At 40.0% G+C, this 62,551-nt stretch overlaps 3 protein-coding genes across 3 annotated transcripts; 2 read left to right on the forward strand and 1 right to left on the reverse strand.

The window, feature by feature from the left end:
• Nucleotides 1-4,731: 4,731 nt before the first annotated feature.
• LOC117553427 (hemicentin-2-like) lies at nucleotides 4,732-25,213 on the forward strand. The gene is made up of 7 exons (XM_034227339.1): nucleotides 4,732-4,890; nucleotides 8,444-8,609; nucleotides 9,347-9,422; nucleotides 14,550-14,688; nucleotides 14,770-15,099; nucleotides 24,196-24,426; nucleotides 24,614-25,213. The coding sequence occupies exons 1-7, from the start codon at nucleotides 4,836-4,838 to the stop codon at nucleotides 24,682-24,684; spliced, it is 1,068 nt and encodes a 355-aa protein (XP_034083230.1). The 5' UTR covers nucleotides 4,732-4,835; the 3' UTR covers nucleotides 24,685-25,213.
• Nucleotides 25,214-25,989: 776 nt separating this feature from the next.
• Nucleotides 25,990-34,347, reverse strand: LOC117553428 (ubinuclein-1-like). The gene is given in 15 exon segments (XM_034227341.1): nucleotides 25,990-27,161; nucleotides 27,447-27,604; nucleotides 27,709-27,759; nucleotides 28,150-28,290; nucleotides 28,369-28,488; nucleotides 28,817-28,941; nucleotides 29,030-29,159; nucleotides 29,641-29,711; nucleotides 30,222-30,584; nucleotides 30,586-30,748; nucleotides 30,860-30,960; nucleotides 31,037-31,171; nucleotides 31,563-31,658; nucleotides 31,832-31,930; nucleotides 34,018-34,347. Coding segments are annotated over 15 exon segments (2,397 nt in total). The 5' UTR covers nucleotides 34,246-34,347; the 3' UTR covers nucleotides 25,990-26,745.
• Nucleotides 34,348-52,385: 18,038 nt separating this feature from the next.
• On the forward strand, nucleotides 52,386-60,340 carry LOC117553431 (homeobox protein unc-4 homolog). The gene is made up of 3 exons (XM_034227346.1): nucleotides 52,386-52,884; nucleotides 54,061-54,236; nucleotides 57,877-60,340. Exons 1-3 carry the CDS (start codon nucleotides 52,629-52,631, stop codon nucleotides 59,026-59,028), a joined length of 1,584 nt encoding a protein of 527 aa, XP_034083237.1. The 5' UTR covers nucleotides 52,386-52,628; the 3' UTR covers nucleotides 59,029-60,340.
• Nucleotides 60,341-62,551: the final 2,211 nt, after the last annotated feature.

A 62,551-nucleotide genomic window follows, 5' to 3' on the forward strand; every position in this document is an offset into this window, starting at 1 on the left:
GAATGGAATTGTTGATATTGAATTTTTTTTGAATAGTTTAATAGTGTGTAGTTTTATATTTTTACATTTGTTAATAATTTATTCATTCGTTTAAGGTCGGTTAAAAAGTGAAAGCTTTAAATGATCAGATACAGTACATGGCGGCATTTAGATAGACCCAATATCCTACAGAAGTCCAGCTGTTTAAAGTTATTCAACCAAAAAAGAAAAGACAAGATCACCTACCTGAAGTCAGTTCTTTGAAGCTCAAATATCCAAAATGTTTCGTCAAACCCTCAACAAGAAACAGAAACTGGGGCGCACCTGAAGCCAGTCCAGACTTTATACCCCACACTTCCTCATGTCTGACGGGAAGATTACCGAAAGCTGTTACAGTGAGAATGGGTGTGAGTCGATTACAGAGCACGAACACACAGAGAACAAGGTTCATATTTAACAGGCTGAAATCATTTATTGCCCGTTAGTAAAAACAAGTGCAGAAACTTCCCAACTAATATCATCTAATACAGCTCAACAACACTTCCAGAAGACTTGTAGCCAAATAGCATTTTAAGGTGTGTTTGTGTCCACCTGATGATGTCCAATAGTCTGTCTTATCTCCATGGAGTAAAGCATCAAATGCTGGTAGTTGTTTGTATGTCTGGGGGTTGATTTCTGGCAGGTAGCGTGGGTTTACAGTAACTGGGTTTATTACATTACATTGCATTTAGCTGACGCTTTTATCCAAAGCGACTTACAATAAGTGCATTCGACCAAGAAGATACAAACTTGAAGAAAACAGAATCATATAAGTACATCAGATTTCATAGAGCCAAACATTTCAAGTGCTACTCAACTGGCTTTAGAAAAGCCAGTCCTTTATTAGTGTGGCGGCTCAATCCCCAGTTACGTTTGAGTCGCCGAGAGGCTAAACTTGGCTATAAACTGTGACGCGTTTCGAAGAGAAAGTCCATAGTGAAGCAAGATAGTTTTTGGGATATTTAATAAACAAAATCATAACATAGTAACTATGGACAAAACGGTCAACAGAAAAAATGACAGCACAAGCTCACCCTCTGTCATCCGCACTCGACATGAAACAGGTGACTTAAATAGACAAACCACACCCATGTGACAATTACCGGAAGTGCTCAACAAACAAATAAGTGACGTAAACAAATAATAATAATACAAATAATGAACTTGGGCTAAGTAGCATCATGGCACCTACAATTAGAATATAAGTGCTTTGTTAGTAATTATCTGTAGTAATTATATCGCTCGAAGTGGATTAAAAAAAGATGAGTTTTCAGTCTGCGCCGGAAGGTGTGTAAGCTTTCTGCTGTCCTGATGTCAATGGGGAGCTCATTCCACCATTTTGGAGTCAGGATAGCAAACCCACGTGTTTTTGCTGATGGGAACTTGGGTCCCCCTCGCAGTGCAGGTGCAGCGAGTCGTTTGGCTGATGCAGAGCGGAGTGCACGTGCTGGGGTGTACGGTTTAACCATGTCCTGGATGTAGGAAGGGCCAGATCCATTCGCAGCATGGTATGCAAGTACCATTGTCTTGAAGTGGATTCTAGCAGTTACTGGAAGTTAAAGCAACTCCTGAGAAGTAAAAAAATACTTTACTTAAAGGTGGGGTAGGTAATGTTGGAGAAACCAGCTCGAGTGAGCTAGAATTTGAAAATACACAGCAGGAAAAAATCTGCCACTTCCTTACAGAGCCCCTCCTCCAACACACACGAACACGCACATGACCAATGAGGGCACGAGATAAGTTTGTGCCCAGATGGAAGGCTGACAGGCAGGTAGGCCATCCAGTTACTTTAGCCGGGCCGGCTCAGATGATTGGTCGTGCTTTTTACAGTACTACGGCTTCCACAGATGACATTTTTTCATGGATTTTTTGTCAAAGCACTTTAGATATTCATTGCTATCGGGATGTTAAGAGCATTCCATGGAATATAACAAAAAGTGTATCTCGAGCCGGTTTCTCAAACTTACCTACCCCACCATTAAGTCACATTTGTTTAATACTTGTACTTTACTTTGGTATTTCACTTTACGTTAAGTCATTAACCCACTGTAAAATGAGGGGAAAACGTTTATTTTTTGACGATGAAAATCAAAGATCAAAATGTCCCTTTCCCTATGATCAAAAGAAAGATTTAAATATTGTAGAAACATTTTTCAATGGAGCCATTCTGAATGAAAAGTACTTTTACTTTAAATACTTCAAGTACATTTAGCTGTCAAGTCTTCTGTACTTTTACTTAAGGATCATATTGAAATTAGGACTTTAACGTGTAATGGAGTGTTTCTACCAGTATTACATTACATTACATTACATTGCATTTAGCTGACGCTTTTATCCAAAGCGACTTACAATAAGTGCGTTCGACCAACAAAATACAACTTGAAGAAAACAGAATCATATAAGTACATCAGGCTTCATAGAGCAAAAACATTTCAAGTGCTACTCAACTGGCTTTAGAAAAGCCAGTCCTTTATTAGTATAAAAGTGCTTCGTTAATAGTTCTATCGCTCGAAGTGGAGTCGAAAGAGATGAGTTTTCAGTTTGCGCCGGAAGATGTGCAAGCTATCTGCCGTCCTGATGTCAATGGGGAGCTCATTCCACCATCCTGGAGCCAGGACAGCAAACCCACGTGTTTTTGCCGTTGGGAACTTGGGTCCCCTTCGCAGCGAGGGCGCAGCGAGTCGTTTGGCTGATGCAGAGCGTAGTGCACGTGCTGGGGTGTACGGTTTAACCATGTCCTGGATGTACGAAGGGCCAGATCCATTCGCAGCATGGTAAGCAAGTACCAGTGTCTTGAAGTGGATTCTAGCAGTTACCGGAAGACAGTGAAGGGAGCGGAGGAGCGGAGTGGTGTGGGAAAATGTAGGTAGGTTGAAGACCAGACGAGCCGCTGCATTCTGGATGAGCTGCAGAGGTCGGATGGCACATGCAGGTAGACCAGCCAGGAGGGAGTTGCAGTAGTCTAGGCGTGAGATGACGAGAGCCTGGATCAGAACCTGCGTCGCTTTCTGTGTCAGCTGGGGACGTATCTTCCTGATGTTGTAAAGCGTGTATCTGCAGCAACGGGTTGTAGTAGCGATGTTTGCAGTGAAGGACAGGTTGTTATCTAGGGTCACACCCAGATTCCTTGCAGTCTGAGTCGGGGAAACAACTGAGGTGCCGATGTTGATTGTTAGGTCAAGAGTGGGACAATCTTTTCCCGGAAGGAAGAGCAGCTCAGTCTTGTCAAGGTTGAGTTTGAGGTGATGATCAGACATCCACTGAGAGATGTCAGCTAGACAAGCAGAGATGCGTGCGACGACCTGGGTCTCTGAGCGGGGAAAGGACAGAGTTAATTGGGTGTCGTCAGCGTAGCAGTGGTAAGAAAAACCATGCGGGCTAATGACTGATCCGAGCGAGTTTGTGTACAGGGAGAAGAGGAGGGGACCAAGAACAGAGCCCTGAGGGACCCCTGTAGTTAATTGACAAGGGTCGGACTCAGACCCTCTCCAAGTCACCCTGTAGGTACGGTCTTTCAGGTATGAGGTGAGGAGGGAAAGTGCAGAGCCTGAAACTCCAAGTTTTTGGAGAGTGCGAAGGAGGATCTGATGATTCACCGTGTCGAATGCAGCAGACAGGTCCAACAGGATGATGACAGAGGAGAGGGATGCAGTTTTGGCAGTGTGCAGTTCCTCCGTGACAGCAATGAGAGCAGTTTCTGTGGAGTGACCTGCCTTGAAACCAGACTGGTGCGGATCCAGAAGGTTGTTCTGATGGAGATAACAGGAGAGTTGTTTAAAGACAGCGCGTTCAAGTGATTTAGACAGGAACAGGAGGAGAGAGACAGGCCTGTAGTTTATAACATCAGACGGGTTGAGAGTGGGTTTCTTTAGGAGAGGGTTTACTCTTGCCTCCTTGAGACTGTTTGGAAAGTGACCAGAAGTTAGAGAAGTGTTGATGAAATGGGTGAGAAACGGTAGAATATCAGGAGCGATAGTCTGAAGGAGGTTTGAAGGGATAGGGTCCAGAGGACAGGTGGTAGGGCGGGCAGAGGTAATGAGGGTAAGAACCTCACTTGGAGAGAGAGGGGAAAAGGAGGTCAGTGTGTTGGTGGAAGGAAGGTCTGGTGACCCAGCGGTGAGTAAAGGTGAGTCAGAAAAAGAAGAGCGAATATCATCATCAGTACTGAAGTAAAGGACATGAGGATACTGATTCCACTTTTTCAAATGTTTATATATGAGCAGCCTTTATGAGATAAATGAAATAAAAATAATTACGAGGCTTAAACTCAACACCTTTTCATTTATCGAATGTGGATAAAGAATCAAATCTTTGTCATTTTTTTTACTTCTTGTAAGGCAGTCATCCCTGTCTGCAGAGTGAAAGACCAAGGGTAGAGACTGCGTTACATATTTAAACAAAGAGAGAAGAAAGAGGGCTAAGCTTGTCAATAATAAAAGGAGCATTCTGGAAGTTAGGGAGGCAACACACACACACACACACACACACACACACACACACACACACACACACACACACACACACACACACACACACACACACACACATAAACTCCCCCTGCATTATTCTTGACCCTCCCTTCCTTCCTCTCTTGATTTACTAACAGAGAACGCCCATGGTTAGTATCAGGGGCCAAAGTGAAGGAATCGCCCCATCATCAGCTTCAGACAAACGCTAAAAAAACATGAATACACACCCACCCACCCTCCCATAAATACCTGAGGTACTCCGTGTTTCTCCTCAGAAGTTACTCTGTGTTTCTGCCAGCTTCACACAGCCAGTCCCGGTGTTTGAGACGTAATATCTGCAGACTAAGGATGTGTGCGTCTGGACGGCCAATCACACTTCTGCTGTTTTGCTTGTTCATCTCAGGTGGGTGGAATGACAGCTGGATGAATGCAGGCATGATGAGAGGATACAGGGTGAGAAAGTTGGCTCCATGTGGAAACAGTCAGTGTAGAACAAGTGATAAAGACGGTGCATTTGAAACAGAAAAGTTATTTTGGGCTTGTGAGCTCTTACAGTGAATTCTGCTGTACTTCGTCACAGGTTGTGAATGTGAGAGCAGCTGAACCTAAGAGGGGTTGTCCCTTCTCATGTTGTGTGATTTTCAAACTTGTTTACAGATTTAAAGACGTAACACTCCAGTGTTTTGGGGAGCAATAATATATTTTATTTGCCACTATCTGAATTCATCTTGAGTCACTTAGATTTGGTAGAAACCCCATATTTGGAACTACAGGTAGAAAGGATAACTAAGGGGAAATCATCACTGTGATATCATTTAAAACAGTGAAGAAAACATTAGTAGTTGGGCAAAATAAGTGAGTGAGTATACATTTACTTTACTTAAGTATGATTTTGATGTATTTATACTTAATGTGTCCATTTTATGCTACTTTATACTTGAAATCCTGCAGTTGCAGTGCAATCAAAATTGTTAGTACATTCAACAAAATATATAATTTAATGCATTGCTAATAAGGACATTTCTCCACACCTCATAAAGTTGAATAAAAGTTAATGGCACTACAGTCAATTGTTGGTTGAATTGTAGAATCCAAAATCTGCACTTCGACAACATTAGTGTTTAATACATCAAGTATAATTTGTTGCTAATATTAACATACTTTAATTACATTTTGAATGTTTATCTTTTATTTTAAACTCAGTAAAGGATATGAGTATTACCATCACTGACTACTAGTAAATCACAGAAAGTATAGTTTCAATTTTGTACAATTGACATATATCTACTTAACTTAACATAAAGTAATATACTCACTGGAAAATAAGAAAAATCTTGTCTCGGAAAACACTGGCAGCTCTGAACATTGTGAGCAGAATTTCACGTACCAAATACAGGAAACGTATTCTTGTAATCAGATAAAAGAATAGAAGTACTACTGATTATATATTGAAGGCTGGAGTTTGATTCCTGATTTTACAAAAGACAGAAACACTGTTTTGTCACGGTCAGTATGGACATCATTCACTCATTTTGCTGACTGGCATGTGGGAAACAGAGCTATTAATTTTGACAGCCGGTATGCCAACACACACACCCACACACACACACCCCGGAGAGCTACTGTGAGTGAGATCATCTGATAGGCGTCAGAACAAACTCAGGGTTCAGGGAACAATGGTCATAGAAAAGAGGAGCGACTTCTCTCAATGGGGCAGGGTGTCCTTCCTTCCTCAGAGGAACACACTGGGTGTATTCAGTGCTACAAAACAATGGTTCACAATAGATCAGCTAGAAACAGTATTATTTCACGAGATGGCAAAATTCAATTGACCCTTGAGTGTATTATGTAAGGAAAGGGAAATGACTCATAAATACAACAATATAAAGATATACAAAAGAAAAAAACGTTAAGACTTTCAATTTGTGATTAAACTTTATTAACCTTCCAAGTAGACCCATTGTCTAAATGTTTGTCTGTCGGGAGGTTATTTAATCTATTTGCTTCAAAAATAACACGTTTCAGATTTCGTTCTTTATATATGAACTTGACAATAAGAAGGATAGGGCCCCTTTAAGAAAAGTTATTCTGGTTTCGAATATAGTCAACATTTTAGCCTTTTTATGAATCAAGAATAAGGTATAAGGATAAATGACATTTATTTACCATAATGCCAATAAGAAAAGTTACACATGGGGTAATAAGTCGGAATAATGGCGGCTTTAAAAGGTGTATAGCAGACTTGGATAAGGATTTTTTTAATGATTATATATGAGCAGTAAAACCAGGACAAAATTGCAGTTGAAGGGAAGACAACACATCATTAAAGGTCACCTATTATGCAAAATCCACTTCTTCATGTCTCTTCTACATCAACATGTGTCCCCTCTTCTTCATGTCTCTTCTACATCAACATGTGTCCCCTCTTCTTCATGTCTCTTCTACATCAACATGTGTCCCCTCTTCTTCATGTCTCTTCTACATCAACATGTGTCCCCTCTTCTTCATGTCTCTTCTACATCAACATGTGTCCCCTCTTCTCCATGTCTCTTCTACATCAACATGTGTCCCCTCTTCTTCATGTCTCTTCTACATCACATGTGTCCCCTCTTCTCATGTCTCTTCTACATCAACATGTGGTCCCCTCTTCTTCATGTCTCTTCTACATCAACATGTGTGTCCCCTCTTCTTCATGTCTCTTCTACTTCAACATGTGTCCCCCTCTTCTTCATGGCTCTTCTACATCAACATGTGTCCCCTCTTCTTCATGTCCTCTTCTACTCAAACATGGTCCCCTCTTCTTCATGTCTCTTCTACATCAACATGTGTCCCCTCTTCTTCATGTCTCTTCTACATCAACATTGTCCCCTCTTCTTCAGGTCTCTTCTACATCAAACATGTGTCCCCTCTTTCTTCATGTCTCTTCTACATCAACATGTGTCCCCTCTTCTTCATGTCTCTTTCTACATCACCATGTGTCCCCCATCTTCTTCATGTCTAGTCTACATCAACATGTGTCCCCCTCTTCTTCATGTCTCTTCTACATCAACATGTGTCCCCTCTTCTTCATGTCTCTTCTACATCAACATGTGTCCCCTCTTCTTCATGTCTCTTCTACATCAACATGTGTCCCCTCTTCTTCATGTCTCTTCTACATCAACATGTGTCCCCCTCTTCTTCATGTCTCTTCTACATCAACATGTGTCCCCTCTTCTTCATGTCTCTTCTACATCAACATGTGTCCCCTCTTCTTCATGTCTCTTCTACATCAACATGTGTCCCCTCTTCTTCATGTCTCTTCTACATCAACATGTGTCCCCTCTTCTTCATGTCTCTTCTACTTCAACATGTGTCCCCTCTGTGGAAAGAGACTCTGAAAGTGTCAGGAAAAAAGATTCTCTCTTTTTGTCCTGATCCATTTCTATAAAAACCTGTCTGAAAATGAGCTGTTCAGATTTTGGACACTTGATGTCATAACGATTGTTTGTCTTGTGTAACCATTAGCCAATCAGCAACCAAGGTAACCCCCCCTTATCACCTGAATCTCCTCCTGATTGAGTTATTTTTTAACCAAATCTCTCTCAGAGGGGCGTGGGGAGGGGCTCCTTATTTTCATCTAAAGTAACAGACAGAGAATCAGCACTTTGGAAACAGGGCTGAAACAGAGGGGATTATGGGATGCTGCAATGATCTGTTTGGTGGCCAAAACACTTCAGAGACATGTTCTGTATATATCTGACACCTATAACATATTGATGAAAAACAGTATAATAGGGGACCTTTAAAGAAAATTCGTATTGAAGTGAAGTATTCTTTGAGAGAAAGTACTTTTACCCATTACCAAATCTTTCATAATGGAAAATGACTGGGAGCCTTTGAAATATTTGTATTTTTTCATATTGAAGTAACTGATTGTGTTTTTCTTCCTCTCCCTCCCTGACCCCTCTTTCCTTCAGCTACCTCCTCCCCTGTTTCCGTTTACACGCCTGCTCCACCTCTTCCTTTGCAGATTTCGCCTCCCTCTCCCTCAGCTAGGATCCTCCCGTCTCCACCCTCTTCTCCTCTCAGCGTCTCAGAGGTCGGCTGCCCGCTGACGCTGACCCCCTCCTCTCTGGTGGTCAGGTATGTCGGGGATTACTGTGACTAAAGGTTTCTTCAATTAACATTTGGTCTGCTAAGTTTTCCTTTTAATGAATTTTAAAAGAATTATGATTCAAGGGTCTTCAGCTAAATTCCAAATAGCAAATGTTCCGGTCTGTCTACCTTTTATTTATTATAAACCACTCTTAGGAGATGTGGATTACATCTGAAGCAACATGTCAATTCACACCAAAGCATTAAAGTAAGTGACAATAGCATCGGGTAAATTACGTTTTCACCCTTAGAGCTATGGAGTTTTAATTAATAGCCAAATAATCCATTAATAACTTAAGTACTTTTACAAGTTAAACGTGCTATTTGATACCTTTTAAATCAAAAATATTTCTTGCTTTTCTCTGTATTATATCATATTACATTGATATACAGAGTTATTCAAAGACATCATCTTGAGCTTTGATAATCTGGGATGGATTTTTAACAATCTTCTGATATTTTATAGTACAAAAGTATATTTTCCCTTGTCAATTTATACCAACCATGTCCTACTCCAGCAATTATCTGTGCTAATTTTACAAGTGATTTCAATTTGTTTTAAAGAATTATACTTTAGTCCAATTTGTGCATGGAAGCAGGCATTCAGCACTTTGAAAAAGGCTAGGACTAGCACCTACTTTGAACCTATCCCCCGTGTTGTCTTGGCTTTACTGTATGGGAGGTATGTTACTGTGAAAAATTAACAATTCACTTTCCTGTCACAGGTTTGGAGAACCAGTCACAGCCAACTGCTCTTTATCGAGGGCGGGGTTTATAGGTGTTGGTTGGGTAGTCTCACTGGTAAGATATTCATTGGGCCCTAAAATGGTAAAAAGCTGAATATTTAGGTTTTTTCCCTCTATTTATTTGACTGACCCGAGGCTTGCAGATCGAAGGCGAGGCTTAAGAAATTGCAAGTGCGCATTTTATATGGGCCCCGTCCCTGGATGATCCATGTTTTATACAGTGGCAAGAAAAAGGATGTGAATTTATGGGTATTACTCTAAGCAAGGGTGTAACTTTGGTTTGAGAAGTGGGGGACACACTCCTCCGGAATGAAACATTTTTCTCGATTTAATTCCATTTCCTGCCTTTCTACAAATATATTAAATTAAATTTAAATTTAAGCTATGCATCAATCTGGTGCACTTTGAGAGCAAAATTAAGAGATTTATGGATACAGCTCTCAACACTCTTATGAAACAGAACTGTATATATTTCAATACTCCAAAAACCATTAGAATATGCTCACAACCAATAACACATCATTGATATACTCCTCTCTCCTATCTTTATACCTAGTCTGCATTCTTTCTTTTTATTTATGCATATTTTACTAATCACTCCCCTTTTAAACTGTGTTTTTTGATTTTTTACTTTTTACTGACATTGGAATGATTTAACTTATTTTGAACAACTATATTAAAGAGATGGAAATATTTGTTTACATAGATGACCAAACCGTTTGAGACCCACTGAGATAACTTAGACTAAAGTTTACAATCTAATGAATTATTATTGTTCTTAGTTGAAGATAAGACCACATTCAAAACTAAATTATACATTAATGCATAACGGTCACAAAATGTCCGTTTTCATGCGCCGGTGAGCAGCTGACATTGAAATGAATCTATCTCCTATCTATGTTAAAGGTCCCCTATATACTGTTTTTCATCAATATATTACAGGTCTCAGATATATCAACCCAGTCTCATAAAAAAACGTGTAATAACTGCATTGGTCCACAACGTAGGACGTAGTAATTCTACAAAAACGCCTCTGAAATGGTAAGATCCCTACGTTTTTTTTCACCATTCATTCCAATGGCTGGCGTCTATTGCCCCTTTCACACCAGCGCTTTTTCAGCTCCGGCTCGGAGCTGGAGCCTGAAAAGCGCCGGTTTTTCCTGTTCACACCGCAGCGGTGCCGGCTCTTAGCTCCGGAATCGGGTTCACTTCCAGCTCCAAAAAATTGTCGGTCTAGAGGCAAGAGCTTCGGAGCTAAGAGGTGGCGTCGCTTACGTCTCTCTTACGTCGAGGCGTACAGGAAACTAAACCCTCCTCCCCTGAACATGGGTCAACTGTCATGCCTGCCTAGTAAGCAGTAGTGCTTATAAACACACTTTATAAAGTCAGGCAACACTAACCAGGCTTCGTTCTGTTTATTTGTACCTTACTTTGACCATCCGTTCACTGTTATTGATCATTGTGGAGAGAGGCAGACGTTTTGTTTTGTATTATAGCAGCTATCGGATGGAATCAATACATGGGCTGCACAGGTTGTCGTGTCCGACTATCACAAGTAGAATCATAATAAAAATACGGCGGTAAAATGTGCCTGTAGAAAACGGTTTATGCCACAATAGGATAGCAATAGCAAGTAGTCAGTTTAGCTTTGGTTGCTATGCTAACATCACCCATTTTATACCAGAGAAACTTTCATAACAGCGTTGTGATACCAAACAGCGTCAATTCAGACTGACACACACATTCACTTAGGCTAAGGGGAACTGGGGATATGTATCAGCTGCTTGTGTGAGTCGGACAGTGAATACTTTAGAGTGGCCGCAGCAGTGTGAGCTAACCGGGAGCTAACGGAGGAGAATAAACTCCCGTGGAAGAGCAGCCAACACTGCAGCGGTCGGTAAATGATGCAGAAAACACATTAATAAACAATGAACCACGGCACTCTGGAGCAAAGTATAAGGTTGGAAAAAGTCGTTATTCAATTTATTCTGGCTTCGTGTGATTAAAAGCAACACGATCATCGACCCGACGCAGTTCCCCGTTGTGGTGAGCGCCGTAATGCCGTTGGGGAGCAAATCAGCGATGTAAACGATGACGTCATGACGCAGCAGCGGCAGCACCAGTCGGGTGCTGGGTGGTGTGAACAGAGCGGGAGCAGAAAAGGGAAACCGGAGCTGAACCAGAAAAGCTCCCGCTCGGAGCTAGAAAGGGAAAAGCGCTGGTGTGAAAGCCGCAAGAGTCACGTGATCTTCACATTTCTCCCTGCAGAAAAAAAAAACATGGCCGAACTTCGTTTTATTCTCAGTGTAAAATTCCTATTTTAAAGTTAGTTTGGCCATTAAAATGCGTTTTGATGTCATTTGATGCGAGAAATATGAGTTGTTATTTCAGATTACAGTATGTGTGCAGTGGATGTACATGATCTTTAGTTTGCTAGTTATTACGAAGATTACTTCAGGAAGTTTTCATTGTTACCAAGGTGGTTGCTAGGGACGCTGCTATCGATATTATTTCTGTTATGTTGTGTAACAGTTTAATGGTGTAATCTTTATTGCTACCCCCTTCCCCGTCAATGTATAGTGTTGGTCCACAGAGCAAATGTATTAGTTTAACAAAATCCGCATCTAAAATTGTGGCATAGGCCTATACGTTATTTTCCCCTGTGCAATTCCAGTCTCACATCTCACATCACATCGTCATAAACAAATACCGGAAACAGACCGAAAACACTTTATTCCGAGTGTGCTTGCTTTTCTCTTTGAAAGTCATCACATAACGGCATTGTAATACACGGTTCGGCTGCATTAAATATTACATATCTGCCGTAGTTCTCTATTTATAGAGCCCTGATGAGAAGACTTCTAGACAAACATGAGGAACTGCCGCCAACACTGAAAACGTGACATGGATCATAAATATATCAGCCATTAAACATCTTACATTTCTTTTCACACAATACGTCTCCTTGCAGTATCAACACTAATTCGGCTGACTTTTATATTTGATCCAATTGGTAGATAGGCTGTATTTACACCATAAAGGTGCACAGCTGATATAAAGGGACACCTAGTGGTTAAAGCATGTTATTGAATTTCATTATTTTTATTATTAGATATTAATAGGATCCCTATAAAGTATATTCATTACTCGTTATTCTCTACTAATAGTTAATTAAAGACTGTATATAATGACTATTTTGCACATCCCTTTCAAGATTTCAAGATTTTCTAAGGTTTATTGACATATCATATACACAAACGGTGTAGTTATGCAATGAATGAAAAACTTTGTGTATACCTCCAGCAATGTTAACTATGTTGAAGCACTTATTTTAACTGATATTATACATATGTATTATACTCTTATATAAGATGTATGTAGATAGTATAATAAATGTGCAGAATACGACAGCTTAATGGTGGAGGTACACACATATTGATAGATGTCTTGTAATGCACTGTTGAGGAACCTGCGACCAAAGTTTTTCATCTCCGGCCTTGTCAGGTATTGAACAATCAATAAATAAAGAACATAGAATTATTAAATATAAAACACAAAATGTGTGTGATTATACTAAATGATTTACAAATAAACACCACTGCATATTTACAACTGTTACACATGCTGATGTAACACAAATGTTTACAACTTGGGATCAATAAAGTATATCTTATCTTAAGCTGATCGATGGCTACTGCCATATTTGCAAAATGTGCCTCTGAACCTTGACAAGTGCATGTTTCAGGCTTATCAATTAACAACAGGAGGGGTCACAAACATAAGACCAGCTGTTAAATAAAGCTCTTCTGACCTTAGCTGTCATGTGGGTATATGTTAATGCTGCCCATTATGGGCACAAGCAATTTTCACCCATTTATTAATTATATGTTTTAAATTTGAGTGTTTCCTATCCCCTAAACCTCCAGGGATGTACACAGTTTAATACTGGCCACTTCTTATTATGGGAAATACGAAAACGTCTTTTAAAACTACACTCCCAGTAGAGACGTGCCATAGATAGAGAACTTGTTGCGAAACACAATAGCCAGCATGTGTAGTTCTGGGGACGGGGTGGGGGAGGGGGGGACCCGTTCAAATCCAGTTTTGGACATTCTGCCGTGGTTCCATCCCATTTCAAGTGCTGTTCGACGCTCGGCACACTCTCCAATCACAGAGCTTGAGGACTATCACGGAGTTTGTCAAGCGAAGCGGAGAGAATACTTACTTCCGGGTGTAATATTCTGTAAAGCAAATTAGCTGCTCCGACCCTCGGTCCTGACGGACTCCAACTTGTGTTTATTAATTAATCAAACAAATAAATAAACACAAGGATAATTATGTGTTATTGAGTAAATGGAGAATTGCACAGGGGAACATAACGTAGGCTATCTATGCCACAATTTTAGATGCGGATTTAGTTAAACTAATACGTTTGCGCTGTGGACCAACACTATACATTGACTGGGAAGGGGGTAGCAATAAAGATAACACCATTAAACAGTTGGTGACAATGGAAATGTTGTATAGACACAATTTCCGAAGTAATCTTCGTAATAACTAGCAAACTAAAGATCATGTGCATCCACTGCACACATAATCTGAAATAACTCATATTTCTCCCATCAAATGACATCAAAAGGCATTTTAATGGCCAAACTAACTTTAAAATAGGCATTTTACACCGAGAATAAAACGAAATTCGGCCATGTTTTTTTTTCTGCAGGGAGAAATTTGAAGATCACGTGACATTGGAATGAATGGTGAAAAAAAACTTAGGTATTTTACAATTTCAGAGGCGTTTTTGTAGAAATACTACATCCTACGTTGTGGACCAACGTAGTTATTACACGTTTTTTTATGAGACTGGGTTGGATATATACTAAACATGTCTCTGAAGTGTTTGGCTCCAAACACCAAACAGATCATTGCAGCATCCCATAATCCCCTCTGTTTCAACATTATGACATCTCACAATCTGATCAGCTCATTTTCAGACAGGTTTTTATATAAATGGATCAGGACAAAAAGTGAGACATGAGACATGAAAAAGTGAATTTTGCACAATAGGTGACCTTTAAACCATGGTTTAAGCTAGAGCAGCCACAGGAAGCATTCTCTTGTTTAGTCTTCATCTGAACATTATATCAATAGCTTTGTTTTGTTGGACTTTTTGCCACTATAGGCAGCTCCTGAGTTCACGATGGATTGTTTTCTGGTCTGGAGAGTGGAGAGGATGACTGAATGGAGCATGAAGCCTGTGTGTTATGCGATGTCTGACCAGGGAGGGCAGTGCCAAAGAAACCTTTCTCTGACAGTCTACAGTGAGTTCATAAGTTTCTCCTTCTTACATGTTAGGACATAATTCCTTTTTCTGTGAGGTTTATATTATTCTGTCTCCTCAGAGCCTCCAGAGATTGTGTCCATCAGCTTCGTAAATCACACCGGGCCGATGTCTGAGGGTCAGCAGTACACTCTGCAGTGTGAAGTTCAGGATGTTGCTCCTGTGGAAAACCTCACAGTGACTTTCTACAGAGGACAGACGGCACTGGGTCCCACGCAGAGCAGCATAAACACAGATGAGAAACCAGTGAGTGAAGTCTTTACTTTGAACATCACCTCCACTAAAGAAGATGATGGAGTCGAGTTCTGGTGTGAAGCAAAGCTGGAGCTGGGAGCTGACGGACCACAGCCTCCAGTGGTGGAGTCAGAGAAACTCACTGCTGCTGTCCTCTGTGAGTGAAACTGTTCATCTTTTATAACAAATTGAGGGTGTATGATTTAACCTGTATGAATGTTTATCATTAACAGGGTTCATACACTTTTTCACCAATGATTTTCAATGACTTTTCCATGACTTCTCAATGACCTTTACCTCATTTTCCATGACCAAAAAAAAATTACCATTGAAAATGTTTTATTTTAACATGGAACAGGAAAATAAGGTCTGCATATGAAACATGTAGTGCCTATCTAAAACAAATCAAATAGTAGGCTTACTAGCTTCTACACGCTAAAGCAACTGTAGTCAGGGAGGCAAACTCATCAGGTATGAAAAAGGTGACAAGGATCCGAGCCCCCGACCCCACGGAATATCGGCTTTAAATGAGGAATAACAGAGGATTTTAGCAGTCAGAACAACTAAAGCAGCAGTGTCAATAATAACAGAAATGCCAAAGAGTCACATCTAATATAAATATATAAAAGCATTTATTTTAATTGTGTAGCAGTCAGTTTATAATTGTGGCTACACTGTTGAGCATTTTGAAAATGTATTTTCATGCCTCTGTGCAAAGCTTAGTCTTTCTATCTGTATAGCCAGTGGTGTAAAGTAACTAAATTCATAAACTCAAGTACTACTTGGGTACAATTTTGAGATACTTGTACTTTATTTAAGTATTTCAATGTTTTGCTACTGTGTACTTCTACTCCTCTACAATTCAGAGGTAAAAGGTGTACTTTTCCTCCACTACATGTATTGAATACATTTAGTGACTTCACAGATGTGGATGAATGATGTGAAATATAATCAACTCTTAAATCAGACTTTAGTTCCACCTGGAGTAAATCCACAAGCTACCCTGCAGTATACAAAGTCATTCAAACTAGCTGCACCTTTACCAGCTTTGAGAACACTTTCATGATCAATCATTATAAAACATATCATATATATTATTCTGAAATGGACCAATTTGCACAACGACTACTTTTACTGTTGCTACATTAACTATATTTTGATGCTGATACTTTTCTACTTTTACTTGAGGAACATTTTGAATGCAGGACTTTTACTGTGACAGAGTATTCCTTCACTCTGGTACTTCTACTTTTACTCAAGTACAAGACCTGAGTACTTCTACTTTTACTCATGTACAAGATCTGAGTACTATACTTTTATTAAGTAGCCTACAAGACCTGAGTACTTCTACTTTTACTCAAGTACAAGATCTGAGTACTATACTTTTATTAAGTACAAGATCTGAGTACTTCTACTTTTACTCTAGCACAATATCTATCCTTATACCACCTCTGTTTATAGCCTATGAAAAAAACTATTAGAAAACGAAGGCTAAAGCGAACGTTAGCAGATAGTGACAATGTATGCTAGCTAGCTAGCTAGCTCAACAATTCCTTAAATAATATTGTGACAGAAAAACTTTTCAGTTCACATCACGCTCTGCCGCTCAGCTCTGAACACCTGAACTGCCCGTTCTAACAGCTGTTCACCAGCGGCAGAGATTTTCTCTAGGGGGTGCTGTGGGGTAGCTTGACGTTTCATAGAGGGTGCTCAAACATTAAGGGTTTCCCATTAATACACCAGCGCTACAGTTGAATGTTCTACTGCAACACTCCCCACACGCACACACTGTCACGGTAGAGCGAAGGAAGCAGGACCCAAATGCAGATTAAACTGATACACCTTTATTTCAAGGATACCGAAATAGAACTTGGGACAGACAGAACACTCACCGGTGAACACAGTCAACAACAAAAGACGAACCGACAAAGACAGACAGAAAAACCAGAACTTAAATACACACAAGACTAATCACACAAACAAGACACAGGTGAGGAGGGAGGAGAAAACACAGGGGCCACAGGTAAACACAATCGGGTAATCAGACACACCAGGGAAACTAACGACAGGGAACCATAGACAGATATAAACAAGACAAAACACAACGCAGACAGAAAACCAAAAACAGATCTCAGGGTTCTTACACCTTTTCCAAAGTCAAATTCAAGCATTTTCAAGGTGCATTTTCCAGCTTTTCAAGCAGCTTACAGCTGTTGTAAATTACATATTTATATACACATACTCAAATGATTATTTCCCTACCTCACATTAAATCAGATGTTCTTTATGCTATAAACAACCAAATGTGTGTTTCGTGATAGCATTAGACACGAGGATGAAAAATTAAAGAAAAGAAAACTAAGTTTAATATTTCAAAATGAGTGATCTGTACGTAGACTGGGCCTCCCATATAACATGTCTGAGCCAATATAAAACAATCAGCCAAATAACTTTTCAATACATTATTGATTACTATTTTTGAGGTACTTTTAGGTTGGCAGTGAACATAAGTCAGAGGTAAAAGGTGTACTTTTACTCCACTACATGTATTTAATACCTTTAGTTACTTTACAGATGTGGATGAATGATGTGAAATATAATCAAGTGTTAAATCAGACTTTAGTTCCACCTGGAGTAAATCCACCAGCTACCCTGCAGTATACAAAGTCATTCAAACTAGCTGCACCTTTACCAGCTTTGAGAACAATTTCATGATCAATTATTATAAAACATATCATATATATTATTCTGAAATGGACCAATCTGCACAACGACTACTTTTACTGTCGCTACTTTCACTATATTTTGATGAGAATACTTTACTCAAGTACAAGATCTGAGTACTTCTACTTTAACTCAAGTACAAGATCTGAGTACTTCTACTTGTAATCAAGTACAAGACCTGAGTACTTCTACTTTTACTCAAGTACAAGACCTGAGTACTTCTACTTTTACTCAAGAACAAGATCTGAGTACTTCTACTTAAGTACAAGATCTGAGTACTTCTACTTTTACTCAAGTACAAGATCTGAGTACTTCTACTTTTACTGAAGTACAAGATCTGAGTACTTCTACTTTTACTCAAGTACAAGATCATCTGAGTACTTGTACTTTTACTCAAGTACAAGATCTGAGTACTTATTCCACCTCTGGTAGTGTATTAGCCTGAATTGTAGCCACAAAATCACACAGAGCTGCATAAAAATAGACTCACAATGGTAACAAGTGGAAAATAATATTTAAAAATGTGTACAATGATTTGTACTAGGTAATTTTGACTGCTCAAGACACCTGACTTATACATCTTCAAAGGAAGACTGTGTTCATTCTACAATTACATGGGATTAAAGCAAAATGTAGTTTTACTTGTATAAATGTAAAAAAATGCAAGCTCCCCCGGGAAGATTTTTTTTTAAATATTGAAGTTAAAAGCATCAATCTGATGCACTTTGAGAGCCAAAATGAAGAGATCTATGGATATACAGTATCTCTCAACATACATATGAAACAGAACTGTAAACAGATTTTCTATTTCTTTATAGATATTTTACAAATCACTCCCCTTTTAAAACAAACCGTTTGAGACCCACTGAGATAACTAGACTAAAGTGAACTATCTAAATCAGTGGTGAACCGTCAGGGCCTTCAAGGTATTCAGAGAATACCCTGGAACACTCAGATAAAACAAACAAAATCGATTTAATTATATAAATAAAATGTATATAAAATGAATAAATGAGAATCGTATCTGTGTTGTTGATCTGTAATATTACAGTGTTACGTTGATTTGTTTGTCCTTCTCGGACCATGCTCTGCGCATTTCAGTGGTTTTTTGTTAGAAAATAAAGCAACCAATCAGATCTTGTTCTCTCAATCAATCAATCAATGTTTATTTATATAGCCCAATATCACAAATGTTACATTTGTCTCAGTGGACTTTACAGTTTGTACAAATATCAGTATGACAATACGACACCCTCTGTCCTTAGACCCTCACATCGTACAAGGAAAAACTTCCGAAGAAAACCCACAGTTTAAAGGGAAAAATGGGTCTGGGTCTCTGGGTAGAATATCCTTCAACCAAGGTATTCTACATCCTTGATCCAATGCCCTGGCCGTTGCACTGAATGAGAGCGTACGTTTGGACTGACAGTTTGATCAACCAATCATATGTTGATTTGTAGCCAATGGGCGTGTTCTTTCAACGTTCCCCTCGGTTCCAGGGTATTCTAGAAGGCCTGCTAGTTAACTGGCTCGAGACAGAGGATCTAGAACGAATGCAACTAAGCAATTCATGCCGTTTTATTGTTTTTAACGTTGAAATGACAAGTGCAACAGGTGAAGATGAAGTTGTTGCGGAATCGTTGTGAGTACCCTTTTCAAGACGACAATTCAGTGAAAAGACGGACATTATAATGCCGCGGAGGGGAGGGGGGGGCGGTGGGTGTGTCTACAGAAGGTCCAGTTGTGATAGCCACGGTTCGCCACTGATCTAAACACTGAGAGTCCTTTAACCTAACCTGAGCTGAGGTTATCTGAGACTCTCACTCAGTCTGACAGGAGAGAGTTCTCCCTCCACCTTGTTGTTGAAAAAGCTCCTTATATCCGTTAGCTTGGCTAGCTAGCACCAGATGCTAACCACAACGATCTCCGGTAGATACCCACCGGTGCGCGAGCTCTCTCTCTCGCTCGCTTGCGCACGCACACAAAATGGCTCGTGCTTGAATGAAACAGACCCAGAAGTAAGCTACTTGTACTCACGAGGCCTATTATGTGCAGAATCCCTCTCGCTTTCAGGTGGTTTTGATTGAGTGTCCACACGTGGACGTTTAAGGACTAAAAAACGATCCATTTGTCACTTTGCTGTTAGCAAATAATTTGGGGCTCCAGCTAACAGGAAGTCACTCAAGTGTCACAAAGTAATTTAGCCTATGGGTAGGTCAAAAATCGAATGGGTGCTGGCCATTGGCCTAATCATATCACCTGTGTTGGCTTTATGTTTTTGGTCAAACATTTATTTGTTTCACATTTGCATTGATGTAATCAATAATTTTTCTGATTTAATTTAATAAAAATAATAATAATTTTCGGAAAAAAAGAAAAAAAAAACACATATTTCTTGGGGGTGCTTAGGGGGTGCTTTGGCAATCCTGGGGGGTGCTTCAGCACCCCCTAGCTCCCCCCTGGCGCCGCCCCTGACCAGCGGTGCAGTCTGTGCCACAGTGACTCCGCACAGTTAACGAACGCACCGTAGATAATGTAGCTGACCCTCATCACGGAGCAGCAGAGTTCAGCCGGCCCGACAGGCAGGAAGACTCGAGCACACAGTTTGCGCTTCATATGTTAAAAAATAACACCATGCGCGTCATGATGGCACATAACAGATTGAGACCGCAGATTATTTCGGCGATTAAATAAAATGTAAATTATATTTGACTCAACTTTAGTTACTTTTTCCATGACTTTTCCAAAACTTTGTGAAAAATATTGTTTTCCATAACTTTTCCAGGGCCTGGAATTTTCATATTGAATTTCCATGACTTTTCCAGGTTTTCAATGACCGTAGCTACGAACCCTGCATTAAGTTGTCTCTTATGGGTCTCTGAACAACTTTTCAAACTCCTCTTCACCCATAAGGATTAGTAAACATGCTTAATATCACAGGCCCAAGGACCCAAAGTGTCAGAAGGCAAGGCAAGTTTATTTATATAGCACTTTTCAACACAAGGCAATTCAAAGTGCTTTACAAAAAATGAAAGAGATTAAGAAAATGGCATTTAAAATCAGTCATTAAAAAGAAAAGCTAATAAAATAAACATTAAAAGAAAAAATACATGGATAAAAGTTACAGTGCAGTCAATTAAACATTAAAAGAAAAAAGTACATGGATCAAAGTTACAGTGCAGTCTAAGATGTGAATAGTTCAATTAAAAGCAGCGACAAAAAGAAAAGTCTTCAGCTTGGATTTAAAAGTAGTCAGAGTTGCAGCGGACCGGCAGGTTTCTGGGAGTTTGTTCCAGATATTTGGAGCATAATAACTGAACGCTGCTTTACCATGTTTAGTTCTGACTCTGGGGACAGAAAGCTGACCAGTCCCTGAAGACCTGAGAGATCTGGATGGTTCATAATTTAGCAGGAGGTCAGAAATGTATTTTGGGCCTAAACCATTCAGTGCTTTATAAACCAGCAGCAGTATTTTGAAATCTATTCTTTGACACACAGGAAGCCAGTGTAAAGACTTCAGAACAGGAGTGATGTGATCCACTTTCTTAGTGTTAGTGAGGACTCAAGCAGCGGCGTTCTGAATCAGCTGCAGCTTCCTAATAGATTTTTTAGTGAGACCTGTGAAGACACCATTGCAGTAGTCGAGTCTACTGAAGATAAAAGCATGGACAAGTTTTACCAAATCCTGCTGTGACATTAGTCTTTTAATCCTAGATATATTCTTTAGGTGATAGTAGGCTGATTTAGTAACAGTTTTAATGTGACTGTTGAAACTCAGGTCAGAGTCCATGACTACACCTAGATTTCTGGCTTTATCTGTTGTTTTGAACATTGCACACTGAAGCTCAGCGCTAACTTTTATACGTTCTGACTTGGCTCCAAAAACCATTACCTCAGTTTTATCTTTGTTTAATTGGAGAAAGTTCTGACACATCCAGTCATTGATTTGTTCAATGCACTTACTCAGTGTTTGAATTGGAGCATAGTCTCCTGGTGAAATTGTTACGTACATTTGTGTGTCATCTGCATAGCTATGGTAACTTATTTTGTTGTTTTTCATTATCTGAGCCAGTGGTAGCATGTAGATGTTAAAGAGAAGAGGCCCCAAGATGGAGCCTTGAGGAACCCCACATGTCATATTTGTCAACTCAGATGTGTATTTATCTATAGAAACAAAGTTGTTTCTGTCCTTTAAGTAGGATTCAAACCAATTCAGAACTGTTTCCGAAAGTCCCACCCAGTTTTCCAGTCGGTCTAGTAATATGCTGTGGTCAACAGTGTCAAACGCAGCACTGAGATCTAATAATACTAACACTGAAGTTCTGCCACTGTCTGTGTTTAAGTGGATGTCATTAAAGACCTTTACAAGAGCAGTCTCAGTGCTGTGGTTTGGACGAAAGCCTGACTGGAACACATCGAAACAGTTATTTAAATGCAAGAAATTACTCAACTGTTGAAAAACAACTTTTTCAATGATTTTACCTAGAAGTGGGAGGTTTGATATGGGCCTGTAATTGTTCATTACTGAAGCATCTAGATTATTCTTTTTTAAGAGTGGTTTAATGACTGCAGTTTTCAGGGCCTGTGGAAAAATACCTGAGTGAAGAGATTTGTTTACTATATGAAGTAGATCTGAGGCCATGCAAGGAAAAACATCTTTGAAAAATCCTGTTGGAATAATATCAAGGCAGCAAGAGGAGGATTTCAGAAGTTGAATAATGTCCTCTAGGTTTTTATCATTAATCTGATTAATCAGAGACCTCACTGGCAACATATCACTCAGAAAGAGACGTGCAAACAAGGAAGAGACACAGAACTAAAAGGGACACAAAACACACTACACAAGGGGCAACACCATAACAGAACACAAGAAAAAGTCCAAAACAATAAAAAAAAAAAATCGGAAAAGATATAATACAGAATACAAAGAAATACAAAGCGACCACGAAAGACAAACTATATGTTTGCAAAACAACTCCAAAGAGACTATGAAGGCCATGCAAAGAGACCTAAAAGAACTCTAATGAGACACAAAGAAATATAACTACAAAGAGAAAAAACTATTACAAAAAGTGACTAAACAAACAAAGACACAAAAAAAGACACAAAGCAACCACATGAGTAACGTAAACTACAAAGACAGGCAACACGACTACAAAGAGAAGCAAATAGATCAGACACAAAGTGACCACAAGAGACACAAAATAACCACAATCAAATGTAATCACATTGACAAAGAGATCACGACAGACACACAACTACAAAGAGACACACAACTACAAAGAGACACAAAGCGACCACAGAGACACAAAGCGGCCAGAGACACAAAGCGACCACAGAGACACAAAGCGACCACAGAGACACAAAGCGACCAGATAGACACAAAGCGACCACGGAGACACAAAGAGACCAGAGACACAAAGAGACCACAGAGACACAAAGAGACCACGGAGACACAATGCGACCACAGAGACATAAAGTGACCACAGAGACACAAAGAGACCACAGAGACACAAAGCGACCACAGAGACACAAAGCGACCACAGAGACACAAAGAGACCACAGAGACACAAAGCGACCAGAGAGACACAAAGCGACCACAGAGACACAAAGAGACCAGAGACACAAAGAGACCACAGAGACACAAAGAGACCACAGAGACCACAGAGACACAAAGAGACCACAGAGACACAAAGAGACCAGAGACACAAAGTGACCACAGAGACAAAAAGAGACCACAGAGACACAAAGAGACCACAGAGACACAAAGCGACCACAGAGACACAAAGCGACCACAGAGACACAAAGCGACCACAGAGACACAAAGCGACCACAGAGACACAAAGCAACCACAGAGACACAAAGAGACCACGGAGACACAATGCGACCACAGAGACATAAAGCGACCACAGAGACACAAAGAGACCACAGAGACACAAAGCGACCACAGAGACACAAAGCGACCACAGAGACACAAAGAGACCACAGAGACACAAAGCGACCAGAGAGACACAAAGCGACCACAGAGACACAAAGAGACCAGAGACACAAAGAGACCACAGAGACACAAAGAGACCACAGAGACACAAAGAGACCACAGAGACACAAAGAGACCACAGAGACACAAAGAGACCAGAGACACAAAGTGACCACAGAGACAAAAAGAGACCACAGAGACACAAAGAGACCACAGAGACACAAAGCGACCACAGAGACACAAAGCGACCACAGAGACACAAAGCGACCACAGAGACACAAAGTGACCAAGAAAGATAATCTATAGACAAAACAACTACAGAGAGACCTAAAACAACTCCACAAATACACAAAACAACTATGAAGAGACACAAAACTATGCAGAGACCAAAAATAACAACAACTGCTTAGAGACAAACAGTGATCACAAGACAAAACAACTGCAAAGAAACACAAGACATTGAATGAAACAATCTGTGTCTCTCTCTAGCCAGTTGTGGGTATTTCGCATGTCTCTCACACAGAACCTAAAACTCAGACACGTTTCTCCCAGTTGGTCCACAGCTCATGTGTCCCACTAAGCTGCGGGTGAGGGAGGGGGAGAGCCTGAGCTGCGAGGCGAGAGGAAACCCCCCGCCATCCGTCACCTGGTTCAGAGACGGAGAGGTGGTCGCCCTGCCTACTAACTCCAGCAGAGAGCATGCTGGGAATTACACAGTTACTGCAAAGTCTCTTCTGGGACAGACGCGTTTCACAGTGGAAGTGGAGGTTCTCCCTGGCACAGGTACGTGTATTAGTGCTTCATATGCCTGAAACCTATATTTACAGCCCCATTGTTCTTTCATATTGAGTTCCTATTAACGAGGTTTAAACGTTCTTTCCTTCCTGAATATTCGAGTGCATTGTTATGTTTTCTAAATAGTTTTAAAACATCCTGTATCAAGGGAATTTATTTGTCTCTTTCTTCTTAGGAACTACCAACAGTTACAATGGGCATTTCCTGTTGGCCGTCTTGCTTATTTGGACGATCAACTGGTCGTAAAAACTAAGGACTCAACGTGATGTGTGATGATTTTTATTCCAAAAATCTGCTTCTGCTGTGAGAAACGTTTGTCAGTGAAAACTCGTTCCGTCTCCCTTTCCTGCAGTGTGATATGTTTTTATGCATGTAAATGGTCTGCAAAGGATACAATCCCAAAGTTCCCCAGAGGGAGTTTCTAAGTAGCAGATAAACCTCTCTGCTTCGAGAGATTCTGCACAGGTACATTTTCTTAAAATAACTTTTAATCTGATCTTTATGTAATCCGCACAAACTAACTTCCATATATTCAAGACTGAAAGCTGCTGTAGAAATAATTCACAATGTATTTTCGTACATTTCACTAATCAAAACTCGTACTGCCATAAAGATTTTATGGACACAAAACAATGTTTGTGTCGTGTGTACAGCTGTTTTTTTCTGTAGTATAAGATACTAACAGGTGGTGTCCAGACTTTTGAAATGCTCCAGATCCTTCATTAAAGTCATGTTCATTCTGCTGTGTATTAAAATGCTGAATTCTCCTGTCGAACATCAGTGCTTTCTTGCTTTAGACTTTAACTTCCTCGCCAATTCACCAACAAAATATGGTCAAAATGAACATAACATCGAGGGTCTAACGTTGATATGATGTCAAACTTTTGTAAGAGTGGCAAGCGTAAGTTAAGAGTTGAAACTGTTAATTAAAAGTAAAAGGTATGCCTGGTTTTAAAGCAATACAAAATAATAAAAGTTGGATGAAATATTTGAAGACTTGGGGTGTTTCTCAATGTCGAGGACGCTTCCTTGGTGGGACATGTCTTCCCACAGGTCCATCAGAAGCTAGGCAAGAATCCTTCCTGGCATTCCGAAAACGAAGAATGGAACAGGCTAGCAAGTGTGCGTCATATGAGAAGCCCCGCCTTACATTTTCCGCCAAAGATTTTGCAAATTGGTCCGTACGCAAAGCATTGTGGGGATTTTAAGACCGCGGAGGATACACATGTGCAGCCTAGAACTTTCCCACAACGAAGGACGCCGGCCTCGGTAGAATTCCAAGCATCCTGGACATTGGAACAGTCCTTTGGCGGGACTCGATGACGTAGCATCCTTGAAATAGTGGCTCTGGAGCATCCTTCTTCGACATTGAGAAACACCCCAGGTCACAAACATAGCAGTCGGCCACTTTGCACATGCACACTTAGTGTTTTGTAATGCATTTATTGCGTGTAAGGCATCAATACTGAAACTTAAGGCTCATTAACTCATTCTTTCAGTGTCTCTACCTTTGAAGACAATTGATCTAAAATCAAATGGCTGCACAACATGTTAATTTTTTATTATTTATTCAAATTAAATCATACATTATAAACAACGCCTCTCAAATACAAGTTGATTAAAGGGTCACAGTTCTTCACAAGATGTTATCAGAAACAGTCTGTTCATTTCTAAATTGGTGCCATTTCTCCTTTCATAGGTAAAACAAAACTAGCATTTCTTTGGTTACTTCCCAACTCAGATGAAATGCAAAACAAGTGAAAATGTTGGGAGCACATTTCCATTTGAAAAAAAAAAAAATCTCAACTTGTAGCTGTCGACTAAAAGTCATATTCATTAGCCAATTGACTTTTGATGAGAAACTCATTTGCACAGCTGATTTTGGTGTCGTAACTCCTGTGTTTGATATAATCTCAACATATGTCCAGTCAAGAAACGGCTCCCACCAAGAGAGAAATAAACAAAGTTGAACAAACCTTCATTTACTATATATTCCATATCTGGGTTGTACTTTGTCAAACAATAAGTCTTTACTTATTTTAAGTCTTGCATGGTTTGATCCTAAATGTTACAAAAAAGGCTATTAATGGTAGTTTGACATTTTGTCAGATCATTATTTTATTACTAAAGACCTATTAAATAAGGTTATCCGTCAAACTTTTACCTGAACATTTAAACTAATGTTTGAATTCTATAGTAGGGACTGAAAATCAGGATATTTGCTGTTTAGAGTTTTTTCATCCAAAAATACATCAACTAAATATGATTAAACAAAACGTACAGCGTGTAAATCTGCACCGGGAGTTGTCATTGTAGCATAACGTCGTCGTCGTCTGAGATGATCAGCACGTGTCCAGCATCAGAGAGCCGGCGGACGTCTCTGACCTGCTGAGGCACAACGACTCGACACAACGGGAAACCCACCGGGCTGGAATGAGGGGGCGGAGGAGGGACCGGAGGACTTCTGGTGTCGGACCCGAGGATCAAGTGCTGGACTGAACGCTTGTATTTAGCCACGGCTGCTGCCAGGAACTCCTGGGGGATCGGCTGCACACGAGCCAGCGCCTGCTCTGCGAGGAGCTCCACGAGGGACTGAGTCTGAGCATATCTGGCGTTTATCGGGAGTTTGTCAGCAGGTCTAGAGGAGGCAGAATCCACTGAAATCCTTCTCGTTTGACCCTCCACCTTCAGCAAGGTTTCCTTATTCTCAGAACTAAGAGAAACTGGATTGGAGAGATTTCTGATCAAAAATCTTTTTATTGTGTTTCGACAATGTATAAGTAATGTTTGTCATTTAGAGATGGAAAGCAAAATATATGCATACAAATGAGACAGTGGTCTGTACTGATTGTACGTACAGAGAGAAAAAATAATTACAAAAAACACAAACAAACAATAACATTGACTAAAGTAATCCCCTACATTCACTGCCAGTGAGCCTCATACACACGATTATTTATCAGGAACATTGTTAGAATATATATGTGTGTAATATATGCAGCAAATACCTGGATTGGAGGGATTTGAACTCACGATAATGACATCGTCTGAGTCGTGAGGCGGTCTGCTCAGCAGGGGAGACTCCTGGAGGACGCTGAAGTTATCCGAAGTAGCGAGAGGAGAAATGAGAGGCGACTGCTTCTTCTCAGGCCGGACCCTCTTCACTCTGAGAACACATGTGAGAAGTGAATTTGGAAATCCTTTTAACTAAAAAATGAATAAATCAAGACTTTCGTAACATTTCCAGAAGCATCTAGACTAGGAACTCACGGTAATGGTGCAAAGAGGCTCAACATCTCCCTGCTCTCCTTTATCAGCACCCTGAAACAACGCATGTTGAGTAGTAATCAGATTACTTTCTTTAGGAAAATTGGGTTTCAAATTTAGATTGAAAATAAATCATAATAAAATTATAGAAATATTAGTATAACAAAAATATTAAGTAAGAAGTTTAATAAATGGTCAAATAAAATACATATGTAAAGAGAACTTTAAGTTAAACTGTCCAATAAAGATAGAATGAAAAACAAGTATTCAAATATAAGTTAAAGTAAGAGGTGTGCACATTGTACCACAATCTATGACAGGTATATATACACAATAGTGGTATATTAGTATGGATAAGATATTGAATTGCATTTTAATGAGGAATTGTTTTAACAGTAAGAGAAATCAGGCTGTTGAGACTGAGTTAGCCCCGGTGTGACCAACCTGGATTGCATCCACCCCTTTGGCCACAGCAGTTTGACCTCATGGTCTAAAAAGGTCTTCAGATAGTCCTCCAGCTCCTGACTCCTTTTCTGTCTTTTATACCTCTCCATGTTCACGGTTAACACGTGACACAGGCACTCCCTGTGTGAGAGATGTTGGCACAAAGTTAAAATTAGGTTATTTAACATTTTAAATAATCTAATGATGATTAAATCTGACCTTATCTCTTCGTTCCATTTGAACAGCTTCTTTGGACTTCCTCTTTTCCCGCCTTTCTCCTCCATGTTGTCCTCTGGACCAACATTCTCCTTCTGTTTGCTTTCTTTCTCCTCCGCTGCCCTGACATTAAAACACAGAGATTAAGATGAGACAAAAAAGAGCCACATGAGCCCAAACCATGATCTAAGGAGAATCAAGTGTACGGCCTCAAATTATGGATACAGTCGTTTTTGAGGAGAAGCTGCACAAAAATATGTGTGAATACAAAATGGAAACAAGGCTTTGAAATAAATATATTCTCATAATTGATAGATGAAAAGATAAAAATCTAATAATTTGAAGCCAAATGGCCCTTTTTTGGCTCCTCTGTTAGCAAATAGCAATCTAACAGTACCATGCAAGTAAATTAAAGGAATTTTCCACACAAGATATATGCTCAAGTGCTTACTTTGAAGTCCTGGCTTGCTCATATACTTGACAGCTTTCATTGAAACTTGCAATCTGCTCGGGCATGGCTCTGCAGACGGCCTCCTTCAGTTTCTCCATGCGGTTCTCCACATCAGAGTATTCCTCCTGGTCAGTGTCAAATTCAAGATAAAAGTCACATGCAGATCTAAAACTTGAAAAACACATACTACGTGTGATAAAAAATAAAACTCACCGTGTGTGCGAGGAACAGTTTCTTCACACGTTTGAGGAGTGTGTCTCTGCTGCAGGGCAGGAAGGACGACAGGTGTGTGAAGACCTTGGAGCGCAGCTGGACCCCCTGTTCCCGACATTGCAACTCAATACTGGAGCAACACACACAGAGAGCATTAACACACACTTAGAAACTGTTTAACATTACTATAGACAGCTAAAGATTGAAACACACTTCAAGTAGTATAGGAATTCAGCAGTAAGTATTGTATGTACAGGAAACATGTGTGTGTGTGTGTGTGTTCTGTGCAATGCTTGATACTAAAACGTATAATAATAAACTCTATTTATATAGCACCTTTCATGGTGAACGCAGCAAGTGCTTGACAATAACAAATGAGGAACACAATTAAAAACAAGGTATAAACAAACAGAAATATGTATATCACTGAACCATAAAACAATAAGTGATTCTACAAAAAAATTATAATTGCCCCAAATTAAAAAGATAGGTCTTTAAATGTCCTTTTAAAAATTCCAATTGAAGTTGCTGTTCTAAGATCAAATGGGAGTTTTCTTAATGCACTCTAGGTAGTATAGTATTTGCTTAGTCTGTGCTGTTGGATAACTCACTCTAGCAGCATTGAGTTGATTTCTGGAGTGAAGAACTTTAGTTTAGACTCTCCCTCGGAGGTCTTGGCAACCTGAAAGAAATATGTAAATCATCTGCACATCATACATGCCATTTTCCTTTTGCAATAAACGTTATAGAGCGGTGCAGTGATGATGTTTTTTGTAGGCCGACCTGAAAGTTAGCAACCCAAGGGTTCCCTCAACAAAAAGCAATATTGCAGAACTGTGGTAAACGCATTTTTATGGAATGCTGTTCAGCAGGATAATCTCCACATATCAACACACGTTGTTATGCTATAAACAGTCTACATGACGGATGCATGACACCACGCTAAGCTAAAAGAGTCTAATGTTTGGAGTGATTACATTACTTCTTCATTAGTGGGGTGTTACCTTGTATTTTATGGTGTCGAAAAACTTGTAAGTTTGTATTAACAATAAACCTTATTTCAGTAAACAAACCATCGACATTTTAGCAATTCTGGGCTACCTCATTTCACTTACTTTTAGAACTCATTCCTGCACCACTGTGTTCACAGGTGAGTCTTTATCACTTTTGGCAAACAACAAAAGGACCTTACCACCGTGAGTTTCCTAATGCTGTCCTCCAGTCGGGGGGGAAGTCCCTCCGGCAGCGGGACACACTGAGGTAATGTAGAACTGGTGTGTGTCGGGATCTGGATCTGCTCTAACTGAAGCTGCACATTGATTGGAGGAAGAACCTGAGGGCGAGCCTCAGACTGGGTCATTTCTGTTTTGGGACTGAAAAGCTGCGTTTCTGTTGAAGGTGGAGGCGCCATTTTTGTGGACGAAGCGGCTTCACTAACATCTAATAAAGAGTCGATGTGAAAATCCATTGCGTTGACTGCCTGGATGAGAGTGTGCTCATTGGTTGATCCGATTAAACTGAGGAGAGGGTCTGTCAGTCCCAAACCCCCCCCCCCCGCCTGCGTCTGCCGGGAACATTGTGATCGCAGACCTCCTTGGTTTTACTTTATCCATTTTCCCCTTCTCTCTTTGGAACTTCTTCAACATGCTGGTGACGCTCAACGTGTGGGAAACCTTTTTCTTCTTGATCTTGTCGTCCGATGCCAGTTCAGTGAAAGGGCTGCAAGTTGAACATGGAGAGATTTATGTTGTGAAGCTAATAAAAAGGTTGAATCAGAGTGAAACCGGATACACAGTAAACATGAGGTAAGCGTGATTTGGGTAGTCTCACCTTGACTTAGGATCCAAAAAGCTGATCGTCTGCTCCGCCTCTTCTCTGCAGCGCTTCTTCTTCTTCTTCGGCTTATCCTGTCCGTCATTGACTTTACGTTTCTAAAAATGAACAGTTTTGGAACTCAATCACTTAAGAAACGGCACTGAACATTTTATTTCTGGGTTGTAGACTTACTTTTGAGGACTCAGGAGTTTTCTCTCTTGCTTTGAGGTCCTCGGTCTCAGATGTATGGCGGAAGTGCAGCACGCCAGAGTTGATGTAGAATCCACCGAACTTGGTGGTGAGGGAGGCCGGCACAAACTCATCGTACTACACACATTAACCAAAAGCAATATTAGAATTTGATTTAAATAGCTTTGGTCGATACGAAAAACTTTACATCAAGCCAAAGAAAAGATGACGGGCCTTGAAATGTATGAGCAGAGGACATTTGGCTAATCCCCTTTTTTAAATATTGGAAAAAGTTGTTTAATTCAGAGTGCCATCAAAATGAGTCACTGCTCCAGGAGAGAGTATTTATTATCAGTGTTGATTATGGTACATTTGAAAAAGCCTGAAACAATATTTTCAGTAACAACAAAAGGCAGAGATACAGAATATCAAAACTGCGTCTTCATAAAACACTACACGTTTTTAAAAGACGATAATAAACAAACTATATCATGGGGAAATCCAAATATGTGATTTAACACAGACTCACAGGCTCCGTGTTGTCAATGAAGGAATCCTCGTCATCATAACCGTATCCGATATCGATCAGGTCCTGGATACGGTCCTTATTCTTTGGTTTGTCTGCCTGCGATGAAAGGTTGCAAAATACTGTTGTGCTATTTGTATCTGATGCCATTTCTGATAAAGAGTTCAATCAAATACATCAGTGTTAGTTCTGGTCCAATTCAAACTCTTGATTTTATTTGATGGTCCCTTGAAATGTTGAGGTATATTCATTAATAATTCAGAGCTACTTACATATTTTTTCTCCAACTCCCCTGAAAGAGCCACGACCTCGTCGATCTCTCTCTTCTCTTCCTCATCAAATCTTCTCAGTGGGACTTTTGTGTTGTTTATCTAAAAGTTAGATAACGTCTCAAATCAATTACAAAAAAACATAATCTGCTCTCTCACCAACAATCACATTAACATCCGTATATGCATAATCTGTGCATGTGCAGCAAAAAGCATGGGCAATTTCTCACAGGACAAACAAAGTTGACAACTATCATGGATTCAGAGCACCCAATCAATGCATCTAACAAAACGCAAATAATCTTGTGAGTTAAAAGAAAGCCAACCTAAGGAATTAATTGGAAAATAAATCTCCATATTTAAATAAAAAAATACATTGGGTGATATGAAAGTTGTGCCTCAGAGTTCTGCCATACTGTTACCTTAAGTCCCATGTATTTATATTAAAAGTTTGAAAGAGAAAACGCGTATTAATAAATGTTAACCCAGTCATGCATGGACTAAGTATTAAGCTTGAAAATGATTTTATTGAATCACTTAAAGGTGGGGTAGGTAAGTTTCAGAAAAAAAAAAGTAAAAAGTACACAGCCAAAAAGAATCCGCCCCTTCCTTCAGACTTCCTTACAGAGCACCTCCTCCAACACACAGGAACGCGCAATGCACGAGATACATTTGTGCGTGCACAAGATGGAAGGCTGACAGACAGGGCGGCCCGGCTAAACGGATTGGTCGTGCTTTTTATAGTATAGATGAGTAACACCTACGTCACTTACGGGCAAAAATTACGGCCCGCCCACTTTTGGGGGAAACCAACACTGTCATTTGAATGGCGGTCAAAAAAATGTCTGAAGTTTTTGCCAATCCGATCACATTTTTTTGAAAACCGTGGATTTTTGGATCTTCAAAGAGCTCGATTACGATGGCCAGTCAGGCAAACAATTACATTTGATCATTGGAAAATCGACAATCGGTCTCGATATATGGTTAAATTAAAATCAGTAGGCGAGCCTGTAATTTCTCCAGCTGTTACTCTCATGAGCAAGGCGGAACATAATAGTTTCATCATGCCAAAAAGCTGCCTTATCGTTTATTGCACCTCAAACATAAACAATAATCCAGAGTTCAGTGTTTCTGTACTTCCTCTAAGAAGAAAGGACAGTAACAGAAGAGCTCTGTGGCTTCAGGCTCGATCGCCATTCAAATGACAGCGTTGGTTTCCCCCAAAAGTGGGCGGGGCCGTAAAGTCACGTAGATGTTACTCTCATCTATGAAAATCGATCGCCTACTGCTATATTTAACCATATATCGAGCCCGATCGTCGATTTCTAATGGCTTAATGTAATTGTTTGCCTGTCTGGCCATTGGAATCAGGCTCTTTGAAGATCCAAAAGTCTCCGGTTTTCTTACATTTCTGATCGGATTGGCAAAAACTTCAGAATTTGTATTGACAACTGACAGCGTTGTTTTTCCCCAAAAGTGGGCGGAGCCGTTATTTTTGACCGGATAGTGACGCATTTGTTACGCTCATCTATTACGGCTTCCACAGATGACATTTTTTTATGGATTTTTTGTCAAAGCACTTAAGATATTCATGGCTATCGGGATGTTAAGAGCATTCCATGGAATATAACAAAAAGTGTATCTCGAGCCGGTTAATGAAACTTACCTACCCCACCTTTAATTATTAAAATGTCCAAAATGTAAACAAGAATCATAACTTAGAACAAAAGTCATATTCCAGTTCAATGTGAATCATGACTTACAAAACAGGAGCACATTGTTTGTTATTCTCATAAACGAGTCATGTTTGTTATAGAACTTGGTTTAATAACCTTGATAGTAACGGAGCAACATTACATACACCTGGTAGTTATCACAACACTACTCGCACGCAGCATGTAGATCCCTACATCCGGTACGGTGTCTGCAGAAGGACCAAAGAGACCAAATGCGAATACTCTACACACATGTTTGCTAAATTACAATTAACAACAATGATTTCAAATAACAACCCTCATTGTCTGTTAATTTATAAAAGTTGAGGTCATGCACTTTGCCTTTTCATAGAGAGGCTACTCACAGTTTAACAAGTTAAGAAAAGTTGGTCATGGATCGATGTTTTGATATGAAAACTAAACTCTTGAATCATCAGTACACTCTTCTAATCAGAAAAGAGAAATACATCTCACCTTGTTGTCTAGGAGCCGAGTGTAGCTGAACTCCGGAAAGCTTCTCTCATCAGGGTCGAACAGTTTGAGCACCAGGCGGGTCGAGCTGGGTTCTGAAGGCCGGTCCAAACACTTCTCCTCCTCCTGAACAACACCAGGGGGGTGCTTCACCTCCACCAGGGCCGGCTGGGTGGGGAGAGGGGCTTCACAGGACAGCGTGGTGAGCTGGACCCTCCGAGACTCTGCCATCACAGCTGATAACACCGGCAGAGTGTGTGTGTTTCAACCATGGATGTATAATACGAAGTTTCAACCTGGCAGAAAGAGATCCATTAGGCACAAACACGTGCAGGTGTGCGGCACGTTTTGGTCACGTGATCGCCTCCGCACGCTGCAGCCACTCCTTCAAAACACGGTGGAAATATCAGTTAGGCCTATATGAATAATCTATTCGCAAAAACAGATCATAGCCATTATTTAAATGAATAATATTAGTCTGGTTTATAAGCTATTTCATTATTTCATCAATTTATATCAGTTTATTTTATAAAGCCATTTGTGGATTATAATTATGATAACTATTATTAATATTACTAATTATATTCATGCTGAGAAGTGCTTTACACCTTATTTACCACACGGGGGCGCTGTAAGTCCATGAAGATGAGCAGAGAAACGAAGAGATATTTCAGCACAGTTTAACTTTGAAAACAAAAAACTCTTTATATCACATGTACTGAAGATGCTCATTAGGTTCGTGGTTTCACAATAAATGAAGGAAACTGTATCCTGCCAACACTTTGTTAATAAGGATGTCATGAAACACAACAGTCTGCCTGCAGGTTTATTAAAGATTTGCATCTGTTTTGCAGCATCTTCTCTCTATGACGTAAAGACACATTGAAAATACTTTAATTTTAAATAAACAGCCTTCATCTTGTCAACGTTAATCCTGCAGTGATGTCCAAACAGCAGTGTGTCTGTTAAATCAGAGACTGTTTAACAAGATTGACAAAAAAAGGTCACAGAGACCAAATCCAAGTCATGTATCTTTCATGCAGCCTGCACTCAGCCTGCAGTGAATTGACTTTGACAATTACAATAACGGGATAATTGCAATCTGTCACCATACATTCTGTGTAGCATATCACAAAATAACCAATCCGAGCCACTTACTTCACACACACACACACACACACACACACACACACACACACACACACACACACACACACACACACACACACACACACGCACGCACGCACGCACGCACACACACACACACACACACACACACACACACACACACACACACACACACACACACACACACACACACACACACATGTCCCTGATCTGCATAACACACACAGCACCCCGCTTTGTAATTATAAATGAATTTCACGGTGCGAGGCTTTTAATGCAAATAATATGGATTTTTTTCCCTCTCTGACCAACAGGACTCAGTGTGTGTGTTTGTGTGTGCACGTGTGCATATGTGTGTGTGTGTGTGTGTGTGTGTGTGTGTGTGTGTGTGTGTGTGTGTGTGTGTGTGTGTGTGTGTGTGTGTGTGTGTGTGTGTGAGGGAGAGAGAGGATCAGATTGCGGCCAAGCTTTGTTTGACTATAGCTCCCCTCTCAAACGAGTTAATGGGATGGAAGTTATTTGCCACCCTGAGCTGACGATGCGAGGTCGAGCAGAAGCATTGAATTAAAAAAAACTGGCAAAAAAAGGCGTCAATAAATGTGCTGGAGACAAAGAACTAAAACACACCCGAGCAGGACAAAGACAGACAGATGGAGACGGCAGGGGTAGTGTGTGTGTGTGTGTGTGTGTGTGTGTGTGTGTGTGTGTGTGTGTGTGTGTGTGTGTGTGTGTGTGTGTGTGTGTGTGTGTGTGTGTGTGTGTGCCCCAACACTGAGCTTGGACCCCCATGTGGCCCCCGAAAAAAAACGACATTGCAGCAAAGGCTATGTCGTCGCCAAAAAAAGAGGATTTTTTTGTATTTACATTTTTTTATATAATTACAATAAAATTGTAACTTAGACCTTGACTCAAATTATGTTCCTGAAACAAACACCAATAATGAAGTGTTTTTGTGGCTATGACTTTTATATCTTTAACAAACGAGAATTATAACTTCTAAAAATGTATATAACTCTAATTGTTATGACTTTTAGTCTTTTACACATGTAACCAAGGCACCCCAGTAAAATTGGTCTAACCTCCATTTTTCGTGTGCGTGCGCGTGTGTATCTGTATGTGTGTGTGTGTGTGTGTGTGTGTGTGTGTGTGTGTGTGTGTGTGTGTGTGTGTGTGTGTGTGTGTGTGTGTATGTGTGTGTGTGTGTGTGTGTGTGTGTGCGTGTGTATCTCTGTGTGTGTGTGTGTGTGTGTGTGTGTGTGTGTGTGTGTGTGTGTGTGTGTGTGTGTATGTGTGTGTGTGTGGTGACAGGGACCCCATCAGTGCAGGATCAGAGTGGGGAAATTGGAGGACAATGTCTCAGAGGGGGGGGCGGGGGATAATTTGAAGCGATCGGGGGGGCGGGGATCCCAGAGGTGCATAATTCACTCGTTCATTAACTAGACCAAACAAGAGCCAATATTAATTAACTAGTTCCTCGCGCTGAGGCGCCCCGAGAAGCGCGTGCTTTGTTGTCAATTGGCCACTACACTTCTTGGAAGTGAAGGCTTTCAAACACCAGAGCTGGGGGGCCACAGGGTGAAGGGGGGGGGGGGGGGGGGGGGATATACACCCAGTCAATGTGCATGGGGATGTTTTTAATAAAGCTTTTGTAAATAATACTACATTTAACAACAGGCATAGTTGAAAAGTATTTTTATTTAAAAATGAAAAAATATATTAACATTTTTCTAGTCACTTTAAGTAATAATATTTTACATAAAAAGTAAGATGAGTAAAAGCAAGCTTATTAAATATGATTGTTTTCTAAATATTAAACTACCTAACAGTAAAACCGTGTGAATACATATCTCCAAATTGCTTACACTGCATTATCAATCTTTCATTAAATAAATAAATATTCTTCTTATTACATGGAGGAATTTGTATAATTAATATTTTAGATGTTTTATACTGTATGTTTGCTTTTACTAAGCTAAGTTCAAAATGTATTGCAGAACCTTTTCTTGTAGCAAAGTAACTACATTTTGGTATAAACTACTTCCACTACTGCAAAAGATTACTGGTGGGAAATAGCTCAAGTACAAGTAATGTACTTCAGTACAGTATACACTGTATACAGTTACTCCAAAAAACTACACGGCAGTTTCCCGCTACTGTGGGGTCAACAAATGAAAACCCAGAGCTTTGTGTGCGGTGAGAATGTTTTGCTTCATCTAAAGTTCGACCTGTTACAGACATGCCTGATGTTTATCACCTTAACCTGCTGGTGTCAGATTAAAACTGAAAACAATATAACAATGGCTTTTGTGTTGGAAGTAACGTCTAATATACTCACTGGATGTCCGCAAATGTGTTTTAACTGTCACTCATTTGCATAATATCCATAACAGATTTTAAGTTACAGATTTCTGCCGGTCTTACGGTCTGGATCAAAACTATTCTACAGAAGTTCATTATTTCGGATGACATTGTGTTTAAAGTGGTGCATCTTCCTAAATTAGGTTCAAATTGCCCACAGCAAACCTTGGGCCTTCAGAGATATAAATAAAGTACTGGACGCATTGCCTGGATACTGGGAGGACTGGATTTAATAAAGCTTATAGGTTATTATTTCAGTTTGATTGAAATACTAAGGAAGTTATTTACTTTTTATTCTTAGACATTTATTTCACAGAATTAGTAAATTCATATTGGCTTGAACATTAATTCAACAACAACAACACATATAATATATTGTTTTAATACTTGCAAAATCCCAATCTGAGTACTAGCCATAAACAAAATATATAATACAAATATATGAATAATCATCATCATCGTGTTAATATAAGAAATAATAAAAATGCATAATAGAATATATACAACTGAGAAAGCCTTTCCTTATTAATTCTCAAATGATTAGACAAATAAAAAATAAAAAAAATTAAAAATTAAAACTATAAAACTCACTGATGTAGTCCCCCCCCCCCCCCTCCTCCACTAGGGGGCGCTGCTCCCCTGATCCTCCTGCAGCTGTCAGGCCCTGCTAACTTTGATTAAGGTTTAAATTGGCTGAATTTAATGAACGTTGCCTAATTAGGCAGGATAACAGCTTTAATTGATAAGTAATTATCTGCCACAAATTGTTATTAATTCTCCGGCTCTCTCTCATATAGTGTACTGACTCTCCTCCACTCTCCCCCCCCCTTCTCTCTCTCTCCCCCTCCTCCCCCCTGCAACATTTTGTATTTATGTAAACAAGCAGTAGTAAACAATTAGGCATATGTTAGGATGGGATATTCCAGAGGGTATCATCAGACTGGCAGTTTATCTGGAATGAGTTCCCTCACTGGCTGATATCTTTGAGCATTAATTGTTTAAACTGTCCTGTCATGTTGGCGGCGTGCCATCCACTGCATGCTGTGATACTTAGAAGAGCTGCAGGAACAATGATTCTTACAGTGGTTGTTTGAAAGAGAACTGTTCATTGTATAGTAAAAGAGAAAGGGCTTTAATATCTGGGTAATTTTCTTTCCTCTAAATGTCTACTGTATACAACAATAATGACGAATCATGGATTATGTGATTAGTTGAAGTTAAGTGGCTCAGTTTTATTATGTTAGTCGTCATGTCTTTAATTAAAGTTACAGTGGGGCAAAAAAGTATTTAGTCAGCCACCAATTGTGCAAGTTCTCCCACTTAAAAAGATGAGAGAGGCCTGTAATTTTCATCCTAGGTACATTTCAACTATGAGAGACAGAATGGGGGGAAAGAATCCAGGAAATCACATTGTAGGATTTGTAATGAATTAATTGGTAAATTCCTCAGTAAAATAAGTATTTGGTCACCTACAAACAAACAAGATTTCTGGCTCTCACAGACCTGTAACTTCTTCTTTAAGAGCCTCCTCTGTCCTCCACTTGGTAACTGTATTAATGGCACCTGTTTGAACTCGTTATCAGTATAAAAGACACCTGTCCACAACCTTAAACAGTCACACTCCAATCTCCACTATGGCCAAGACCAAAGAGCTGTCAAAGGACACCAGAAACAACATTGTAGACCTGCACCAGGCTGGGAAGACTGAATCTGCAATAGGTAAGCAGCTTGGTGTGAAGAAATCAACTGTGGGAGCAATTATTAGAAAATGGAAGACATACAAGACCACTGGTAATCTCCCTCGATCTGGGGCTCCACGCAAGATCTCACCCCGTGGGGTCAAAATGATCACAAGAACGGTGAGCAAAAATCCCAGAACCACACGGGGGGGACCTAGTCAATGACCTGCAGAGAGCTGGGACCAAAGTAACAAAGGCTACCATCAGTAACACACTACGCCGCCAGGGACTCAAATCCTGCAGTGCCAGACGTGTCCCCCTGCTTAAGCCAGTACATGTCCAGGCCCGTCTGAAGTTTGTTAGAGAGCATTTAGATGATCCAGAAGAGGATTGGGAGAATGTCATATGGTCAGATGAAACCAAAATAGAACTTTTTGGTAAAAACTCAACTAGACGTGTTTGGAGGAGAAAGAATGCTGAGTTGCATCCAAAGAACACCTACTGTGAAACATGGGGGTGGAAACATCATGCTTTGGGGCTGTTTTTCTGCAAAGGGACCAGGACGACTGATCCGTGTAAAGGAAAGAATGAATGGGGCCATGTATCGTGAGATTTTGAGTGACAACCTCCTTCCATCAGCAAGGGCATTGAAGATGAAACGTGGCTGGGTCTTTCAGCATGACAATGATCCCAAACACACCGCCCGGGCAACGAAGGAGTGGCTTCGTAAGAAGCATTTCAAGGTCCTGGAGTGGCCTAGCCAGTCTCCAGATCTCAACCCCATAGAACATCTTTGTTGCCCAGCGACAGCCCCAAAACATCACTGCTCTAGAGGAGATCTGCATGGAGGAATGGGCCAAAATACCAGCAACAGTGTGTGAAAACCTTGTGAAGACTTACAGAAAACGTTTGACCTCTGTCATTGTCAACAAAGGGTATATAACAAAGTATTGAGATGAACTTTTGTTATTGACCAAATACTTATTTTCCACCATCATTTGCAAATAAATTCTTTAAAAATCAGACAATGTGATTTTCTGGATTTTTCTCATTCTGTCTCTCATAGTTGAAGTGTATCTAGGATGAAAATTACAGGCATCTCATCTTTTTAAGAGGGAGAACTTGCACAATTGGTGGCTGACTAAATACTTTGTTGCCCCATGCACTGTATATATATTGAACTGATAATGTATGTTTAACTAAATGTCTGTATGTGAGGGAATCCTGTAGCTGTGTGATAAACTCTTGGACATCACAAGTGGATATCACAACTATATCAATTAGGTTTAATACAAAAAATCAGCTGGTTCTTGTCATCGTATCCTTAAGGAGATTTAAAGGGGGCCTTATAATGCTCATGTTCAGGTTCATATGTTGTTCCTCTACTGTGACACGTCTCCATGCTTTAATGTTTGAAAGGCTCTTTATTTTTCTCATACTGCCTGTGCTGCAGCACCTCTTTTCACCCTCTGTCTGAAACCAGAGCCCAGTCTGCTCTGATTGGTCAGCTGGCCGGCTCTGTTGTGATTGGTCAACCGCTTAGAGATATCACGTTCTTTGTGTTGGAACGTTAGCCTATAGAAGCACGAGTGTTACATGGTGATGTCATTATGTTGCAGAAGTAAACAAAGGAGTCCATGGAGGCGTAGGGAACACAGGGATTTTGCAGACCATTTACATGCACTAAAACCTATACTGTATCACACAGAGGAAACCCTTGAATCACCTGAGTTTCTAAATAGATCATTTTAAGGAGAGTCATAAAAATGTAAGATCAAATACATTTGCTGGATGATCTGCGGAGATCCAACTGTATCACATACAAGTACCTGTAGATGTTTTGCAGATGGCCTCCAAAAGTAGCAGTATGGCCAAAGCTATTAAGATTTGTGACCTGAAGCGCTCATTCAGCTAATTTAATCTACCATACAAGTAATTATGTTTGTTCTACAGTGATGAGAATATGACCTCTTTCCCTTGAGCAGCACAATGAGCATATTAAAAACTCTGTATGTGTTTTTTATCTGCACTGATATGTTATACTTTGTTTCAAACATTTGTAGACTTACATTTCATAAGGATTAGCAATCCATCATTGCAGGGAAAAACGAACTGTTAAGAATAAGATCTGCTCATTAAATTATAAACATTGATGAAACTGCAATATAGGATTTAAAAAGAACAAAGACTTGATATCTCAGTGTTACCCCTTCGTATGTTAATGCCTTAACTTGTGAATTATGTAACTTGAGGATTTATTATGCATGAATCAACATATTACATAAAGTGCAATATTGTCTCATCCTTTAAACTGCACTATTCTTGTAATTTATACCTGTTTTATTCTATTTTAGTTTGTTTAATTTTAATGATATTCTCTTCACCGATTAATGACAGTTTTTAAATGTCATTTTATAATCTGTTTCCGCTGCAGATCGTAATGCTCTTAATGTTTTTCATTAATTATAATGTACTTTGAATTTCCTACCTGAACTTAAAATAGTTATATAGACATAATTTGGACCTTTAAGGCAACACAAACAACAATGTGTATAAGATGAAATGTTTAAATACTAAGATGTAAAGTGGCTTACACTGTAAACCTAAACCATGAGGGTTAGGATCAATGAGGCTACTCTGACTGAGCTATTCATTAACGTGATTCAAATGAGACGCGTGTGAACTTGCTTCCTAATCAAAACATCTTTCCTCGTTTACAGGGCGGCTTGCTGAGCTCTTTGGGTGAGGAGGGGAGGTTGATGGGGGGGGGGGGGGGGGGGGGGGTTCTCCTCCTCTTTCTTTGCACCCCTCCATCACTTCACTCCCAGCAGATGGTTTTGTTGGGCTCCAGTAGCCCGCCAGTGTCCGAATAAACTGATCCATTCTTCCTCTGTGTGTCCACCAGATCTGAGCATTTGTTTAAACATCCTCCCTCTTCTACACACACACACACACACACACACACACACACACACACACACACACACACACACACACACACACACACACACACACACACACACACACACACACACACACACACACACACACACACACACACACACACACACACACACACACACACACACACACACACACACACACACACACACACACACACACACACACACTAACACACATTTTCGCGATGATGAATGGATGAGAAGAAAGGTATTGATTGTGCTGCTTTAAACGTATATGCAAATACTTGCCAGTGCATGAAAAATTGCCGTCACCATTTCTCAAATGATATCATTACTTTATTTTGAAAATGGTAATTTGCATAGCGGATTTCCCTGTGGGGTAGGGGGGTTAATTAGGTCTATTTCCGTGTGGCTTGTGCCAAGACAGCCAAGGAAAAAAAGAGTGGGGTGGGTGGGGGGTGGGCAGAAGGAGGAGAGAAAGAGGGAGAGTGAAGGGGGAGATCCGACTCGCTGATAACAATTAAAATGGCATTTTGCACTCTTTCAAGCATGGAACATTGTTGGCATATTAGGCGCGTTTTAGGAAAAGGTGATAAGTTACTTTTAATTGAAATGGAGTTATGGCTCCAGAGGAAATGTGGCTTTGTTACACTTATTTTTTAAAGTGGCTATAATTTTCTTTTTGGGGTTTACCGTTTCCTGTAGTGTGTTGTAGGTTTGTGTGCATGTAAATGGTCTGCAAAGGCTAAAATCTGTGTTCCCTACAGAGGGAGTTTCTCTCCCACATCCTCCCCTCTGCCTGAAACGCTTTCATTGAACTCCTTTGTTTACTTCTGTAACATAGTGACATCACTATGTTACACTTGCATTGCTATTCCCAAGCGCTCCAACACATTGTATGTGATAAACTAAGGGGCGGGACATCTCTAAGCGGTTGACCAATCACAACAGAGCCGGCCAGCTAACCAATCAGAGCAGACTGGGCTCTGGTTTCAGACAGAGGGTGAAAAGAGGTGCTGCAGCACAGGCAGTATGAGAGAAATAAAGAGCTTTTGAACATTAAAGCATGGAGACATGTCCCAGTAGAGACACTACATACTGATATGAACCTAAACATGATAGGGCCCCTTTAAATATATATGCAGACACATAGGGAGAATTTCAAAGGCTCCATGTTTAATTTAACAAACAAGAGGTGAATTATAACTTTAAACAATCACAATTTCCCCACAATATTCTGCCAGAGGCAAAACAACCCTTATAATTAGATGGAGGAAAAGTTCATAATTAGAGAGAAGGAGCTATAACACTCTGGAAATGGGTTATTTCCTTTTCTAAATTATCAAAGCTTCCATTATGTGTCGGAAAAAGATTTGTGGAAAAAAAGAAAACATCAATACGTTAAATCCCTCCACTTTTAATTGGAGAGGTTTTGGGCTGCACAAAGCGCACTGCAGGATCAAAAACCGCCTTTCCAACAATTAATTTAGATTAGACTCTTAATTATCAACCAATCGCCTAAATAATGACTGACCTCATTTCAGGATAGTTAAAAATTAACTTGTAGGCAGTAATTGAGTAATTAAGTCTCCGCTGCTTCACCTTAGTTTGCTAATTAAAACATAAATATGCCCTGATCCTCCTCTCAAGAGGCATATTGAGGCCTTTGTGGCTCAAAGGAGATTTCTATTTCTTAGAAACATACATGATCACAGTTTAGTGTTGTCTACAAAATGAGAATGTTGTTCAGCAGCAGTGTTTCCATGTCCTTACTGCAATGTGAATGAAGGACCTACATTTGCTTGTTGAGGGCATGTTTCCCCAACGGGACAGGTAACCTCAGGTGCAGAACAGTCTGAAAACTAAGTGATGTTAAAAATGAGCGCCATAATCAAATATATTCTAAACTAAACCCTAAATACTAACAAACCGGTCTTAAATTAATCCAGGAGAGAAATTAGATGAATAGCATCAGTTTAAAACGGTTTTATTTTGGGAGCTTGTTTGCTAACTGGTGGTCATGTTTAGCTTTGAGTCTTCGGACACATTTATATATAGATAGTGGTGGTCTGTAAATACGAATGAGGTCGGGTTGTGATTGAAGATTTCTGGACTGCAAAGAAAAATTGGTGACAAAGTAAAATACTAAACAAGGCCTTTGAGGGGCTTGAAGGAGAACGTATTAAAACCCAAATCTCCTTCTGTTGAGACTCTGGTTGCACTGGAGTGCCACAGTGACGCGTCCTAAAACCCGGAAGTAAGTTAGCATTTTACCACTTCCGGTTCCTTCGACAAAAAGCAATGCAATTTCTCCATAGGATTTTGGAGAATAGCTGGAAATAAGGTCTGTGTTCGACACACATTTAAGAGACGGATCACGTTTTGTTCTACGACATTAAACACATCAGCAGTGACCCCACTGGTGATTTCTGAAGAGTTTACGTGTCTGAAAAACGATGGTTGTTAACAAGAGGCTGAATAGGACTACAGAAGTTGTCGAGGCCATTTTACGTCATTACGCCGAACACGTAAACACTCCTCTAAGTTTGTTTTCCCCCGTGTTCAGCTTGAAAGCAAGTACCTGCCTCCTGCTAACTGTTAAAACAAACGCTTCAATTTGTACAATTTTGAATCTGAATTATTGAATATCGATCTTAAGTTGGCGTGACGTTGAAGTTGTGCGACCCTGCTGTAGTTCGTTTATGGCATAACGTTAGCATTTTGCTTCTGGCGACTCTAAAATGATAAAAGTAGGGTAGACATGTGGATATTATCCGGCTGAACAAAACGTGATCCGTCTCTTAAATGTGTTTCAACCACAGACCTTATTTCCAGCTATTTTCCAAACTCCTATGGAGACATTGCATTGCGTTTTTGTCAAAGGAACCGGAAGGACTTTACTTCCGGGTTTTAGGACATGTCACTGTGGCACTCTATAGCCCTTAAGTGCAAACCGATTCAACCATTGGCCAATCTCTGAACCAATCGGCTATCGGCCCAACTATAAAAAGCGTGGAGAGGGATTGTATTAAGGGGTTCTAGCCAGCAGATATCTTCGCCAAAACGTCCTCTTTGTTGCGCTTCTCAATGTTTGATAGCGATTGGAGATGCAGAATAAGAGTTGGAGTTGGGAGAAGACATCGATGACTTGGACGATTAGTTTCAAAGATTAGACAGTTGTCATTTTATTTTAAATTATAAAACAAATCATTATAAGAAAATAGTGTTCCGAAACCGCATCGCAATCAATGCTTTCTGCCTATTTTGGTCTCACACAGACCATTGACCTGCATTCAACGAAAACCTGATCAAACATATCAGTAGGGATGGGTATCGTTTGAAATGTATCGATTCCGATTTCGATTCCGGTTCTGCTTATCGATTCCGGTTCTTATCGATTCCCCGTTTCGATTCCAAAATTGTAAAATAAAGAGGTCAAACGTTTAGATAACAAAAATATATTTATTCTTAAAAGCTTTAACTGAAATTGTTACTAAAAAATATACATGCAATACAAATGTATTGCACAATAGCTGTGCTTTATTTTAACTGAGCTATGCCTGTGGCAAGCTATTAACAGGCATTACACTTTGCCTTTTCTTTTTCTTTTTTAGTGTAGTGGAGCCTCACTTCAGAGTGTTTACCGCGACCTATCTTTGGTGTTATGAAGTGACTGAGCTCGTGAAATGTCTACGGGAGGGCGGGGGAGCATCGCTGCGGGGCAACTGTGGACCTCTGTCGCCTGTCAGCGCAATTTATATGAAAAAATGAAGGGCGGTGCCGGCCGTCAGCGTACCGAGCCGGCCGTCAACGGCCCGCTGACGACCGGCCGTTCTGTGATTCTCCAGGTCCGCCCTGTATTCCACCGGGTCACCGCAGCACCACGGTGCAGACGGACCCGCTGGAATACAGGGTCTACCGCGTTTAGGAACCGTTAAGCAGAACCGAAATTGTGTATTTTGTATGGGTACCCGGTACCCGGAATTTTCTTATCGGTTTTCATCTGGAACCGAGTTTCGGTTCCCAACCCTACATATCAGTGAGTCCTACTCTGACTAAAATTAGAGCAGCGGTTCCCAACCTGTGGGCCGTGGCCCCCTAGTGGTCCGCGAAGGCATTGCAAGTGGGCCGCCAAATAATTTGCAAAACATTATGATTTGTGTGGAAACATTTCATTGTTAAGATTTTTTTTTTATTTGAACCTCTTTTCCTTTCTCTTTCTTGATCTGCCTTAGCAACGGTCATTACAGTCCTTGACAGCGGTCTGTACTACTGGATTAACAAGTGTCACATGTTCTGAATTGACTAATCAGAATCGAGTATTCAACTAAACCATGTAATAAAAATGTCTGTTTGTTACTGATGGCCAGCTCCTTTTCTAATAAAAAAAAAGTACTATGAGAACTTCATTTAGCCTCCGTATTGTTTATGGTTGAATGTGGGCTGCGAACATTTTTTAGATTCTTAAGTGGGCCCTGAGTTGAAAAAGGTTGGGAACCGCTGAATTAGAGAACACTACCGATACCAAAACCTTGTACCTTTACTTACAGCTTCTGCATTTATATATTGATTTGAGGAGATTAACCCATGACAAATTGAGTGTCTGGGGCCTATATCCTGGTAGGCCATTACAGGTAAATGACTGATAGCTGACACTGTAAATAATTTAACAAAACTACAGCCCTGTGAGCAGCTCTGTGAGGCAAGGGTCATTTGCACTAAACAGAAAGCACAAACTAAACTACAAACTGTTGGGAATTTCAAGTATTTGATGATAAACCAAAGTCTTTGACCTCATTTGACGTTGGCCAGATGGTGGCGATAGATGAAAAGGTCACAGAAGTGTTTGTATTTAGTCCTGTCAAGAACATTTCAAAACAAATGTAATGATAAGAGAAAAGTGTAAACCTCTGGTGGGGAGAATAATCAGGGAAGCACCAAAATGATTAAGAACCATCCTCTGGGTAGCATGAATGTTTGTACAAAAATTCCTAGCAAGGGGGGGGGGGGGGGGGGAGTGTATTAGACAGAAACTCCCTTTGAACAGAACTTCGGCCTTTTACCATTTGCAGACCATTTACATGCACAAAAACCTACATAACACACTACAGGAAAGGAAAACCCCCAACAAGCACAATAAGGCCTCTTAGAAAATGCAAATCCCATCCCTTTCTTAAACACACTAGTCAAAATATCACACGTGTAGGTTTTCAAAAACGTAACATGTCTGCTTTCATTATAGCACAGCCAAATGCAACATTTTTAACAGGAGCGCCCTCTTCAGGTTGTTTTCATCTTGGAGTTGTTGTACAGTATGTGTTATCCCAGGAGGATCACTGGATATACAGGGTGTGTTGCATTGAAGTACTGTGAGCATATAGCTGGGCAGACTTCAGCACAGTCTTTTTTTCTGGTTAAGTGGGTTTGGTTGTGTTGTCTGCATAGAGAGATGAGAGGGGGGAGTAAGGCTTGAGGCAAGGCAACCCAACCCTGGCTTGTGTGTGAGTCGCCCATCTTATTATCAAATTAATTAAAGCTAACATCTGACAATGTCACTCGTGCCCGGCGAAAAAGGAGGAGGAAGGAAGAAAAGCGAATTTAAATGCTGCGGTCTCTTAGGACCTCATGTCAAGGGCTGCTTTTCATTGAGCACTGCATGTGTTTGGCTGGGAAGTGAAAGAGGAGGGGGGCTTGAAATAAAAAAAAGAGCTTTTATGAGCAAATGACAAGAAGGCGTCGGATTTTGATGTTCAAAAATGGCAATATAAATACACATCAGAAAGAGCAGCAAAGAAATAAAAATGGAATGGAGAGAGCAGAAGAGAGATATAGAGACGGGGGGACATCAAAAGCCCCTCTCAAGCCGTTCAAAGTTGCTCTGAGATTGGGGAACAAGGGGTTTATAACAGCCCCAACATTAAAGAGTCCATTTAAAAAAAACTAGACATTGAAATGCAGAAAGCCTGTTCATGTGTGGACTCAGGGTCAAGTAACGGAGGGATTATATGGTTCTCCATAATAATATTAATTAAACAATTTACATGCTAATAAGGTAACAATTATCGGAGCTTCTGGTGAAAGATTCAGGTTATTACAACACGCCAATCCCAGGGCTACGGGGTCACGGGGAGAACAGCAGAGAGAAATCTCAGCTCAAATTAACATTCTGTCAGCTCCAGAAATTGGATAAATAAAGTCGAATTAATTCACAGTAATGGAAGAGAGAGGGGGGAGGCACTTATTCAACCAGCTCTGATTACCATTCAGTATTCACCAGCACGCGGGTGGCTCTCTGTCAAGAAATTTAACACAAAATGAAGCAGTCACCGCCTCGGGCAAGATTTGGCCCCTGCGACACCGTTTACAATTTATATGTATAATCTCCCTCCCTCCCTCCCTCTCTCTCCCCCCCTCCCTCCCCCCGTTTTCCCCCCCAAAGATGTCCACCTGGACACTCAGTTGCTCCTGGCCTCTGCCATGATTGTGAATTTCCAAACCTTTCATTTTCCAACGCACACTTCAATTCGAGCACCATTTCCCCTGCATTAGACAAGACCCTCAACTCGATAGGATAACTTCACATTTTAATTGGAGTAATCATTTTTTTACTTCACACCCAGACAGACACCCTTTTGATCAACATTTCAACATGTTGTATTCAGTTTGCATCAAATGTCTTTGTTTGTGATTGCAAAAATAAATGTCCATTGTTTAAAATAAAAATGTTAGCTGAAAGAGAACCAACAAAAAATTATATTTTCATTACATGGAATAACTTAAAGAGGCCGTATTATGCTTTCTTGGGGTTCCCCTTTCCTGTAGTGTGTTATATAGGTTTTAGTGCATGTAAATGGTCTGCAAAGGCTAAAATCCCAAAGTTCCCTAAAGAGGGAGTTTCTCTCCCACACTCCCCACCCCCCCTGTTTTTTGTATTATGAACAGTTAATGATATGGTTTGTTTGCTACTTAAAAGTTTTTCAGCAGGTGTTTATTTATAAAAATTACAAGAAGTGATACTGTCTTTTTATTAACAATAAAGTATACTCTAACTTGAATTGTATTAGTGATTTACATTTCCTACAAGAATGTCCAAGATTGATGGAAAAGTAAAAAAGGCATTACCCCTGAAATTGTTATTACATAGCTTCTTAAAAAACCAACAGAAACTCAGTGTCGCACAGATGTATGGACCCGGGATCAAATTATTCAACACTATCTTTAAAAGGTCTTTCAAATTGGCCCTGCTTGCTATAGGCGAGATTTTTGTGTCCTTTCTCAGAGATTATTACGCCGGATACTTTTTTATTAGAGTGTCTATTTTGGGAGTCAGAGCAGGCAAAGAGAAAGAGAGAAAGAAGTCTAATTTCATGCTTGTTCTGCTGGGTATGACCAACGCCCTGCACACGCTGACTGCTGGTTGAAAGACTTCCTAAACTGCACATGGTGGAGCAATATAATGGAGGTTGACTTTATACCACCAGGGCACACTAACTCCATTAGCAGTATTTGTGTTTTTCTATTGCCATTTGTTAGCCACTGTGCCATTTAAGGCTTTGTGTCCATTGTGTGGAGGGTGTTACACAAAAGGAGATCGTTAAGCGACTGATAATGGTGGAAAACTGAGGAAATAATCAGCTTAGTAACCAAATAGAAACCCCATCATGTACATGACAGAAAGAGAACCTGTTTTTACTGTTTTTACTGTATTATCTCATATGTCCAATTATATGGGGTATATGTATTGTATGACATCCATGTTTGATACAGTATTGAGTGTAAGTGCGCTCAAATAATTCAACCTCATCATTTTCATTTGAATCAAGTCCAAGAGAGCTTGTGATTTAAATAGGTATGGAAATAAGACGTTTGTGACTTTGAGATGTTATATTTGAAAACCTTTAACTGTAGTCCAAGTTGTTTTTATGTATTAATTGTGTTTAAGTACAGTTATTTAAAAAACAAATGGCCTTTTTAAGGTGCAGACTGAATGCCAAGCATGCAGTATGGTGGGAATTTCAGTATTTGCAAATACAATATCAATAATGCCCGAATTATATATGTGAACAGTCATCATCTCGCTATAAGATTTAACACCAGGGCAAACATTATCTGGATAAATTACTTTGCTTATTTGTATGTAGTTTTTTTTGTGTAAAAGACACATAACCTACAAAACAAACCTTTAACTGATTGAATCTAAAGAAATGGATTCAATAAAGCGGCTGCAGGTTGAATCCTATATCAATTGCCAAAATCAATAATTTAATGTGTAGCATAGTAAAATAATAAAGGTATTTATCAACATGAAAAATGAATATTGTTTATTAGGGTTTAAAAAGTACACTGCTCTATACTGTCATCGATTGGTGGAAGAAGAGGCCAATGACTTTAACGTGGGGGACAGAATTTAGTGCAGCAATTAACTGGGTATCCATTTATTTTGAGTTTCTCTTATAGCTAACCGAGTTTAAAAGGTGTTTATTAACCTTAGAGAGACAGGAGACGACAAAACAATCTTCCCTCAAGATGCATAGTAGCTATTTCAGATATTGTCAATATTTGTGATCATATGTACACAGGTTTGAAAGCTAATGTACAGGATTATTGCATTTTAGTTGGTTTCTTGCATGTTGAGCTTACTGTAACACTCTTTGGATATCAGCTAAAGAAATGTGATGCAATGTAAGCTCACATATTCTTCATCAGCATATGGAGTTTGTCCATATAGTTGCCATTTGATTTGAATTAAAGCTTCAGAAAAGCTAGCATACATTGATGTGATGTTGTTCTGCCAATTACATGATCATAAATTATCATAATCAGTATCCAGCGTAAAATTGAATAGCTTCTAAATGTTAATGTAATGCTTACAAAAAAGGTGTATTGTCATTTGTCTTATGTTTGTTTGCAATTGTGCTGTAATTTCAATATCAGGCTGATATGATGAACACGTCTTAGATTGCTCTTGTTTCATTTTTGTATCCTCTTGTTTGAAGAAATCAGCAAAAAGGCTGTAGTTGCAAATGGTTCATGCACACATGGTGAACTCAAACGTACAAAACGAGCCTGTTAATAAACTCATGCAAAAATAAATGGCATTTAAAACCTGTCCTGTAACGATGCATGCTGCCTGTGTGCAGGTATTGGATTCTGGGAAACGTCACATCATGTTGCTACAAACCACTTTGTTCGTCATTAACAACTAAACTGTGAGCTGCTCAGGTGAAAAATCCAGATAATGATACGGGTATGTATATGTGTGCGTGTGCGTGCGCGCGCGTGTGTGCGTGCGCGCGTGCCTGGGAGATGGAGAGAGGCTTGTAGTCTAAAATGCAATGTGACAGCTCAGGAAAAAGGGGGGGATGATAAAGGCGATGTTATTGGATCAATCTGGCCCTGAATGCCCCTGTAAAACACTTACACACACACACACACACACACACACACACACACACACACACACACACACACACACACACACACACACACACACACACACACACACACACACTCAAAAACACACTAACACGCACACATGCGGGAGCGCAACTGCACGCATGAGTAAGAAAAGAGAAATGGAGAAGGAAAGATTAATTTACCTAGTCTAACCCATGCTGTCTTGTTCGGGTCAAATCTGACCAATTTACTTTCATCAATCATAATTAATATAGTGTTTTACATTTGATTGCCTCAACGCCTATGATATCCTCCACAGTAGAATATACAATTGCTGCTAATTTAAATGCATTTTGAGTGGTTTAGTTAACTTTGTAGCTAACACCCACAAATCGTTAATTTTTGAAAACATTTTCAGTGTCTATTCTTCGTATATTTACTGCAGCTATTCACAGTTATTACATTGTTTAAAGCTTAAAAATGTGTTAAATAAAATGTGGTGATTTCTATTTTTGTGTTAAAGTAAGAGCAGTGCAAACAGACCGCGCCACCAAAGTAAGGAGGGAGAAACTAACACGACAGGAGGGTTATAAACAGGCTTTAAATAAAGGTGATATCCCTGAGAAATAATGGAGTGGGCTTATCAATCACGCGACAATGTCCACGCGCCTCATTGTTTTGACAGGGCTGAATTAAAGGACTACGCCAAGTGTAATTAGCCATCGATCCGGGAATAAGAAAAAAACAACCTCTCTCTCTTTTCCTATTCATTCCTCGTGCTCTGCCTTCTCTCCATTAACCGCGCCTCTGACGTCACGGGGCGATTAGCGTTTCTTATTGGAGAGAAAGGAGCAGGGTTGACATCTCTTGGCTGGACCGTAAACGTGAAACAGCTCCTGCTCACACACACTAAAATCCCGGTCTCACACACACTAACATCCCGGTGTCTGCACACACACTAACATCCCGGTCTCTGCACACACACTTTACATCCCGGTCCCTGAACACACCGTGCCGTGGCTGCAGGAAAACGGTCCTTCTTTCCCTCCTCTTCCTCCTCTTCCTCACTTTCTTCTGACTGCATGTTCAGCCACACTGCCTCCCCTCCTCTCCGCGTCTTCACTTCGGCATGGACAGCCGGGTACTCGAGCATCCTCACGCCCAGTTCGGAGGCTCCTTGGGCGGATTGGTGGGCTTCCCGTACTCGCTCGGTGCCCATCACCACCACCACCACCACTCCCTGTACGAGCTCGCGGGGGGACACCAGCTGCAGTCCGCGGCCGCCAACCCCTTCTCTATAGACGGATTACTGAACGGATCCTGCTCGGCCTCGGTGGTCAACAACCCGCTGCTGTCGCCCGACGGAGGGCAGTTCAAACTCTCAGGTAGGCCTGGCTCTTTTTTGTCCCGTCTCGTATTATTAGTAGGTTATAACAAGTAGACCCATGCGGAAACAAAGCAAGTCAATATAAAGTGGGTGAATGTAAAAGGTCTGTTTTACGAATCCGAATTCCTTTATATTTCCCACAGAGGGGGAATTTACATTGTAAAGCAAAAGTAAAGATAGAAAAATAAAACACTATTAGATAAAAGGCACGCTCATGATATTTTTAAATAAAGGCGAAATAAGTCAGATTTGTGCAGACCATAATGTGTTAGGCTTTGAGCAAAGCTGTTTGAACTGGAGTCAGTCTGTAGACAATTATGTTGTTTCAAAGTTTTAGAGCTTGGTGATTTAGAAAATATATATTTTTTCAAGTTTATGTCCAAGCTCATTTGTATGCGCAAGCTCTATGCCTGGCTCTTTTTTTATCTCATGTGTTATAGATGTGGAAACAATGCAATGTAATATAACATGAAACTGGCCTGTTTTAAGGCGAAATAAGTCCGTTTTTTGTTGAATTTAAATGCAAAATCAAACATTGTTTAGGCTCCAATGAAAGCTTTAAGAACTACAAAGTCAGTCTATGACAATCAGGTTGTTTCAAAGTTTTGAAGTTTGGTGATTTAAAAGTTAATCATTAAAAAATGTATGTGCAAGCTCAATGTATTTGTTCAATAACTTGACTGCACTGGGGGTTCAAATAAAGGCAACGATTTATAATTCATCTCGTAAAATTCTAATTGGCTGCAGATTCTTTAATATGTCAAACTTAATTTTGCAATTATGTGAAATGTGTTTTAATATAACAAATTAAAGTGTGTTAGCTTTGGGCCTTGCATTTGTGGCACTCATTAGAGTCAAAATATAACATGTTTAAAAGAGTCTTACAGCCTTACAACAAAAATGATGCTTTAAAAGCCAAGCTATGACAGTCCCCTCACTCTACTCTCTCTCTCTCTCTCTCTCTCTCTCTCTCTCTCTCTCTCTCTCTCTCTCTCTCTCTCTCTCTCTCTCCCACACACACCACACACACACACACACACACACACACACACACACACACACACACACACACACACACACACACACACACACACACACACACACACACACATACACACACGCACATAAATAAACACACACTTGTACAAACACACACTCACCTCGACCCCTGCAGATTCTGGGGACCCGGATAAGGACAGTCCAGGTTGTAAACGGAGACGAACGAGGACAAATTTCACGGGGTGGCAGCTGGAGGAGCTCGAGAAGGCTTTCAACGAGAGTCATTACCCGGATGTGTTCATGCGGGAGGCGCTCGCGCTCAGGCTGGACCTCGTGGAGTCTAGGGTTCAGGTAAATAATAAATTAATCAAATATGTTGAAGAGAATTATTATTATTTTTTGAAAGATGGAGGAAAAAATAGTTTGGAGTTATTGTTAAAATTGCAGTATAACTTCCGTGTTAAAATATGCATAACATGTCAAATGTCAGAGGGACGTTTGTTTAATGAAGGCCTACCCCCTACTGAGATAGCTATTTGTCAATTACGAAGGCATCAATACAGGGTCACTTTTGAATTATGCATGGAGGCAACCTATTGATTTATGGGTTAATAAAAACAAGGCTATTTACTGAGCAAGGGTGAACATGGTATTGTTCTTTTACCTTATATATTATATTTATTCATTTAACAGTTTATTTACAATGTTACCCTTGTTTTTAATCTATTTTTGCACATTTAGGTATTTCAATTTAACAGGTTAGGCTAATTTATTATTTTCTTTTTATCATTATTATCATTTTTATTTCTTTTCATTATCAATAAATGCAAAATACAGTGAAAGTAAAAGCACGATTAAGTTATATAGAAATATTAACAATATTTAAAAAATGTTAACAGCTGGTGATAATCATAATAACTCATGATAATAATTAGCAATATACCAATAATGAATTACAAAAAAGCATGATAATGATAATTACCATTAACAATATGAGTTGAATATGTCTTGAATCAATTATTTTAGAGCAAGAAAATAAAGATATTTTAATAAAAAGTTATACAGTACCCATCTTTCACATTTCAGAATTAGATGTCCATTTATTTATTTTAATAATAATAATAATTGTAATAAAATAAAAATATTATTATATCAGAAAGACATTTTTCAAGTAGGCCTATTATTTGCTAAGCATAGAAGCATGGGCTATGATATAGGCTACTTAATTTAACATATTCTCATGTATTTCTAAATGATCCACATATATTCGCCTGCACGCCTGTCTCTTGTGAAAGCGGTACAGAGCAGCTCTCGGTTGCAGTGTGCGTGTTGTTTGGGGATTTCGCTCCTAAACCTCAGATTATTGTTCCCTCAAGCTGCTTAGCGCTCCTTTATCACCAGGTTTGCGGGGGAAAGATATAACCAACATTAACAATTCGTAAGAAGCGCCATTGTCGCACATGATGTTGGTGTGTCCCCGTCCTTATTATGCAATGATCGCGGATTCTGCATGCTAAACTCCCGGCGTTATCAGCTCCGAACACGCGGCCCTGAGCGCACCCAGAGGCCGGGCAGAGAGCCTCTGAGGCGGGGGAAGCTGCCTCTGTTGGCCCGCTGCGGAGGGAGGAGAGTCGGGGGTTGTAAAGCCCAATGAGCTGAGGTGCTGGAACATCAATGGTGGAAAAAGCATTCAGATTCTTGAGTAAAAGTAGCCTACTAATACCAACAAAAAAACAACCCTAAATGTCAAGTACAAGCCATACTGCATCGAGAATGGTATAGTAAAAGTATTTAAGTTCGAATAGGAAATTGTACTCAAAGTATTCGGAGTAAAAGTTACTGCTTAACATATTTTAATATATATATTTTTTTTTAAAGCTATAGCACCAAATCTTGACATTTAAGAAAATAAGAAATATTTAGCTTACAATGAATTAACCAACTCATGGTTTTAGTTATACTTGGATATAATGGTGGATGGTTTAATCTAACCAAATAATCATAATTAGAAAAGCTTTTCCTATTGTGTGTCAAAATCTGAGTTAACTAAATACATCTTTAAAATAAATATGGTGGAGGAAAAAGTACAACATTGGCATCCAAATGTAGTAGAGTAGAAGTATGTATAAAATGAAAGTGCTTGTAAAGTACAACTACTTAAAAAACTGAAACGTTGACTTTTAAATAAGTGTATTATGTCAACAAATTACACATAACTGTATAAGGTTAGTTGAAAGCAATAGAAAAATGTTCAATTTCATATTATTGCTTTTAACCAACCTAATACAGTTATTGAAATCTGTTGAAATTACACATTTAATTAAAGTCAACGTTTCAGTTTTTCAGTGCACCTCAAATGTGTACTTAAGTACAGTGCTTGAGTATGTAGGCTACTTAGTTACTTTCCCGCACTGGAGAACATACAGAGACGGCTGATACGGTACAATTAAATGTAATTGGCAGGGTTTCCCATTACAGCCTCACTGGTAATTAACGGTGGCACATCTGTGCATCTGCTGGTCCTCCGCTGTGACCTATTAACCTAATGTACGCTTTAGAGCTGCAGTAAACCAATAAACACATGCAGAATGAACACTGATTTCACTTTGTTTCAGGGCTTTGTGGAATATGTTTTGGATTTGGAGGCAATATGCTTTTGTGCTTAGCATCTGATAACCACTCTGACACTGATTTATCACTCCAACATGGCAGGTGTGAGGTCTGTTGTTGTCACACCAGAAGGGACATTTTCTGTGAGGCCTACTTCACTGATGTATTCTCTTGAAGGATATAAAATATAAGGAACACTTTTATCCAAGAAAATTAACGCAAATACTCAAGATCCTCAAAAATGACCACCAATTTTAATCAAATAATTTCCAAAAATGAACATTAAAGTGCCTTTATATGGGAAGTGTTTATTGCAGGGATATTAGACTTAATGTAGGTGTTAACTAGCCTAAACTAAATCAGTGCCCTGCTTAATAACATGTTTAATCATTGTCCCAATGAATCAATTATGTTAATTGCCAATTAACTCAACCATTGCTTTTATGATTATTTAGTCTGCAAAATTCCCCAGAGATCAAGGTAATGTCTTCAATTAGCCTTTTCTTCTCTAACTAACTCTTCAAAGCAGAAATATATTTGACTTACTTATAAACATTGGAAAATTAGCTGAAAATAAATCTAATCAGGAAAGCTAAAGGGATCTTCCTAAGTAGGTGACTTAATAATTAATTGATTACGGAAGTTCTTGATACTTAATTATCTGGATTGATCCATTAATCAACTCATTTCAGAACTTGTTCCAACAGAACTACCGAAACAAATATGAATATTCTGAACCAATTTATGACATACTTGTTTTAGGTTGGTTGAAAGCAATACGTTTGAATACAAACTATAAGGTTCAAGTTAATATTATTGCTTTCAACTAAACTTATACAATTATGTGTAATACATTTAATTGAAGTCAACGTTTCAGTTTTTCTTGTGTGCGAAATATCCACCTTCGTGTGTTTAATGTGTGTGTGTATGTGTGGCTAGCATTCCTATACTTGTGGGGACCTAAATCTGTTTACACAGTCACGTGTCGGGACTCGCCTCCCTTATGGGGACAAAATGGAGGTCCCCATGAGGGGAATCAATAATTTTAGGGTGAAGACTTGGTTAGGTTTAGGGTTAGGGTTAGGGTAAGGGTTAGGGTTAGGGTTAGGGTAAGGGTAAGGGTTAGGCATGTGTTGGTTATGGGTTAGGGTTAGGGAAAAAAGTAGAAAGAAATCTAATCTGAGAAGCTAAAACAAGCATTTAGGTCTAAACCAGGACTAATCCCTCCTTCAACTCATTTCAGAACTAACTGAACCAATTTACGAACCTTAGTGCTTGACAGATATTGATTGACCTTAGGAACTACTTCCAAACAAAAATCCTCTCATGTGCCGAGTTTCCACCTTTGTGTTTATTCATATGTGTGTGTTTGTGTGCACAGGTTTGGTTCCAAAACCGCCGAGCTAAATGGAGAAAGAAGGAGAACACAAAGAAGGGTCCGGGTCGGCCTGCTCACAACTCCCACCCCACCACCTGCAGCGGAGAGCCCATGGACCCCGAGGAGATCCAGCGCCGGGACCGAGAGCGAGCCGAGAAGAAGAAGAGGAAGCAGGAGAGGAAGCTGCTGAAGTCGCAGAACAAACTCCTGTCCGGGGACAGCTTCCACACGCCGGGGGGCTCGGAGAGCGACAGCGGGGTCTCCCAGTTCACCGACAGCGAGCAGCAGTGTCCGAGCGTCAGTGGGAGTATTCACCTCGACCTGCCTGCCTCCAAATCTGCAGACCGAGGACACCCAACTGAATCCAGCTGTGACCAAACACGACACGACTTCAGCCCACTACAGAACCACCAAAACCAAAGAACCGCAGGGGAACCGGAGCAGGTTTCTCCGGGCAGCTTCACGCTCAGCTCCAGCCCCGGAGGTCCCAGATCCTCCGCCCTGCAGAAACGAAACCCTTTCAGCGTGGAGAGCCTCCTCTCCGACGTCACGCCTCGACGGAAACCTCAGCTGGACTTCCCCTCGCTGCCCAGTCAGAGGACTCTCATAGGGAAAGGCCACTTCTTGCTTTACCCAATTACCCATCAGCCCTTGGGTTTTCTGGTGCCCCAAGCAGCCCTGAAGGCCTCGCCGTGTCTGGGACAGATGTTTGTGCCGAGTGAAGGAAGTCCTGACCTCTCCAGCTTTGTCTCTAAGCCTCTACACTCGGATCATACAGAGCACAACAATCACATTAGCAATAGAGCGGCTGGAGACAGAGGTGACTGCAGCAATGCAAGACTTCCTGTTTCTCCTCCGGCTAACAGTGAGGCTCAGGGCAGAGACATTAAGGAGGAGAGGAGTTTGAAAGTTCTCAGCAGCAATGCGAGATTCCCTGTTTCTCCTAACATTGAGGTTCAGGCCAGGCTCAGCTCCTCTCCGTGCAGAGACAGTATCGAGGAGAGGAGTTTGACAAATGGCTGCCAAGCTGCCGAGCTGCGTGCCGAAGAGAAGGGTGCGAGCGAGGCGTCTCCAGCCCTCTCCGAACGTCTCAAGGCAAACACAGACTGTCAAGAAACACCCGGAACAGATGGAGAGGATGTCGATATGGACTAACACTTTGCAAGGAGCGCAAACATAAACAAAGGACCAGGAACAACCGCTCAGACTATTCAAACATTCCCAAAGCTCTGCTGAGACACTTGGAAAAACATATCAGGAATCAGGAGACCTAATTCTCATCTATTTTTTAATCATCACGTGATCAATCCAGATGGCGCCCCTTTTAAGAAGCTAGTGGCTGTCTTCATATTTGTAGGCCTTTAGAAGCAGGTTCCTTCTCTTTTTTAGTGACCTATTAAAATCTAGGCGACAATAAACATCTCACACACAACGAAAATCCTCAGATATTGTAAAAAAAACGAGATATTTATATGTAAACACTTTTGATAAATAAAGTTATTGTTTAAATTGAATCACTGTTTTTCTAGGAGCATATGGAAAAGGGGGTGGGGGTTGCTGTGTGGCAGAACCTTGGAGTTTTGTCGTGTTACAGCGGATAAATCCTCCTTTTTCTCTGTATAGGAGGCTCAAGTCCGTCTGGCTGTTTGTATTTATTGCTTTAACAAATTTATTCATTTGAAAGGCCGAGCTGGAATGAGGTTAGTGGCTGCGGGCTATAAGGACCCTGCGCCTCCTGCTGAGTTTTGATATGAAAGTAATTATTTTCCCACTGGCTGCCATGGCTCTGGAGGCAGTTTTTTTTTCTTCATCCTCCTCCTCCTCCTCCTCCTTCTTTCAGCCCCAAAGGGTTATTAGACATTACCGATTTCTAGTGATACGGAATCACATAAACTTCCTACAATAATAGAATTAGCATGAAAGGCAGAGGGTGTCAAATTGAAATGGGAAAATAATAGCCGCACCAGCTGCATCGTGTGTATGTGTGTGTGTGTGTGTGTGTGTGTGTTTGGGAGTGTGTGTGTGCGCATATCTATTGAGGGGGAGGAGATGGGGGAGATTCGTGGGGCGGAATTTTCATGAGCTGCCTCGGTTGTCAGACGGCCCTTGTAGTCGGCTATATTAAGATAGATGTTCGATGATATCCCTCATTGTTCTGTCGCTTATATTGATGTTGCTGCGTTATCGCCCTATTGATCATGTGTCGCACATAATAGGACAGGCGCGCGCCCGTCTGCCGTGCGCCTTTTTCCACAAAAGCGCCCGAGCCCCTCGTCATTTGTTCTAATAGGACTGTGAGTCCCTGAGGGGGAGACAGATAAAGATATAGGAGAGGGAGAGGGGGAGAGGAGGCGAGTGGCTTGCATTAATATTTTTATAACCACTTTTTGGCTGAATAAAAGAAAGAGGAAGTGGCTGAATTAAAGATGTTTAGAAGAGATCATGTTGCAGATGTGTGTTTTTATTCAAGGTATAGAATGAAAAGTGGGAGATTTAGCAACAAAAATCATGTGAATTTTCCCCATAACCACTTTAAATATACACACTTAAACACTGTTCCTTAACATTAAGTAATATTCTCAGATTGGAGAGGGAGAGGAGAGGCGAGGGTGTGCCAGGATTGCATTAATAAAACACAATGCGAGTTTAAAGAGGTTGCATTTAGGATGTTTATGACATGAGAGGAAACTCCCTTAATTGGCAAGTGTGTTGTTATTCAAGCTTTAAGTGAAAAGTGGGAGATTAAAGTCAATATAAAGGGAATTTTCCTCCAAAGTGAGATCATTCATGCATACACAAACACTGTTCCTAAATACTAAGTAGTAATGTATCTCTCAAAATAATATCAAAGTTAATTGATTAATGGCCAGTCAGCCAAACTTCACAGGTGTAATGATTTTCTTTAAAGGGAAATTGGCTGAATTAAAGCTGTTTAAAGAGATAAGAAAGAGACTCCTAAATGTGCCGATGTGTGTTTTTATTTAAGGTTTATAATGAAAAGTGAAGTGGGTTTTCCTTCAAAGTGAAATCATGCATTTCCTCTGGGTCACATCCTCAAAAATGACCGCCAAATGTAATCATATTTGTTTTAAGTGAACATTTAAAGTGTCTTTATATAGGAAGTATGGAGTGGATATTCAACTTGGTTTCATTAGATTGTAGAGGTGTTCAAGCCTTAAATATTTCTTAAGCCACTTAGACCTTAATCCATTTATTTAAAGATCAGAAACACTAAAAGCTTAAGGGCATTTATAATGGCCAGTTAGCCACACTTAAATAAAGTTGGAAAGTGGCTGAATTAAAGACGTTTAGAGACAGGAGACTAAACTCCTGAATGTGAATGACAAGTGGAAGATTTAATCAATTATGAAGTGAGTTTCCCCCTAAAGTGAAATAATGCATTTTGTTAAATCACTTAAATCTGAAGCCTCAATCCAAACACTATTTTCAATTAACTCTGCCTGTCAAAACTAAAAGGTTATTAAATAATAATAAGCTAATAGAAGTTTTAGATACAAATAAGTAAAATACTTGAATAGCCGAAGAGGACTAAATCTATTTGTGTTTTTATTTAAGGTTTAGAATTTTGAGATTTAACTAAAAATAAAGTGAGTTTTCCTCCTAAATAATGCTAAGCCACTTAGACCTTAATCCTTTTTATTTATACATCATAAACACCTACATCTGTTAAGTTAAGAGAAGTATAAGAGAATAATAATAAGTCAAATACTTATAAAGGGCGGTGGTGGCGAAGTCAAGGTCACCAGTTCAAGTCCCGGAAAGACCGAGGTGTCCCTGAGCAAGGCACTATGCTTCTAACATAGGATGGGTCAAATGCAGAGAAACCGTTTCGTTACACACCTGTCCTACGTAATGACAATGAGTTGAGTCTTCTTCAACTTGAATGGCCAGTCAGCTGTTATTTCATTTCATTTTTATTTGTTCCGCTCATGGTACGCAAAACATACAATAATTGGCAACAAAACATGTCTCTACAAACACACCATTGAGCGAAAAGGAGCAGGGAGAAGAAACAAATCTTATACCTGCCCCTTTAAAAAGAAAAAAAGATGGTCTGTCCTTCATATTTCTTTTTCACAGCCAAACGTATTCACAGCCAGACATAACAGTATCTTAGGATACAAAGAGAAACACAAAAAACACTTATTTCCCACTTGACCGTTAACGGAAAGAAACAAAACAACAACAAAAAACAACAACACCAAAACATCACATAAGGAAAAGGAAAAGAAAAAAGTGCAACACCCTCATCTGAGTCCTACTGGAGAAGTTATGGTTACCAAAATAATAGTATAAAAAAGGGGCTTACAGTAATTGAGGATGTTTTTAGAAATAATAAGAGACTCCTAAATGTTGCAGGTGTGTTTTTTCCCCCAAGGTTTAGAATGACTTTTCCCACAAAAGTCACTTCGACCTTAAAAAAACCTCAGAAACACCTTCATCTTTTCAATTCAATGTTACTTTGGATACTTTCAAATACTTGAATAGCAGTAAGCAAAACGTTAGAGCTATTATGATATTATAAGACACATAAATAAGAAATTGGCTGAATTAAGGATGCTTTGGACAGAAGAGGACTCTCCTAAGTGTTTGTGCTCACACGTGCACTGTCTGGTCGTGAACGCGCGTCCGTTTAAGAAAGCGTGTGTTTAGCTCG

This window comes from Gymnodraco acuticeps, unplaced genomic scaffold (assembly GCF_902827175.1).
Source record: "Gymnodraco acuticeps unplaced genomic scaffold, fGymAcu1.1, whole genome shotgun sequence".
Classification (NCBI taxonomy): domain Eukaryota; kingdom Metazoa; phylum Chordata; class Actinopteri; order Perciformes; family Bathydraconidae; genus Gymnodraco; species Gymnodraco acuticeps.

Coding starts and splice junctions, on each gene's coding strand:
- LOC117553427 (XM_034227339.1), top strand. CDS start 4,836: ATGTGTGCGTCTGGACGGCCAATCACACTTCTGCTGTTTTGCTTGTTC. Junction 4,891..8,443: donor GTTTTGCTTGTTCATCTCAG/GTGGGTGGAATG, acceptor TCTTTCCTTCAG/CTACCTCCTCCCCTGTTTCC. Junction 24,427..24,613: donor GGAGGTTCTCCCTGGCACAG/GTACGTGTATTA, acceptor CTTTCTTCTTAG/GAACTACCAACAGTTACAAT.
- LOC117553431 (XM_034227346.1), top strand. CDS start 52,629: ATGGACAGCCGGGTACTCGAGCATCCTCACGCCCAGTTCGGAGGCTCC. Junction 52,885..54,060: donor AGGGCAGTTCAAACTCTCAG/GTAGGCCTGGCT, acceptor CGACCCCTGCAG/ATTCTGGGGACCCGGATAAG. Junction 54,237..57,876: donor TCGTGGAGTCTAGGGTTCAG/GTAAATAATAAA, acceptor TTGTGTGCACAG/GTTTGGTTCCAAAACCGCCG.